The following is a 71,003-nucleotide window of genomic DNA, read 5'->3' on the forward strand; positions in this document are numbered from 1 at the left end:
AATATTGATTCTGAAGAAGTGCAATGAGATGCGAAACAAATCTGTATCAAACAAATAAATCAGAAAAGCGTTCAAGAAATTAATGAGAAATTTACCAAGGAGATAGATATCTTAAAAAAAAGCATAAGTTCTGGAATTGAAAAGCTCATTGAAAGAAATAAAAAAATATATTTGAAAGCTTCAATAATAGACTAGCTCTAACAGAAGAAAGAATCTCAGAATTTGAATACAGGTCTTTTGAAATAATCCAGCCAGACAAAAATAAGGAAAAAAGAATAAAAAATAATGAACAAAGCAGATGTCTGGGACTACATAAAGCACACAAACTTAAAAATTATTGGTATTCCCAAGGAGGAAAAGAGATCAGAGTTTAGAAACCCTGTTTAAGGAGACAATCTATGAAAACTTCCCAAGTCTAGCAAGAAAGTTAGACACCCAGTTATAGGAGGCCTAGCAATCTCCACGAAAATACATTGCAAAAAGGACTTCACCATGGCATATTATATTGAGAATGTCTAAAGTCAAGGTGGAAGAAAGAATTTTAAAATTAGCAAGAGAAAAGCATCTAGTCACCTGTAAAGGAAACCTTATTAAACTAACAGCGGACTTTTCAGCAGAGACCTTACACAGCAGAAGAGAATGATGTGGTATTTTCAAAGTACTGAAAGGAAAAAATTGTCAGTCTAGATTTTTATTTTCTGCCAGAATAAGCTTCATAAATGAAGGAGAAATAAAGTCTTTCCCAGAGAAGCAAACACTGAGGGAAATTGTCACCACTATACCAGCCCTAAAGGAAATGCTCAAAGGGGTCTTAAACATGGAAACAAAAGGTTGATATTCACCATCACAGAAACAAATGAAAATATAAAACTCATAGGTCTCATAAAACAATCACACAAAGGAGGAAGAGAAAAGGATCAAATGGCAGCATGACAGAATTTCATCAAACCACAAAGAGAAAAACAGAGAAAAAAGAAAGAAACAAAGAATTTATAAAACAACTTGAAAACAATTAACAATGACAGGAATAAAGCTCTACATATCAATATCAACCTTGAATGTAAATGGACTAAATGCTCCACTTAAAAGATACAGATTGGCAGAATGTATTAAAAACATGACTGAACTATATTCCACTTACAAAACTCATCTTACCAATAAAGACACATATAGACTGAAAGCAAAGAGGTGGAAATAGATATTCTACACAAAAAGAAACCAAAAGTTAGCAGAAGTAGCTATATTTGTATCAGATAAAACAGACTTTAAATAAAAAGCAGGAAAAAAGACAAAGAAGGTCATCATATAATGATAAAGGGACCAATTCAGCAAGAGGATATAGCAGTCCTAAATGTATATACATTCAACATTGGAGCACCCAAATTCATAAAACAAATATTACTAGACCTAAAGAGATGGCAATACAATAATAGTGGGAGCTTCAACATCCCACTCACAGGACTGGATAGATCATCAAGACAGAAATTTAACAAAGAAACATTGGACTTAAATTGGACTTTAGACTAAATGGACTTATACAGAACATTCTATGCAACAACTACAAAATATACATTCTTTTCATCAGCATATGGAATATTCTTCAAGATAAACCACATGTTAGGTCATAAAACAAGTCTTAACAAATTTTAAACAATTGAAATTACCTCAAGTATCTTCTCAGACCACTGTGAAATAAAGGTAGAAATCAATACCCAGAGGATCTTTGGAAACCATACAAATACATGGGAATTAAACAACATGCTCCTGAACAATCACTGGGTCAAGAAAGAAGTTAACACAGAGATTAAATTTTTTTGAAACAAATGAAAATAAAAATGCTATATACTAAAACCTGTGGGAGACAGCAAAAGCAGTGCTAAGAAGGAATTTTCTAGCATTAAATATCTACATCAAAAAGTAGAAATATTGAAAAGAAGCAACCTAACAATGCAAACTAGAAATGCTAGTTTGTCAAGGAACTAGAAAAACAAGAACAAACCAAACCCAGAATTAAAAAGAATAACAGAAATAACAAAGATCAGAGGAGAACTAAATGTAATAAAGACCAACGAAAGCTTACAGAGGACCAATGCAACAAAAAATCGGTTCTTCAAAAAGATAAACAATATTGATAAACCACTAGCTAGACTTACCAAGGAAAGAAGAGAAAATCCAAATAAACACAATCAGAAATGAAAAAGACATTAAAACATACCACAGAAATACAAAGATCATCAGAGACTGTTATGAACAATTACATGCTTACAAACTAGAAGACCTAGAGGAAATGGATAAATTACTGAAAACATCTCCTGAGATTGAACCAGGAAGAAATAAAACTCCTGAACAGATCAATAGTGAGTAGTGAGATTAAATTAGTAATAAAAATATTCCAACAAGACAAACCCAAGACCAGCTGAATTCACAGCTGAATTCTGCCAAAGAACTAATGCAAATCTTCCTGAAACTATTCCAAAAAATCAAGGAGTAGGGAATTCTTCCTAACTCATTCGATGAGGCCAGTGTCACCCTGATACCAAAACTAGACAAAGACACAACAAAAAACAAAACTACAGACCAATATCCCTGATGAGCCTAGATGCAAAAATACTGAGCGAAATACTAGCAAACTGGATTCAACAGCACATCAAAAAGATAATATACCATGATCAAGTGAGTTTTATACCAGGGATGCAAGGATGATTTAACATACACAAATCAATAAATGTGATACATCACTTCTACAGAATAAAGGACAAAACCATATGATTGTCTGAATAGATGTAGAAAAAGCATTAGATAAAATTCAGCATCCCATCATGATTCAAATCCTCAACAAACTAGGCATACAAGAAAGATACCTCAACATAGTAAGTGCCACATATGAAAAACCCACAACTAAATGAGGAAAAGTTGAAAGCATTCCCTCTAAGCATTGGAACAAGACAAGCATGCCCACTTTCACCACTCTTATTCAACATGTGATATGGTTTGGCTCTGTATTCCCACCCAAGCCTCATCCTAAATTGTAATCCCCACGTGTTGAGGGAGGGAGGTGATTAGACCATGGGGGGGCAGTTTCCCCCATGCTGTTCTCATGACAGTGAGTGAGTTATCATGAGATCTGATGGTTTTATAAGGCAGTTTTCCCTGCTCTTGTTGGCTGTCCCTTGCCTGCCACCATGTAAGATGTGCCTGCTTCCCCTTCCACCATAATTGTAAGTTTCTTGAGGCCTCCCTCCAGCCATGTGAAACTGGGAGTCAATTAAACCTCTTTCCTTTATAAATTACCCAGTCTTGGGAAGTTCTTTATGGCAGTGTGAAAATGGACTTATACAACATGGTGCTGGAAGTCCTCATAGAGCAATCAGGCAAGACAAAAAAATGAAAGGCATCCAAATGGGAAAAGAGGAAGTCAAATTATCCCTGTTTACTGATGACGTAATCTTATATCAGGAAAACCTTAACAACTCCACCAAAAAAAAAACTGTTACATTTAATACATGAATTCAGTAAAGTTTCAAGATACAGAATTAGCATACAGAACTCAGTAGCATTTTTATACACCAATAATAATATAACTGAGGACCAAATAAAGAGAGCAATCCCATTTACGATAGCTACATGGAAAAACATCCCATGCTTATGGAGCAGAAGAATCAATATCATTAAAATGAAAATGTTGTCCAAAGCAATCTACAGATTCAACACAATCACTATCAAATTATCAATGTCATTTTTTGGTGAATTAGAAGAAACATTCCTCAAATTCATATGAAACCTTAAAAGTTCCTGAATAGCCAAAGCAATCCTAAGCAAAAAAAACAAAAAACCCCCCAAAAAACAAAACCCCCCCCAAAAAACAAAGCTGAAGAAATCATATTATCTGACTTTAAGTTATACTACAAGGCTATAATAATCAAAACGGCATGGTACTGGTATAAAAGTAGGTACATAGATCAATGGAACAGAATAGAGAACCTGGAAATAAAGTCACATACCTACAACCAACTGTTGCTTGACAAAACCAACAAAAATGTACACTAGAGAAATAGACACTGTATTCAATAAATGATGCTGGAAAAATTGAATAATTATATGCAGAAGAAGGAAATGGGATCCATCTTGCTACCACATGCAAAAGGTAATTCAAGATGGATTTAAGACCCAAATGTAATACCTGAAATCATAAGAATCCTAGAAAAAAACAAGAAAAATACTCTTCTGGACATTGACCAAAGCAATGAATTTATGATCAAGTCCTCAAAAACAAATGCAATAAAAGTGAAAATAGACATATGGGTCTTAATTAAACTAAAAATCTTCTCTGAACCGTAAAAGAAACAATCAACAGAGTAAATAGACAACTTATACAGAAGGGAAAGAATAGTTGCAAACTATCCATCTGTTAAAGTGCTAATATCCAGAGTTTATCAGGAACTCAAACAGCTCAACAAGAAAAAAATCAAATAACCCATTAAAAAGTGGGCAAAAGACTTGAACAGACATCTTTCAAAAGAAGACATACAAGAGGCAAACAAACATATGAAGAAATGCTCAACATTACTAATCATCAGAGGAATGCAAATTAAAACCAAAATAAGATATCATCATACATCAATCAGAATGGCTATTATTAAAAAGTCATAAAACAACATATGTTGATGAGGATGCAGAGATAAGGGAATGCTTATACACTGTTGGTGGGAATGAAAATTAGTACATCTCTATGGAAAACAGTATGAAGATTTCCAAAAGAACTAAAAGTAGAACTACCATTTGATCTTGCAATCCCACTATTGAATCAGTACTGAACCAAAGGGAAATAAATCATTATATAAAAAAGATAAGTGTACTCATACATTTATTGCAGCACTATTTACAATAGCAAAGTCATCAAATCAACCTAAGAGCCCATTATCAGAGGACTGGATAAGGAAATGTATATACCATGGAGTACTACTCAACCATAAAAAAGAATGAAACTGTGGCTTCTGCAACAACATGGATGGAACTGGAGGCCATTATCTTAAGTGAAATAGATCAGAAACAAAAGTCAAAAACTGCACGTGTTTTTACTTGTAGGTGCAAGCTAAAGAATGGATATACATGGACATACAGAGTAGAATAATAGACATTGAAGACTACAAAAGGTGGGAGGTTAGGAATGGGGTGAGAGTTGAAATATTGCCTATTGGGTACAGTGCTCACTATTCAGATGATGGATATGCTAAAAGCCTGGATTCACCACCATGCAACATATGCATGTAAGAAATCTGCATTTGTAGTTCCCAGATATATTTTTAAAATTCAGTTAGGTAATTCACCATTTTAATAACATAACATAGTAAAACCATATGATCATTTCAATAGTAGCCTCCCCTGCCACCCAGCCCCTCCCACACCTTTTAATCCTGTATCCCACATTTGTTTTGAGCCAGCTTGGAGATTCTCAGATACATCCTTATTAGCTATTGGCTCTACACTCAGGGACTTCCCTGGGCTATTGTTTCTTGGATGGTGCTAGGAATTCCCAGGAAATCCAGGACCAGTTTTTGCTCCTTACATTCCATGAGAGTTGTCTTGTACCAGGAAACCCCATACCTCATCCTGTTTGGTTTGTTTTTACAGAACTTTCCATCTCCACGTAGGGTGAGGAGTGTGTATTGGCTTGTTTGCCCCATTTGATCTCCCCTAAAAGAGAAATTGTATCTCTGTGTCCGCAGAACACAAAAGACAGAAATTCCCTGTGGCCTGAAAAATGGGTCATTAAAAGGTTGGAATGGTCTGTAGCAGTCTTCAGGCAATCCAGCACACTGAGATTGAGGCTCCTGGCTTCTATGGGCATCATGGCAGGCTTAGAGCATGACCTGACTCCTTCCCTAGTTATCAATCTCTTTCTGTAGATATGAAGGAGCTCAGTCATTGCTCTGGGTCAAATATACTTCAAATACATGTTAAGGGAAAGGCATCTATCTTCAGAATAGACCATCCTGGAAAATCTGGAAAACACTCTGACCTACTGTGGTTGCTACTTTGTTAAAAGATTTTCAGACCCGATGTCCTGCTCACTTCCAGGATAGGGCTGTCTTTTAATACCTAAACATGATACACTGTTGGGGCAGAATACTCTAGCTTCTTTCTCCCTCATCCTCAGTCAGGCATGTAATAAATACTCTACAAATGTTTATTGGATACACAAATGAACAGTCCTAAGGTGAGCTCTGTGTTCCACAGCTGGAGAAGAGAGTTTCTAATGGAATCTGAACACCAGGACCGATTTATCTTCCTAAGGCACTCAGCCTTTGGGATAAAGAGGAGAGAGGACAACAGACTGCAGATCAGAGTGAGATGGGGCAATGGGCTGGAAGTGGCCTTGTGGGAGCTCATCTCCATCAGGCCAGGAAGCAGTGATGAGGCAACACTTTGCTGGTTCAGTTAGGGTCTGGCTTCTGCCCTAGTAGAGCTGAGTGGTTTAGCAGAACAGAGACAAGGTGAGGGTGATGTCTAGGAATCTGAGTATAAGATATCTCTTCCAGCCTTAATCCAGATGATAGCTCCTGGGATAGAGCTGTCCACTCGTGGGTTTGGAGAGTGGGAATTTATAGCCCTTATTTTCAGCTGTACTCTTCTACCAGAATCATGTGCCACCCTAATTAGCAATCACTTTTCTGGTCAAGGTGGATGAGTCATGAAAATGATATGACCCATCATTGCCCTTTGGCAGAAATTTTTATTTCTGTCTTTTCAGAGTATTATCTCTGCAATGGAGCTGGAGTTCAATAAATTCCTGGGTGTGACTGAAGTAAGATGGACCAGAGGTAGCCTGGTTACTGCACTCTGGAAGTACCAGTCTTCCATATGCCAAGCCTCTGAGGGTGGGGATGGTCACTTACCTACATTAGCCCCAGAGGGAAGAGGAAAATCTAAGAGGATCAGGAACATCAGCATATTTTCTATAGGCAGCTTAGTTCAGAAGTGACCTGTGCCTCCTTCTTTCAGGTTTTTCAACCCAACAGGCAAAGTGAGGAGGGGCAGGCTTAGTGACCATCAGTTTCTTCCTGGCCTATTGATTCTTAAGATGTAGACTTTCACCATGTGCCTCCTGCCTCCCACAGGAATGTCTGTATGGTGAGGGTGTTGCAAAAAACATGTTCTTAGGCAGTTGCTGAGTCGACACGACCACATTTACCAGAAGGAAGTCCTGGACTTGCAGATGGGATGAATGGGGTTCTCGGGGACTTTGGTGTTAGTCAGAAGTAGTGTTCTCTTATGTGGTTGAATTCTGGGTCTTCATAGAGCCTGAACATCATACCACATTGCCTTGCATTTGTGATTAGCACCTGCCTACTTTCTGAAATATCATCACCCGACTCAATTCTTTTCCTTTAAGTTTTTTAAACTTAAAGTCTCTTTTAAGCTCAAAGTCTGTAGAACTTTTTTGTTTAAAATAAATGCAAGAGGGCCAAACACTGGTCTCACCTAAAACACACTGGCAAGAATCTAGTCATCCATGACCTTCTTTGTACTGTTGAGTAGCAGTTTCAGGCAACTGCAGAATCTCTGGAGCAACACTTGAGATTCTGGAGTAGAGAGAGGTTTCTCATTGACATGTACATGTCAGACACAATCCTTGCCTTGCAGGTAGGGCCTCTGAAGGCTCCACATGGAATGGCAAGGGGCAGGGCTCAACTCACAATCTTCAGATTTTCCATCTACACAGACTCTTTCTCCTCTGCTCCCCTCTTCTCTGGCCTTTGGTTGTTTGAAAAGGAAAATGGCTTAGTGTGGGTGAATGGGTGTGTGTGTGTGTGTGTGTTTGTGTGTGTGTGTGTGTGTGTGTGTGTGTGAGAGAGAGAGAGAGACAGAGGAGAAAGACTTTCTCTTTCTGAAATATCATCACCTGACCCAATTCTTCTCCTTTTTGCCTTAGCTGTTGGGTTGGGGGAGAAGTTCCCAGTGAGGTTTCTGTGCCTGAGATTACCATAATTTTATGACTTTCCATTCAAGTTGGTAAGGCTTCTAATGCTCAAAGTCTGCATGTGGAAAAAGAAAGAACTGTGTTCTTTTACATTGGTTTTCATTGTGCAAAACACTTTCTTGCCGAAGTTCTGCTGATGAAGTTTACTCAATAGGGAAGAGTGCAGATTTGTTAGAAGTGGTGGGTCTGGCTTCTGGGATGGTCACCTTCTGGAGGTGAGTACCCTGGGGTCTGTAGAGACCTTTTCAGCAGGGCAGCAGAGACAAAGAGCTGCCTTGGAAGTGCTGACTGGCAGAGAAAGACCTGAAGATGAGATGAATGCCCTTGCGGCTTCCTGGGGACTGACTCCTGAGACTGGGCAGTGCTCTGAGGCTCTAAGTAAATGCCACAGGAAGGAAGGGCTGAATGGGGGACTTTTCTACTGCTGCTCCCTCCTTCTTTCTCTTCACCAGCAAGTATTCTTTCCATTTGTCAGTGCATTTTTCAGTACATTTTCCATTTGTCAGTACATTTAATAATGAGACTGTTATCCCCCAGAGCATGCCAGTAATAGATAATTCCTATGGGTAGGCAGTTAGTAAATACAGAGACAATGACTGAGGATTGTTAAAGATGTATTATTGGTTAAAATTTTGTTGATAAATGGCTTACACTGAATATTCGACAAATAACTTTCTGATAAGAGATACACATAAAATAATGGTCAAATTCACCGAAGCATTTCTGTATATAGCCTGTTGGATTTGATAAAATGTCTGTTCAGGGATTATTTCATTTAAGATTATGAAAACTGCAAAAGTTCAGATGGTAAATGTCACACTGAAAGGAGTAATTAACATTTCTACTTACCTAGGAAAACCTCCTGACTGATTCTGTGTAGTTACTTTCAGAAAGTGTTTAAAGCTTAATTTTACATTATGTGATTTCAGTAATCTTTTGTTTGAATATAATATTGATGTAGACAGTCATGGGCTAATCTTCAGGGCAAATGTATTGTTATTTTCGTCAACATTTTGTGAGGTGTTTTATATACCTTCAGAGTATCACAGGTTCTGAGACAGATCTTCATCACATTGGTGAGGAAAATGCTGGCTTATAAATACAGTGGGGTTGGTATAGTGTAAGGAAGGGCTATAAACCACAAAGTGACTGAGATAGGTCTCAATCTAACAGAAGTTTATTTAGCCAAGGTTGAAGATGCAGCTGGGGAAAAAATACAGGCCAAAGGAGCATCTACAACCTGTGCTTTTCTCTAAATGGTTTTAGGAACTTCAGTATTAAAGGGGAAAGAGCAAGTAGGAAGGTAAAAATGGGAGAGAGAGTAGGACTTGAGGCAGATGGTTGTGTTCTTGGGAGGTTCCAATTAGCCTCAGTAAATCTACACTTTACACAAGATAAAGTAAACATGTGGAAAAGCAAGTAGAGGAAATGAGGTGATGCCACAGGATTGTGAATTACAGCTGTTTGGAAATAAGTAGAAAGCAGTTTTTGTTTTTGTTTTTGTTTTTTTCCCCCATGGGTCAGTTCCCAAGCTTAACTTTCCCTTTGGAATAGTGAGGTTTGGGTCCTGAGAGTCTATTTTCTTTCACAAGGTTTAGGACAAGCATGCTGGCTGGCGATGGATGCTGGGGTTCTTCCATCCTCAGATATTGTGATTAGTGCTGTTATGAACATGGGTGTTCATTAGCTATTTTTAAAGAAGCAAATCTCTTTACATTTTCTTTGTTCTATTGCTTGTATGGTTTAATGTTTTTGCATTTAGATCTGTGATCCATTTGAGGTTTATTTTGAAGTATGGTGTGAGGAATGGATCCAATTATAGCTTCCATCCTCTCCAAATATCTATCTAGTTGTTCTAATGCTATTTATTAAAAATCCATTGTTTCCCAGTGATTTGAGATGCCACCTTTTTCATACACTAAAGTAGGTCTTTTTTTGGAATTTCAGTTCTGTCTTTTTGGCCTGCCAGTCTTTTTTTTTTCTTGGGATGGGGTCTTGCTCTGTTGCTCAGGCTGGAGTGCATGGTTCACTGCAGCCTCAACCTCGTGGGTTCAAGTAATCCTTCCACTTTAGCCTCCCAAGTAGCTGGGACTACAGGCACAGGCCACCATGCCTGGCTAATTTTAAAATTTTGTGTAGAGACAGTGTTTCCCAGACCTAATCTCCAATGTGATGGCATTAGGTGGGGCCTTTGGGATGTGATTAGGTCATAAGAGCTGAGCTCTTTGAATGGGACTAGGTCCCTTGTAAAAGAGACATCAGAGAATTCCCTTGCCCCTTTTACCATATGTGGACACAGGGATAGGATGGTTGTCTGTGAACCAGAAAATGGGCCCTTATTAGACACTGAATCTGCTAGTGACTTGATCTTAGACTTCTTAGCCTCTAGACCTGTGAGAAATAAATTTGTTATTTATAAGCCACCCAATTTGTGCTATTTTGTTGTAGCAATCCAAACAAAGTACTGAATGACGGTTAATGAACAAATGAGGAATTGGTTATTTATACTCTGTGGACGTTTATTAAGGCTCTGGCAACCCTGTGGAGCTGGCCTGTGTCACCGAGAAGAAGAGTCAGTCACAGGGGGGTCTCCATCTGATCCAGCTGTTTGAAGCTTCTCATCGTTCTCCTTATCCAGGGCAGGAAACTTGAGACCCTGGTGAAGACTTCTGGAGGAACCCCTGACACCTTTCCATAGGAGACGATGCCGTGGGCCATATTGTTACACAGCAGGGGGCCTCCGGAGTCTCCCTGTAGGTAGAGAGGGGAAGGGAGACTGAGACAGGCCTCCCTGCTCCTGCTGCCCTGAGCTCCGGGCTCTCAGAGAAGGCAGGGATGGGTGGGCTCCTTCAATTCCTGGGTGTGTTTGAGATGGAAGATCGGTGGGGTGCAGGAGCCAAGCCTCTGGATCTTTTCGGTCGCTGGACTTCAGCTCTGCCTGAGTTACTGTCTCCAGCCCAATCCGAGTCAAGGTACCTCCCCCTTCTCCAGGAGAATGTTGCCTATGTATGTGTTGTGGGTCTTCCTCCTATTCCCCCAGAGACCAGGTTGATGGGGAAAACAATCCCCAGCCCACTGTGGTCTGGCCGCCAGGCTGGGGCTGTGGGGATGGAATCTGTTCGCCCTGCCCTGGCTCTGCACGGGCCCCTGTCTCCCGGGGTGTGTTGGCCAATGCCCATGCCTTACCTTGAAGGCAGCTTTCCGTTCCCGCGGGTCCCCCACACAAATCTGCCTTCGGCCGTCGTAGGAAGCGAAGATGCGGCGGCACTGATTATCCCTCTGCACTCTCAGCTGCACCTCTCGGAGTCTGTCTGTTCTCCTCGTCCTGCTGACCAAGCCCCAGCCGGCCACAGTGCACCGCGTCCCGGGTCTCAGTCTCTCCTGGGTTCTAGGCAGAGCCACTGGGCTCACGTTTCGATTCCGTCTGACTCTTCGGCTCAGCTGGAGGAAGAATGTAGGCGTTCCCGCTCAGCTGGGGCCTCCAGCCAAGGCTCGGGGGTCGCTGGTGCAGTACACATCCCATGCCCTCCCCGCCACCCCGGAGCCTTGCCCTCACTTCCTCCTCCACTGTCCCCGGACACACTAGGAAGGAGCCAGAGGGCCAGGTAGGTGGTACCTGCAATAACATGATGTCATTCTGGATGGTCTGCTGATCATATTGAGGATGGCGGATGGCTCTGCGCACAGTGATGTGTTGCTGGGTGTTTTCCGGTCTCTGGATATTGTGGGCTCCCAGGGTGACAATTATACGGCTGCAAAAGCAAGAGGTAGGTCTGGGCTGCAGGAGCTATTGTCCACCAGCTCTGCAGGGTAGGCGGACAGCACGAGGAGGACAAGATTGCAGCTAACCAGAATCGAGGGGATGGGAGGGCCCTGGGACTCAGCTGTATCCTCTTTCTCAGCAGCTCTGAGCTAGGGATAGGGTGGTAGTTGCTTTCAGGTTTGCTCCCCCAGATTAAATTCATAAATAGCCTGAGCTTATATTTTGAGCCCCAATATGTGTCTTCCATCTCTTCCTGTTGCTCTTTTTGATCTTACCCTCCTTTCCTCCTCATTTACACTGGCCTATCCCCTCCCGCAAAGACTCACTTGGTCTCTCTTTCACCCTTTCATTGCTACAACCCTTCTTTCAGATGGCTCCTCCTCCGATGAGCTCCCCAGGGCTGTGCTCCTGGCTGCCCAGGAAGCTCCTTAGCTCCTCACCTTCCCCAGCAGTGAGCTGCTGTCAGCACAAAGTCTTCTCGCACCAGGAACCCTCCACAACTTCTCTGACCTGCTGGAGTCTGGATCTGAAGATATGCCATGTAGGGTCGGGAGTGGGGCCTGGTCTCCCGGCCTCCGATGATTTCCCCTGGAAGGAAGCATTTGGCACTTAGCTCTATGCTTGCTGGACTTGCAGTGTGGGTACCATATTGGTGGCTCCAGAAAGGCTGGAAGATGGGGATGGCAGGAGAGAGGGTGCAGGAGAGGCAGGAGATGGTGCTGAGGGTTGGAGTCTATAGGGCAGCAGATTGGGAGCGGGCTCCAGGGTTCTACAGAAAACACTGCTGTCTTGAAAGGAGCCCTTTTCCCCATTCTAGGCCTCAGCTCCCTCCTCCCCTCCAAAAGAGGGAGAACAACCGTTGTTCCAGGCAAGGCCAGCTTCAGTCTCAGGTATTGAGGAGAATGCTTTGCTGTAAGTACAGGATTGTTCCTGAAGTTCCCTTATACTTTCATCCTCATGGAGCTTCCCAGAGCCCTCTGAGTCCAATTCAAGACCACGTGGGACTGGCATTTAAAAATCTAGACATGAGCTGATGATGGTACTGTTATTGCTGTATTCTTACCTCCTAGGTAGGCTCTGACACATGCTGCCAAATTATTTATACAGAGCATATTTTTATAGCACTTACAGTGTGTGGGCAATTCCAAGACATTTAAATACCCTAACTTATTTAACTCTCATGGCAACTCTACAAGGTCGGTATTAATATTATTCTCATTTTTTAGATGAGGAAACTGAGGAAATACAAATTCAAATAACTTGCTCAACAGTACAGAATTAGGATATACCAAGGCAATTTGGCTCAAGAATCTATGGGATGAGGTCAGGCCTCTGAGGGTGGGGATGGTCACTCACCTGCCTCAGCCCCGGTGGGTAGGAGAAAGGCCAGCAGAAGCAGGAGTGGCTGCATCTTTCCTGAAAGGCTGCCCAGTCAGTTGCTGCTGTGCTTCCTCCTCCTAGACTTTAAGGCCGTGAGAGAGGAAGGAAGGGGTGGGTACAGGGGATTGAGAATTCACAGTCCCATTCTCCTGCTACCATGAAAGGTTTCATCACCCAAGGCTGCTCAGGAGGTTTGCCCACAAACTGCCGGAGATCTGGGCGAGACGGCGTAATCCAAGCCAACATAGTGAGCTCTTGTGCAGCTGCTAAGTCAGTGCCGAGAGCAGAAACAGGAACCCAGCACAACAACGAAGGGGCTTGGGGCATTGTGTCCAGAACCCTCAATCCATCAAATTCCAGAATACTCCAGTAGAGCAAGAAAGCTGGCAGCTGCCCACTTCCTGTTTTCTACTCCTCTGGGATTACAGCATCAGTGCTTTTGAATTTCTGGGTTTCTCCTAATGAATGCAAGTTCCCTGGATTGCTTATCTGTATATACTTAATAAGTCTGGGACAAGGATGAATGAAAGGGTGTGGTGTGATGAGGGATGTGGGTAAGAACATCGGGAAAAAGTTGAAGGGGGCAGAAGAGGAAAGGGTAAGCCGGCCTGCTTTCAGTGTTTGGCCCAAGACCACCCTGCTGAGACCCCTGTTGCTCCAATTTCTTTCTAGAAGTTGTCAAGTCAGATTGCGTAGGCACTCTCCTGAGTAGGTGAAGCGTGCGGCTGGAGAAAGAAAAGGAAGAACAAGGCTCTGACAATCACAATTACTTTCTTAGGTCACTTGAGTCCTCAATGAAAATTATGACACAATTGAAGACTTCTACTTGCCCGCTTCCTACCCAAGGTTAAAGTCTTTATGTTCCAGATGGCTCCTTGCTTGCAGAAAAGGCTTAGTGATTTGGTTTTATTGGGAGCTGTCGTATCCTAGCTGGAAAATATCTAAGATCCCATTTCATTGGTGACATTAGAGGCCCATCAACCTAATCCCAGGAGTGAAAGCTTCTGAGAAGGAGGTACATTCATTGCTGTGCTATCTATAAAAGAATTAGAGCCACATACTCAACAATGGAAGAAAAGAACAGCAAATTACTGCAGAGTAACACTGGATTATTAAAAACACTTAAAAATATTTAGAAGATTCTGTGTATGCACAGAAAACCATTATAATCCAGTATAATTTTTGCAGAAACAGCAGAATTGAAGACTAATACAATTCCCAATCTCTTTTTTTCTTTTATTTTTAAAATCTTTTACTTATGTGTTTATTTTTAACTTTTATTTTAGGTTTGGGGGTACATGTGAAGATTTGTTAATAGGTAAACACATGTTATGGGGGTTTGTTGTACATATTTATCACCCAGATATTAAGCCCAGCACTCAATAGTTATCTTTTCTGCTCCTCTCCCTCCTCTTACCCCACTGTCTGTTGTTTTCTTCTTTGTGTTCACAGTTCTTATCATTTAGCTCCCACTTATAATTGAGAACATGTATTATTTGGTTTCCTGTGTTAATTTGCTAAGGATAATAGCCTCCAGCTCCATCTATGTCCCTGCAAAGGTCATGAGTCCATTCTTTTTTATGACTGCATATGTTTATGCACCACAATGTATATGTACCACATTTTCTTTTTCTGGTCTATTGATGGGCAGTTAGTTTGATTCCATGTCTTTGCTTTTGTGAATAGTGCTGCAGTGAACATTTGTGTGCATGTGTCTTTATGGTAGAATGATTTATATTCCTCTGGGTAAATATCCAGTGATGGGATTGCTGGGTCAAATGGTAGTTCTGCTTTTAGCTCTTTGAAGGATCACCATACTGCTTTCCACAATGGTTGAACTGCTCCTACCAACAGTGTATAAGTTTTCTCTTTTGTCTGCAACTTTGCCAGCATCTGTTATTTTTTGACTTTTTAGTAATAGCCATTCTGATTGGTGTGAGATACAATTCCCGATCTTTATGGAGTATAATAGGCCCTCTTGAAAATCTCATGAAAGTTAGGGTTCCTTTCCTTATACATAAATATATAATTTTTTCACTTATTTTTAGAGCTGCACGGAGCTTAACCTCTTCTCTTGTACAGGCTCTATAAAATGTCTTTATGCATCTGAAAAGTAACGTGAAGAAGAAGGGAACAAAGAGAGAATAGTATAGCACCTTTATTAGTGCCTTAGCATTTGGCATAATTTAATTTATTAAAAATTTTCAACATTTTGTTTTGTTTTAAAAATGTTAGTTTAACTTACAAGTAGAAGAAAGGGATAAAGAAAAACCTGCACTTATGAAAGAAGAGGAGTAAAATATATGCATTCAGTCATGTAATAAAGATTGATTAGGAAATTTCATTAATAGTGACCTAGAATTTCATGCAATCTTCTCATTAAAAGGAATCAAAACTATTTAAGATATCTAAAAACCTTACAAACCTCGAAGAACTACCAGCATTGAAGTGACTATCAGATCAAGTTGAAGGAATATTGAGAGTCTAGTTAGGAAGCTGCTGTTGTTCCAAGGGAATGTGCTGAATCCAAAAAATTTCAACTTTTGTTTTTGGTGACCACACTAAGGAGAAATCTGTAGAAAATATTTAAAGAATGCTATATAGTTTCTTCTGAAGAACGGATGCTACCCTTCCCTTTATGGGACTAGCATAACCTCCATGCCAAACCCAATAGAGCCAACATAGAAATGAAACATTGTAGGTCAATATAACTTTTGAATATTGATGCAAACCAAATCAATCAATAAGCAAATAGATATTAATATATCATAAGTAATTTGGGTTTATTCTAGGAACACATAGTTGACTTTTCATTTGAAAAGCAAAATTGCTGTAACACATCATATGAACTGATTAAAGAAGAAACATCATGTGATTATTTAATTGAAACAATGAAGGCCTAAAATTTACCCTTATTTACTTAAAAAATATTCTTAGCAGACTAGGAATAAAAAGAAATGTCTTTAATCCGATAGAAGTTATCACAAAATTCCCACAGCAATCATTATACCTAATGGAAAAGTGTTAAAACCTTTTTTTGAGAGCAAAACATTACAATAATGCCTGAATACAAATTATTATCAGTTCTGTTCAACAGTACACTAGTGGTTTTAGTGTAGTGGTTTTAGCAGTTAGGTAGGAAATGGAAATGAAAGGTATAAAGACAGGAAAAGAGAAAACAAAATTGTAATGATTTGAGGAAGTGATAGTATACGTAGACAATCCAAAATCATCTACAGGTAAATTACCATAATTAATAAGAGTTTTACAGATTTGCTAGAAAAAATCAATTTAAAAAATTAATCATATTTCTACATGTACTGCAACACTGTTAGAAAGAAATTTTTAGAAAGTAATACTTAAATTGCATGGAAATGATCGAATAACTAAATGTAAATCTAAAAGAATATGTGAAAGACCTCTTTGGTGAAAATTATAAAACTGAATGAAGAGACATTCAAGAAGACCTAAACATGGAGAGATTCCATGTTCATCGATTGGAAGAAGAGTAAATATTGTAAAAATGTCAGCTCTCCCAAAATTGACCTATATAGATTCATTGCACCGAGAGGTATTTTATAGAACTTAACTGATTGTAAGTATATTTGGGAAACAAATGGCTAATGATAGCCAGGACACCATTAAAGAATGAGAATAAGATGGAAGACTTGTTTTTGCAAACAAAGCCATGGGAATGAAGATAGTGTGGTATTGATGAGGCATAGAAACATAGACTAATGGACCAGAAATAAGGACTCTACACGCATGTGGACGCTGACATACACATGGATGGATTGATTTATGATGGATGTCGTATCTTTCATCATAATAGGGAAAAGACTATTTTCTTTTTTTCTCCCCAATAAATGGTACTGGGATAATAAATTGCCTTTATGGTGTCTTATAGAGACAAATATTTTCTATGTGGAAAAATAAAACTTGACCTTCTTCTCCCAAAATATCAAAAAACCTATTCTAGGTGGATTATGGATCCAAGTAGGAATAATGATTTGAATATATAATAGAAGAATATCTTCATGATAGGTAAAGATTTTAGTACTGTATACGAAGTACTAATAATGAAGAAAAGGACTGATGAATTTGACACATCTAAATTGAGAGAAACAAAAGATCATTCATAGAGTAGGCAAACATGCTTGAAATACACATAGGCAACAAAGGGCTTATATTCAAATTATATAAAGAACTCATAGAAATCTGGCCAGGTGCAGTGGCTCACCCATGCCCCAGCACTTTGGGAGACCGAGGCGGGCAGATCACTTGAGGTCAGGAGTTGGAGACCAGCCTGACCAACATGGTGAAAACCCGTCTCTACTAGGAATATACACAAAAAAATTAGCCAGGATGGTGGCACATATTGTAACCTCAGCTACTCGGAAGGCTGAGGCAGGAGAATCGCTTGGGGAACTGGGGAGGCTGAGGTTGCTGTAAGCCGAGATTGCCTCACTGGGCAACAAAGTGAGACTGTCACAAAACAAAACAAAACAAAACAAAACAAAACAAAACAAAACAAAACTTGCAATGAAGAAGACAATTAACTTAATAAAACAATAGCCAAAAGACTTGAACAGTTTTATCTCAAAACAGGAAATCAAAGTGGTCAATAAACATGAAAAGTGTTACTCTGGCTCGATATTAGAGAAGCACCTATTTGAAGCACAATGAAGGCCACATATGGTGGCTCATGCCTGTAATCCCAACACTTTGGGAGGCCAAGGTGAGGGGATCACTTGAGCCCAAGAGTTCGAGACTGTGTGTGATGGCATGTGCCTGTAGTCCCAGCTACTTGGAAGGCTGAAGTGGGAGTTGAGGCTGCAGTGAGCCATGATTGTGCCATTGCATTCCAGCCTGGGTGACAAGGCAAGACCCTGTCTCAAGGAAAGAAGAAAGAAAAAAGTGCAATACAAGTTACAGCTACCATGTTGGCCCTTTTCCCAATCCTAGGTATATACCCTAGAGAAACAACGGGTGCAAATTTCTACCAGATACATGTCCAAGAAGGTCATAGCAGCATGTTCATGATAGCCTCAAACTGGAAACACTTGGAAGGTCCACCAACAGCAGCATGAATAATCAAATTGTAGTATATTCATATAATGGAATATTGCATAGCCATAAAAATAAAACTCTTCCTTCATGCAGCTATGCAAATGAATCTTACAAGCATAATGTTAAAAGAACCCAAGAAGACAACTTTAATTTTATTTATATAAAGTTCAAAACTAGGCAAAATGAAACTATATTGGATAGAAATACATATATATATAAATAAGCAAGGAAATACTTATCACCAAAATCAGAATAGTAGTTAACTCTGGAATTGGAGGGCAGAGAGGGCATTTTGAGTAGGAAGAGACATACGGCAGATTTCAGTAGTGTTGAACAAACCCAATTTCCCGACATATAATGTAGTGTTTACTTTATAATTATTCTTTAAACTCTCCATTTCTGTTTTATGAACTTCTCTTGTGTGTATATTTTGTAATATATTTTTTAAAAAATCTGACTGCCAGAGGACAGGGATTAGAGAGAACATTCAGATGGAGAGGGGAGTACATATGAGTAGAGTGGGGCACATAGTTTTAATTTATTGTTTATTTTAATAAAAATTGTAATATTTGAACGAAAAGACCAATATGTTTCACAATATCTATAGCTGGTTACATCTGCTTTTGACTGTTTTATTACATTTCCGTCAGTTATAATTTTTTTCTCCTCTGGGATGTTGGGACATTAATGTAGGGTGTTTTCCACCTCCTCCCCGGGCCCCATAAGCCACCGACAATGCAAATCCTCTGAGAAGGCAGTTGCCAGTTGTTGCTGGGTCAAATCCCCCTCCTTTCCTCTGATGCTACTCTAGTCAGTAACCAATCTAGTTCCTCTTGGCTTTGTAGGAGACAAGCATAGTACTGAGTCACTGCAGACCCTCAGAGCTACCTTAAAATCACTCTTAAAAGGACATTTTGGAAGCTCCTTGGGAAGTTCGCACTGATGAACTTGTGATTGCTTTATTAAGTGTCAGTGCTGAGAGAGGGCTGTGCCAGAGACATTGTCTTCCAACTACAGTTGTCTTCAGGGAGCCAGATGCTTTCTTGCCAAGAACTGGCCTGTGTTGTCATTTTTGTAGGAAAGAAAAGGTGACAAAGGAAAGAGTGAACCCCTCAGAGGGTCCTGAAATACATAATTTGCTGTAGCAAAATCACTGGGAGTTGCTTAAAATCTTCTCATCAGAGTAGTTAGAGGGAAACAGGCAATGCACAAGCCCTGGCTATGGCAGAGAAAGATTTGAAAAAAGATTCAAGGTCCTTCATGTGTCCTGGCAGAAAGGCTTACTTCTAAGATTGAGCAGTGCCTCTGAGATCCTGGGTAGATGTGAGAAAGAGATAAAAGTGATGCGTGTGTGTGTGTGTGTGTGTGTGTGTGTGTGTGTGTGTACATATATATATATATATATCTACGTAATTTTTTTCCATATCAATTCATCCATTGGTGCACATTTAGGTTGATTACATATCTTTGCTATTGTGGGTAGTGCTGCATAAACACGGAAGTGCAGGTATCCCTTTGATATACTGATTATCTTTCATTTGGATAAATACCCAGTAGTGGAAATGCTAGATCATGTGGTAGCTCTATTTTCTTTTTGGTGAAACCTCCATACTGTTTTCCATAATTGCTGTACTAATTTATATTCCCACCAACAGTGAATAACAGTTTCCTTTTCTCTGCATCCTCGCCAGCATTCCTTATATTTTGTCTTTTTGATAATAGCATTATAACTGACATCAGATTATATCTCACTGTGGTTTTGATTTGCATTTTCCTGGTAATTAATGATGTTGAACACTTTTTCATATCTCTGTTGGCCATTTTCTTTTAAGAAATGTCTATTCCTGTCCTTTGCCCTTTTTCATAAGATTATTATTATTTTGCTGTTGATTTTTTTGAGTTCCTTGTATATTCTGGATATTAGTCCCTTGTTGGATGAATAGTTTGCAAGTATTTTCTCCAATTTTACAGGTTGTCTCTTTATTCTGTTGTTTCCTTTGCTGTGCAGAGCTTTTATTTTACTACAGTCTGTTTTGTCTATGTTTGTTTTTGTTGCCTGTGCTTTTGTGGTCTTAACCATAAAATCTTTGCCTAGATTGAAGTCCTGAAGCATTAGTCCTATTTTTTTTCTAGTAGTTTTATATTTGGGTCTTACATTTAAGGCTTCAATACATTTCGAGCTGGTTTTTGTATATGGAAAGAGATTGGGATCTAGTTTCATTCTTCTGCATATGGATAGCCGGTTTTGCCAGAATCATTCATTGAAGAGGGTGACATTTTCCCAATGTATGCTCTTGGCAACTCTGTCAAAAATCAGTTGGCTGTAAATACATGGATTTATTTCTGGATTCTCTATTATGTTCCATTAGTTTAAATGTTTGTTTAAGTGCCAGTGCCATGCTGATTTGGTTACTATAGCTTTGTAGTATATTTTGAAGTCAAGTAGTGTGATGCCTCCAGCTTTGTTCTTTTTTATTTATTTATCTTTTTTTATTATACTCTAAGTTTTAGGGTACATCTGCACAACGTGCAGGTTTGTTACATATATATACATGTGCCATGTTGGTGTGCTGCACCCATCAACTTGTCATTTAGCATTAGGTATATCTCCCTATGCTATCCCTCCCCCCTCCCCCCACCCCACAACAGGCCCCGGTGTGTGATGTTCCCCTTCCTGTGTCCATGTGTTCTCATTGTTCAATTCCCACCTATGAGTGAGAACATGCGGTATTTGGTTTTTTGTCCTTGCGATAGTTTGCTGAGAATGATGGTTTCCAGCTTCATCCAGGTCCCTACAAAGGATGTGAACTCATCATTTTTTATGGCTGCATAGTATTCCATGGTGTATATGTGTCACATTTTCTTAATCCAGTCTATCATTATTGGACATTTGGCTTGGTTCCAAGTCTTTGCTATTGTGAATAGTGCTGCAATAAACATAGGTGTGCATGTGTCTTTATAGCAGCATGTTTTATAATCCTTTGGGTATATACCCAGTAATGGAATGGCTGGGTCAAATGGTATTTCTAGTTCTAGATCCCTGAGGAATCACCACACTGACTTCCACAATGGTTGAACTAGTTAACAGTCCCACCAACAGTGTAAAAGTGTTCCTATTTCTCCACATCCTCTCCAGCACCTGTTGTTTCCTGACTTTTTAATGATCACCATTCTAACTGGTGTGAGATGGTATCTTATTGTGGTTTTGATTTGCATTTCTCTGATGGCCAGTGATGATGAGCATTTTTTCATGTGTCTTTTGGCTGCATAAATGTCTTCTTCTGAGAAATGTCTATTCATATCCTTTGCCCACTTTTTGATAGGATTGTTCATTTTTTTCTTGTAAATTTGTTGGAGTTCATTGTAGATTCTGGACATTAGCCCTTTGTCAGATGAGTAGATTGCAAAAATTTTCTCCCATTCTGTAGGTTGCCTGTTCACTCTGATGGTAGTTTCTTTTGCTGTGCAGAAGCTCTTTAGTTTAATTAGATTCCATTTGTCAACTTTGGCTTTTGTTGCCATTGCTTTTGGTGTTTTAGACATGAAGTCCTCGCCCATGCCTGTGTCCTGAATGGTATTGCCTATGTTTTCTTCTAGGGGTTTTATGGTTTTAGGTCTAACATTTAAGTCTTTAATCCATCTTGAATTAACTTTTGTATAAGGTGTAAGGAAGGGATCCAGTTTCAGCTTTCTACATATGGCTAGCCAGTTTTCCCAGCACCATTTATTAAATAGGGAATCCTTTCCCCATTTCTTGTTTTTGTCAGGTTTGTCAAAGATCAGATGGTTGTAGATATGTGGCATTATTTCTGAGGGCTCTGTCCTGTTCCATTGGTCTATCTCTCTGTTTTGGTACCAGTACCATACTGTTTTGGTTACTGTAGCCTTGTAGTATAGTTTGAAGTCAGGTAGCGTGATGCCTCCAGCTTTGTTCATTTGGCTTAGGATTGACTTGGCAATGCAGGCTCTTTTTTGGTTCCATATGAACTTTAAAGTAGTTTTTTCCAATTCTGTGAAGAAAGTCATTGGTAGCTTGATGGGGATGGCATTGAATCTATAAATTACCTTGGGAAGTATGGCCATTTTCATGATATTGATTCTTCCAACCCATGAGCATGGAATGTTCTTCCATTTGTTTGTATCCTCTTTTATTTCATTGAGCAGTGGTTTGTAGTTCTCCTTGAAGAGGTCCTTCACATCCCTTGTAAATTGGATTCCTAGGTATTTTATTCTCTTTGAAGCAATTGTGAATGGGAGTTCACTCATGATTTGGCTCTCTGTTTGTCTGTTATTGGTGTATAAGAATGCTTGTGATTTTTGCACATTGATTTTATATACTGAGACTTTGCTGAATTTGCTAATCAGCTTAAGGAGATTTTGGGCTGAGACGATGGGGTTTTCTAGATATACAATCATGTCATCTGCAAACAGGGACAATTTGACTTCCTCTTTTCCTAATTGAATATCCTTTATTTCCTTCTCCTGCCTGATTGCCCTGGCCAGAACTTCCAGCACTATGTTGAATAGGAGTGGTGAGAGAGGGCATCCCTGTCTTGTGCCAGTTTTCAAAGGGAATGCTTCCAGTTTTTGTCCATTCAGTATGATATTGGCTGTGGGTTTGTCATAGATAGCTCTTATTATTTTGAGATACGTCCCATCAGTACCTAATTTACTGAGAGTTTTTAGCATGAATGGCTGTTGAATTTTGTCAAAGGCCTTTTCTGCATCTATTGAGATAATCATGTGGTTTTTATTGTTGGTTCTGTTTATATGCTGGATTACATTTATTGATTTGCATATGTTGAACCAGCCTTGCATCCCAGGGATGAAGCCCACTTGATCATGGTGGATAAGCTTTTTGATGTGCTGCTGGATTCGGTTTGCCAGTATTTTATTGAGGATTTTTGCATCAATGTTCATCAGGGATATTGGTCTAAAATTCTGTTTTTTTGTGTGTGTCTCTGCCAGGCTTTGGTATCGGGATGATGCTGGCCTCATAAAATGAGTTAGGGAGGATTCCCTCTTTTTCTATTGATTGGAATAGTTTCAGAAGGAATGGTACCAGCTCCTCCTTGTACCTCTGGTAGAATTCGACTTTGACTCCATCTAGTCCTGGACTTTTTTTGGTTGGTAAGCTATTAATTGTTGCCTCAATTTCAGAGCCTGTTATTGGTCTATTCAGAGATTCAACTCTTCCTGATTTAGTCTTGGGAGAGTGTATGTGTCGAGGAATTTATCCATTTCTTCTAGATTTTCTAGTTTATTTGCATAGAGGTGTTTATAGTATTCTTTGATGGTAGTTTGTATTTCTGTGGGATCAGTGGCGATATCCCCTTTATCATTTTTTGTTGCATCTATTTGATTCTTCTCTCTTTTCTTCTTTATTAGTCTTGCTAGCGGTCTATCAATTTTGTTGATCTTTTCAAAAAACCAGCTCCTGGATTCATTGATTTTTTGAAGGGTTTTTTGTGTCACTATTTCCTTCAGTTCTGCTCCAGTCTTAGTTATTTCTTGCCTTCTGCTAGCTTTTGAATGTGTTTGCTCTTGCTTCTCTAGTTCTTTTAATTGTGATGTTAGGGTGTCAATTTTAGATCGTTCCTGCTTTCTCTTGTGGGCATTTAGTGCTGTAAATTTCCCTGTACACACTGCTTTGAATGTGTCCGAGTGATTCTGGTATGTTGTGTCTCTGTTCTTGTTGATTTTAAAGGAAATCTTTATTTCTGCCTTCATTTTGTTGTGTACCCAGTAGTCATTCAGGAGCAGGTTGTTCAGTTTCCATGTAGTTGAGTGGTTTTGAGTGAGTTTCTTAATCCTGTGTTCTAGTTTGATTGCACTGTGGTCTGAGAGACAGTTTGTTATAATTTCTGTTCTTTTACATTTGCTGAGGAGAGCTTTACTTCCAACTATGTGGTCAATTTTGGAATAGGTGTGATATGGTGCTGAAAAGAATGTATATTCTGTTGATTTGGGGTGGCGAGTTCTGTAGATGTCTATTAGGTCCACTTGGTGCAGAGCTGAGTTCAATTCCTGGATATCCTTGTTAACTTTCTGTCTTGTTGATCTGTCTAATGTTGACAGTGGGGTGTTAAAGTCTCCCATTATTATTGTGTGGGAGTCTAAGTCTCTTTCTAGGTCTCTAAGGACTTGCTTTATGAATTTGGGTGCTCCTGTATTGGGTGCATATGTATTTAGGATAGTTAGCTCTTCTTGTTGAATTGATCCCTTTACCATTATATAATGGCCTTCTTTGTCTCTTCTGATCTTTGTTGGTTTAAAGTCTGTTCTATCAGAGACTAGGATTGCAATCCCTGCCTTTTTTTTGTTTTCCATTTGCTTGGTAGATCTTACTCCCTCCCTTTATTTTGAGCTTATTTGTGTCTCTGCACGTGAGATGGGTTTCCTGAATACAGCATACTGATGGGTCTTGACTCTTTATCCAATTTGCCAGTCTGTGTCTTTTAATTGGAGCATTTGGCCCATTTACATTTAAGGTTAATATTGTTATGTGTGAATTTGATCCTATCATTATGATATTAGCTGGTTATTTTGCTCTTTAGTTGATGCAGTTTCTTCCTAGCCTTGATGGTCTTTAAAATTTGGCATGTTTTTGCAGTGGTTGGTACCGGTTGTTCATTTCCATGTTTAATGCTTCCTTCTGGAGCTGTTTTAGGGCAGGCCTGGTGGTGACAAAATCTCTCAGCATTTGCTTGTCTGTAAAGTATTTTATTTCTCCTTCACTTATGAAGCTTAGTTTGGCTGGATATGAAATTCTGGGTTGAAAATTCTTTTCTTTAAGAATGTTGAATATTGGCCCCCACTCTCTTCTGGCTTGTAGAGTTTCTGTTGAGAGATCAGCTGTTAGTCTGATGGGCTTCCCTTTGTAGGTAACCCGACCTTTCTCTCTGGCTGCCCTTAACATTTTTTCCTTCATTTCAACTTTGGTGAATCTGACAATTATGTGTCTTGGAGTTGCTCTTCTCGAGGAGTATCTTTGTGGCATTCTCTGTATTTCCTGAATTTGAATGTTGGCCTGCCTTGCTAGATTGGGGAAGTTCTCCTGGATAATATCCTGCAGAGTGTTTTCCAACTTGGTTCCATTCTCCCCGTCACTTTCAGGTACACCAATCAGATGTAGATTTGTTCTTTTCACATAGTCCCATATTTCTTGGAGGCTTTGTTTGTTTCTTTTTATTCTTTTTTCTCTTAACTTCTCTTCTTGCTTCATTTCATTCATTTGATCTTCAATCACTGATACTCTTTCTTCCAGTTGATCGAATCAGCTACTGAGGCTTGTGCATTTGTCACGTAGTTCTTGTGCCATGGTTTTCAGCTCCATCAGGTCCTTTAAGGACTTCTCTGCATTGGTTATTCTAGTTAGCCATTCGTCTAATCTTTTTTCAAGGTTTTTAACTTCTTTGCCATGGTTTCGAACTTCCTCCTTTAGCTCGGAGTAGTTTGATCATCTGAAGCCTTTTTCTTTCAACTCGTCAAAGTCATTCTTCATCCAGCTTTGTTCTGTTGTTGGTGAGGAGCTGCATTCCTTTGGAGGAGGAGAGGCACTCTGATTTTTAGAATTTTCAGTTTTTCTGCTCTGTTTTTTCCCCATCTTTGTGGTTTTATCTACCTTTGGTCTTTGATGATGGTGACGTACAGATGGGGTTTTGGTGTGGATGTCCTTTCTGTTTGTTAGTTTTCCTTCTAACAGTCAGGACCCTCAGCTGCAGGTCTGTGGGAGTTTGCCAGGGGTCCACTCCAGACCCTCTTTTCCTGGGTATCAGCAGCAGAGGCTGCAGAACAGTGGATATTGATGAACAGCAAATGTTGCTGCCTGATTGTTCCTCTGGAAGTTTTGTCTCAGAGGAGTACCCTGCCGTGTGAGGTGTCAGTCTGCCCCTACTGGGGATGCCTCCCAGTTAGGCTACTCGGGGGTCAGGGACCCATTTGAGGAGGCAATCTGTCCATTCTCAGATCTCCAGCTGTGTGCTGGGAGAACCACTACTCTCTTTAAAGCTGTCAGACAGGGACATTTAAGTCTGCAGAGGTTTCTGCTGCCTGTTGTTTGGCTATGCCCTGCTCCCAGAGGTGGAGTCTACAGAAGCAGGCAGACCTCCTTGAGCTGCGGTGGGCTCCACCCAGATCGAGCTTCCTGGCCACTTTGTTAGCCTACTCTAGCCTTGCCAATGGTGGGCATCCTTCCCCCAGCCTCGCTGCCGCCTTGCAGTTTGATCTCAGACTGCTGTGCTAGCAAATGAGCCAGGATCCGTGGGCGTAAGACCTTCTGAGCCATGCATGGTATATAATCTCCTGGTGTGCCATTTGCTAAGACCATTGGAAAAGCGCAGTATTAGGGTGGGAGTGACCCGATTTTCCAGGTGCTGCCTGTCACCCCTTTCTTTCACTAGGAAAGGGAATTCCCTGACCCCTTGCTCCTCCCAGGTGAGGTGATGCCTTGCCCTGCTTTGGCTCATGCTTGGTGCACTGCACCCACTGTCCTGCACCCACTGTCTGACACTCCCCAGTTGAGATGAACCCGGTACCTCAGTTGGAAATGCAGAAATCATCCGTCTTCTGCATCGCTCGCTCTGGGAGCTGTAGACTGGAGCTGTTCCTATGCGGCCATCTTGGCTCCACCCCCTCACTGAGCTTCTTAAAGATCATTATTTTTAATTCTTTTTCAGGCATTTCATAGATGTCTTTTTTGTTGGAATATGTTGCTGGATAATTATTGTGTTCCTTTGGGGTGTTATGTTTCTTTGCTTTTTCATGTTTCATGTGTTCTTACATTGGTATCTACATATCTGGTATAACAGTCACTTTTTCCAATTTTATGGATTGGCTTTCATAGGACAATACTTTTTCCTTATAGGTGTATCTATAGTGTTGGCTGGGTAAAGCACTTCGGCTTTGATTCTGGGAAGAGGCAGTAGTGTAGTCTCTGTGTGATTTCTTTGGGTATAATCAGTATCAGTGGTGCCTGTGATTTCCTCAGTATCTTAGGCTGCAGTTGTTAGTGGAGGCTATGGTAAAACTTTTCTCAAATGGGGACACTAGGTGGGCTGGTCTTTGTGCACCAGTGGTGGCAGTGGTGGATTGGATATGCTGATCCTTGGGCCCCTGGGCAGTGTACATGAGCATTGATGGTAGTGGATTTTTTCAGGTCAATTATTAAGCCTCCAGATGGCTTGCTTGGGTGCCAGCAGTGGCAGCAGTGGGCCAGGTCTTGGTGATGGACCCAAGGCAGGAGGGTCCTTGGGTCTCTGGGTGGTTTGTTTGCCATTTGTGATGGCAGTAGCAGTGTCAGGCCAACCCTCAGTCTCCCAGGAAGCATGTGCATGTGTTAGTGGTGGCAGTAGTAGGCTGGGTGGGCTAGTCCTCAGGCCCTTGGGTGGCATGTGCAAGTGGTTGATGGCAGTGGTGGTGGCAGCAGGATGCGCAGGCCTGTTCTCTGGCTCCTGGTAGGTGTGCATGGGTGCCAGTGGTGGTAGGAAGAATGGGTCAATCTCTGGGACCCAGATGATGTGTGTGAGTGCCGTTAGGCTGTGCGGGGATGATCTCAGTTTCCCAGAAGGTGTGCGTGGGAGCCTGTAGTAGCAGGAGGGGCAGCTCCATCTGCAGACACCTGGATGATGCATGTGGTCACTGATAGGCGCTGTGCCAGCCAAAGTAGTCCTGTCCTCAAGTCCTCTGATGATATGTGCTGGTGCCGACTGCAATGGGTGGGATGGGTTGATATCCAGGCCCCCCGATGGTGCACTTGAGTGGCGGCAGAGGTGATGGTAGCAGCAGTGGGTAGGGTGGGCCTGTCCGCAAGCCCTGGGACAAAGTCCATGTGGGCCAGTCCCCAGGACCCTAGAAGGTGCATGCTGGTTCACAGTGGCACTGCTGTATGGGTTGGGGAGTGGGGGGATACAGGGGTGCTGTCAGTGGCAGTGGTCCCAGACAGATGGCTCTCAAGCTCTGAGGAACATGTGCTTTGGCTCACTTTGTCTCAGGGACAGGCTCCTGCTGAATTCTTATGTTCTGTCTTAGAAATACTATTTGATATGTGATTATCTACCTACTGTTTTGGTCTTTCTTTGTGGAGGAAGCAAGTGCTGGCTGCCTGTAGCCAGCTATCTTTATCACCTAATATTAAATGAAAAAAGTAGAATGTAAAACTGTGTACAATTTGACACGAATTTGACAGATTGTGGGAAAAGGGCAATAATCAGAACAACAATTTTATGTGATTCTTATTTTCATCTTATTGATTTTTTTCTATAATGGAAATGTATTCGTTTTATAAGCAGGAGAAGAAATGTGGAGCACATGATCCTTATAAACAGTAAACACCATTAAGCATTTTGATAGAGACAAGCTAGCAGTTTGGCAAAATAATTTCCTTTTCTTCTGAGGGAAGAAAGGTAGTTCATTTCATTGATGAGCTATGTTGTCCAGCCTCACTTGGGCTTAGGTGTGGCTGTGTGATTGTTGCAGTAAAGGGACGTGAGTGGAAATGATGTGGGAAACTTCCAGACCTGGCCCAGAACACACTCCTATGCCTGATCATCTAGGCTTTTCCTCTTCCATGGTTTGATGCAGAAGAAGTTGGGGAAGCATCTTTAGAGAACTGAGCCTGGATCTCTTAATCCTGGGCTGACCATGTAATTTTCTGGCCAAACTGGAACACGTAAGAATAAAAGGATGCAACTGTTTACTGGGAATATTCATTTTGTACTGTGTGTGGGCAAGAAATCAACTTCGGCCGGGCGCGGTGGCTCACGCCTGTAATCCCAGCACCTTGGGAGGCCGAAGTGGGCGGATCACGAGGTCAGGAGATCGAGACCATCCTGGCTAACACAGTAAAACCCCGTCTCTACTAAAAATACAAAAAATTAGCCAGGTGTGGTGGCAGGCATCTGTAGTCCCAGCCACTCGGGAGGCTGAGGCAGGAGATTGGCATGAACCTGAAAGGCGGAGTTTGCAGTGAGCCGAGATCGTGCCACTGCACTCCAGCCTGGGCGAGAGAGTGAGACTCTGTCTCAAAAAAAAAAAAAAAAAAAGAAATCAACTTCTATAGTGCTAGTCACTGAAATTCTGAAGCTTAGTTGTTATAATAGGGTTATCTTAACTGACACATGTACAAACTTAAGCCAACCTTTTTCTCATATGGAATATTGTTAAAAAAATAAAGTTAATATAATAATCATAAAATTTAAAAAGTTGAATACATTACAAAATAGAAAGAAGAATCATGTCAGCCTTAATCCTACCACCCAACTGACCGTTAACAGAGATGTACTTTCACCCAGATTGTTTCTTTGTATATTTTTACATAGATGTGACTAAAATATATTTTTGAATCATATATTTTAAATTAACATAAACATTTTCCTCATTTTATTAAAAATCTATTAGTGAGTATCACTTTAAAATGTCATTCATATCTAATAAACAGATCTTTAATTTACTAAATAATACATAAAAGTTATAGAAAAATTAAGAAAATAGATACGTAGGAAGCAAAAAAGCCTACAAGAAAAATGTGTATATAAGCATGGCCAACTGTGATGTCTCATACCTGTAATACCAGCACTTTGGGAGGCCAAGGCAGGTGGATCACCTAAGGTCAGGAGTTTGAGACCAGCCTGGCCATCGTGGTGAAACCCCTTCTTTACTAAAAATACAAAAAATTGGCTGGGCTTGGTAGCACACGCCTGTAATCCCAGCTACTTGGGAGGCTGAGGCAGGAGAATCACTTGAACCACAGTGACCCGAGATTACGCCGCTATACTTCAGCCTGGGTGACAGAGCGAGACCCTGTCTTGGGGAAAAAGAAAAAAAGAAAAAAAGTGTATATAAGCACAAATTTAATTGTGGTATATACCAATCTATAATCTACCTTTAACATAAACATACCTGGTGAATATTCTTCCATGTGACAAAATGTAGTTATATATCGTAACTTCAGGGATTTCATAGCGTTTAATAATATGCAGCTTTAAAAAATGAATCCCCCAATTAGTGCTGGATATTTGCATTGTTTCTAAGACTTTACTTGTGTACCAAGGTTGTTAGAAGGAACAACTGTGTTCAGTTTTCTTGGTGTGGTTGATGGCTAGGTCAAATACTTTTTTTTTTTCCACATAAAATCCAGCTCCTGCAGGTCAAAGAATCTCTTTTCTTTTTTGGATCTTTGTGTACAAGCCGTGAAAATACCATTTTCTCAATGCTCACACTGAATCTGAATATTATCATTTTTGTAAATCCTTCCCAATCAGATAAGCAAAAATTATTAATATTTTCATTTGGATTGATTAATTATTGAATGTTTACTTTTTTCCAAATGTTTATGAGTTTTTTTAAAAAAATGAACTTGCCTATTAATGTTGTTAGCCTAGTTTTTTATAGCTGTGGATAATGTAGATGTTAATGGCTGCAAAATGGATATGTTGAATGCATGATATTTTACCATTTTCCTGTTTTGGACATTAATACTGATTCTAATTTGGGATCTATTATTAAATAATGTTGCAATGAACATATTTATAAATAACCTTCACACACACACACATGCACACACACACACACACACACACTCCAGATCTTACATAGGATAAAGTCCCATGCTCAATGTCAAGTGTTTCTGTTAGATCTAAGAGGGAAGACTGACCCACCAGACACTCTCCTTCCAGGGTCCTTTGGCCCTGGTGGCAGAAATCTTTGGTCACTCTGCCGCTGTCTCTGGCTTACACCCTGGGACTCCATAGAGCTCTACCTAGCTGGCTTTTTGGGGTCTTTGTGCTTCTTCTATGTGATGGCCCCCTGACTCCTACATGTGTTGCTGGTCACTTGCTTATCTCTGCATTTATTTACTCCTCTCTCACCTGTGCTGCTGCCGGTACTGCTTCCCAGGGAAAGGCTTGGGAGATGGACATCAGGACAGCCTTGTGTGAAAAATAAGTCTATTTGTTTTTCCTCTTATTTTTCGATGTGCTGGATTTTTTCCCTGTATGCGTGTGATTTATTTGTTATTCTTTTCAGTGAAGTTTCTACTTTTTTCAGTGTTGGTCCCATTTGATTCAGTGTTTGCCAGCTATTGTGAGTTTATAGTGTTCTGTCACATTCAACTCATTAGCAATACTATTTGAGAGATCAGGATCCTAAAGTCAGCGGGGTCACTATTATATTAACTGTCTCGCACATGAACTGTAGCATTTTTTAGGTTTGTGGACTGAGGTTAATGTCTTCTATATGCAGAATAAACAAAGCCAAGGCTGCTCTGGTTGTCTTCTTCCTTCCTTCTGGATATAATTTGGCTCCATGTCTGCACCCAAATCTCACCTTGAATTGTAATAATCCTCACATGTTGTGGGAGGGACCCGGTGGGAAGTTATTGAATCAAGAGGGCCAGTTTTTCCTGCGCAGTTCTCGTGATAGTGAATAAGTCTCACGAGATCTGATGGTTTTATAAAGGGGAGTTCCCCTGCACAAGTTCTCTTGCCTGCTGCCATGTAAGACGTGACTTTGCTTCTAATTCACCTTCCGCCATGATTGTGAGGCCTCTCCAGCCATGTGGAATTGTGAGTCAACTAAACCTCTTTCCTTTATAAATTACCCAATCTCAGGTATGCTCTTATTAGCAGTGTGAGAACAGACTAATACACTTCCACACCTCTGGACACAGACTCCACTGAGCATAGATTAAAAACTTTAGGACCTGAGAATCTCCAAGTCTCTTCTAATTCCACACACTGTCCTTCTGGAATCAAGCCAGATCATGCATGTGAGTCTGTAATGAACACTACAGGTAGAACATAGATAATTTAATTATTTTTAAAACAAGATTTCTTGTGGATTATAAATACAGATCCATTTGTGCCAAACTGACCTGCCTGGTAGAAGCAGAGGAAACAGGAGAATTGAGGTGAAATTTTTTATCATTGTAAAGTTTCCAAAAGCAGGGACAGGGCCTATTATATGCCCGGCACAAAGAGAGAGATCAGCAAGTATTCGTCTGTTGATAAATGGCATAGTGTTACTTCAGCCCAGTGGCCCTGGAGCCCTCTGGTGCACAGCTGCCATAACCCCAGATTGCCAACAGGGGGAGTATGGGTCTGAGGCCAGGCTAGGCTGAAAGATGTTGAGGCTGCTGAGTGGCTCCACAGAAGGTGATGCCTGAGCCCCTGGGGAAAGCTGCGCTGGACTGAGGGCCTCAGCCAGCCCTGCCCAGGTGGAAGGTGAGACCTGGCTCCTCTGATCAGCATTAGGTGGGCTGGCAGCCCAGGTCTGGCTGGAACAAGCAGTAGAGAAGAATTCACACAGAGCTGGGAACTCTGTTAGGGAGATGAGAGAGAGGCTGGCTTCAGAACAGGGTGAGCTAGAAGGGAAAGAAACTGGTAGCCAGGACACTTGGGTGAAAAACTCTTGGGAGCTGGGAAGGCGAGCCAGGAAGGAAGAAGGTTGACTGAGCTCAGGGCTGGGCCCAGGGCAGGGAAACGGGACCTAGGTGCAGAGGAGCATCTCAACCTCCTAAGCTGCAGGCAGACCTGGCTGTGGGAGAAGCCTGCCCCCACCGGAGGGACAAGCCCTGGAAATAGGAAACTGGGTACTCATGGCATGGCCCCTGGCCTTCTGGGTCCCTGGAGTTATTTCCTTTCCACTGCCCTGCTCCATTCTCTGCTACATTGTTAGGGGAGCAGGTGGTTGGTTTAGAGACGATAAGAAATTCCTAACGTCCAGAGAGGTTTATTTTTTTTGTGAGGGTAGAGGGGTGAAGATTTTTTGTTTATAATGGAGTTTAAACCAGCTCTAACAGAGGGTTCAATATCAAAGACATGTGATTGAGAAATTAGTGAAAAAACTGTACAGCATGGGGTTTAGGGAGGAAGGAGGGCTAGGGGAGAAAGGAAGAAGCGAAAGCCAGAACTGACAGCAGACGGCTGCCTGGAGCAGTGTTGTTGCATATTGAAGATAGTTCAGTGAATAAATAAGACTTCGGTCATATTTACGCTAGAGATCCATTTATTACAGTCCTGCAACCCCGACCGCCCACCCCTTGGGGATTCTTGCCTCTGTCCCAGAGATGGTCAGACCCAGAGGAAGGTTAGTCTCATGACTGCTGTTAGAGGCGCTTCATTGTTCTCTTTATCCAGGGCAGGAAGTGTGAGACCTTGATGTAGACTCCTGGAGGTGTCGCTTTTGGATTTCCTTTGGAGAAAATACCTTGGGCCACGTCCTTACACACGAGGGGCCCCCCGGAGTCCCCCTGTAAACAGAGAGAGGAAAGACTGAGCTAGTCTTCCCTGGGATGGGTGGTCTCTGTTATGGATTTTGTGTGACATCAATGCCAGGCAGACCTTGTCACCTCCCTCAGTCCTGGGTCTCCAGCGTGGCCCTGGCTGTGCTTTCTGCCTCTCCCCAGACCAAGCTTTTCTTTGCACTTCTCACGGACACTTTGGTGATAAGTGACCGTGGGATGACAGATCCTTCCCCTCCAGCGACCCCAATCCACCCAAGGAGTGGACTAAAGACTAGATTCCAGGGTGACACAGGCTGCCCAAGCTCTGGGCTGAAAGCATAAGGATCTGGCCACTGTCATACCCCAGAACTCCCTCAAGTTCCTCTCTCCCTGTGGTCTTTCTGGGTAGAGGCTGGAAACCCAACCTTGAAGCCGGTCTGTGTCTTCTTTGGATCCCCCACACAAATCTCAGTGGCTCTGTTGTAACTGAAGAGACGTTCACACTCCTGGTCCTTCTGCACTGTCAGCGACACTTCCTGCAGTGTGGTTGCTAAAGTGCTCTTTGAGACATAACCCCAGCCAGCCACACTGCACACCTGCCCTGGCTTCACCTGGGCCTTGCTGCTAGGTAGCCTGAGAGGCTGCACAGCTGTGGTCCACTTGGCCTTTCTCTTCAGCTGGTGGGGAAGAAGCAAGAAAGTCTAGGTCAGGCAATGGCCTTCTGGGCCCTGACACAGTGATGGGGCTGCACAATCTTCCCTCTCCTCTAAGGCACAGGAACTGGCCAAGAGGTCAGGATGGAAAGGAGGAAAGGGCTGGCATCACAGTGGGCGTGGAACCAACTGGACCAAGAAGAGCAAGAGTGGCAGGAGTGTGCCTCACCTGCAGTAGCATGATGTCGTTGAAGAAGTTCTTAGGATTATAGGCTGGGTGGCGGATGGCTCTTTTCACAGGGATAAACTGCTGGGTCTGCTCCTGTTCCTTGATATTGTGGGCCCCCAAGGTGACATTTATGGAGCTGCACAGAGAGCAGAGTGAGGATGGGGGTGGAGTCATAGGGGATACAGCCCAGGAGCAGTGAAGAGCAGATGACAGCTGGGGCAGGGTAGGGCTGCAGCTGAGGGGAAGTTGAGGGGACAGGAGAGCTCCAGGGCTGAGTGACTGTGTCCTCTACTTCACAAAGACATGAAGAGTAGGGCTTCTGGGGGCTCTCTCTTGCCTTCAGGAAATACCATGAAATTGCTCGAGTTTGCATTTTGATCCTTAATACATGGATTCAACCTTTACCACTGCTTTACTGGGCCAGTGTGTGAAACCATGCCACTTGCTCTGACCTCTGACCCTCTGACCCTGTCCTATTTCTCAGCCTTTCATCATCTTAGTCCTATTCCCAGGTGGCTGCCCCGATGAGCTTTCACGGGCTTGTGTTACCAGGCACTCTGGAAGCTCCCCTGGGCTGCAGTCCTCAGGAGAAAACAAGGGTCCCTGTAGGGGGGACTCAGGAGGTGAGCTGGTGCTGCTCCTTACCTTCCCAGGCAGTGAGCAGCTGTCAGCACAAAGTCCTTTCTCACTAGGATGCCGCCACACCTCTTCCGACTCTTCTCATCCAGAAACTGAACAAAGGCCATGTAGGGGCGGGAGTGGGGCTTGGCCTCATGGCCCCCGATGATCTCCTCTGAAAAGAAAGGCTGGAAGATAAAGTAGCTGGGGATGGCTGCAGTCAGGAGAGAAGGCTTAGGACGACAGTGATTAAGGGTGAAGTCTTTTGTGTGCTGCAGACAGTGAGGGAGGGTCGTCCTGGGCTCTGCAGGCAGCACTCCTTGCAGGCAGAGTAAGCTTTTCTGAACTTTAAGTCTCAGAACTTTCTCTCAGAAAGAATGGACAGTGCTTGACTTCTGCATCCTACTGCAGAAACACACATGGAGGAAGAAAGATCTATTTTCACAATGGTAGAGCCCCAGAGGATCCTGGACAGGACTTCCCAGGCTCCTCCTTTTTGGTGAGTCTCTCTGATCCCTCTGAGCCTCTGCTGTCCTCCGGATTGGTACCATTTTCTAATGATCTCCCCATGAGCTTCTGGAGTTGGATTTTCTAAAATTCTCATGTGCCAGGGCCGAACACATTCTAGGTTCTCAGTAAGTGTTGTTTGGTGCATAAATGAATAGCCTCCAATTAGCCTTTGGCTGAGGTTTAGTGGGGGTAGTGCTGGTGGGATTCAGGACCTCAGGGATGTTAGAGGGGGTTATCACCAGGTCAGTGGAGTAGCCGAGGGCCTGCAAAGGCAGAAGGAAGTGGAGAAATCAACTAAAAATGAGTCGCAAAGCCTAGGTGGAGCCAAGGTAACGGGAGAGCTATGGACACAGTCATCTTGCCACCTCTGAGATCAGTTGCACCATGGGCTTCTCTCCTGGCAGGGGTGATTGGGTGGGAGCACTGAATAATTTAAGTGATTCTTAAGCTGGGTCCAGTGACAACTCCTATGACTGCAACTTGGTGTCTGAGCTCCTCTTTCCTGGGTTGGAGTGTAGAGTAATAATTACTTATCTTTTTTAGCTTCACATCCCCTACCAAATGCCTTTCTAAGAACAATCCACACTCCAGGTCATAAAGGAGAGGTCTAGGGAGAGGCTAACACCTATTAAACCTTTTAGGGAACATCTTTCATTTTTCGATCTTTGCTGAGTCTCTATCTAGTCTCAGATTTATAAGTCTGGGTATGGAATGGGAGGTGGGCTCAGATTGAGGAAAATTCCTGACCAGTGCTCATGGGTACACGGTATCTTGTAAGATGGGTTCAGGCCTCTGGAATAGGGATAGTCACTTACCTGTCCCAGCCCCAGGGGTCCGAAGAAAGGCCAACAGGAGCAGGAATGGCTGCATTTTCTCAGGAAGGCTGCCCAGGTCAGAGCTGTTGGTGTTGACTCCTTCCAGAAACAAATGCTGGAGGGGGATGAAGGAGGGATGGGTACAGTAACCTCAGAGACCTCCTAGACTTGTCCCCTTCTGGTTTTGATGGGTGTCATTATAGAAGGTGGTTTATTAAAATTCTCTGGTTTGGTTTAAGTTGACATGGCACTGTCACATTTACATCCCTGCTGCTGGGTAACAAGGTGAAAGCAAGAATAAAGAACAAGGAGGTGGAGCTGTTGAAGCTGTGGCTGCAGCTAGCAGAAAGGCTGGTACCACAGAAGCTCCTCAGTGACTGAGAACCAAGAATGTCTCCTTTTCTCAGTTCTTGGCTCTTTTTCTACTCGGATAAAATCATGAATAATTATTTAGCAAGCCAGATCCAGGGATATGAGAGACATGGCTCTTGCCCTTGAAGAGTTGATGGTTAGCAAGAGTAGACTGAAAATCTGTGGTTAGAGCACAAGATGGTAAGGGCCATGGTGGGGAAATCTGCTTGTTGGTGTGAGACGAAGGCTGGACTTGCCTTAGCAGTATGCAGAGTTGCACACACCCAACAAATACTCCAAATGGCAACCCATTCCTATCTTAACACTATCTCGGATTCATATTTTTGGAATATTTAGAATCCCTTCTTTAAATATAAATATTCTGTGACAAAGATAACTTTTTTTATTCCACAGTTCTGCACAAGAGTTCTGGACTTGATATTTATTGAACCAAAATGAGTCATCATTGGGTCCATTGAAGTGTAGTGGACTGATTGCTTTATGCTTTAGTTATTTAGCCCTCCTTAAGCTGAGGTGGGGACTGTTCCACTCCATCTATGGTGCTTATGAATGAGGAGGGGATTTCCCTTGAGAAATGCTAGTTGTTGTTGCCAGCTGATGGAAAAATGGATGCTGATTATCCTGATAATAACTGTCCACTAAGGCCAGGCGTGGTGGCTCATGCCTGTAATCCCATCACTTTGGGAGGCTGAGACGGGTGGATCACAAGGTCAGGAGATCGAGACCATCCTGGCTAACATGGTGAAACCCCGTCTCTACTAAAAATACAAAAAATTAGCCAGGCGTGGTGGCGGGCGCCTGTAGTCCCAGCTACTTGGGAGGTGGAGGCAGGAGAATGGCGTGAACCCAGGTGGAGCTTGCAGTGAGCTGAGATCGTGCCACTGCACTCCAGCCTGGGCGACAGAGCAAGACTCCATCTCAAAAACAAACAAACAAACAAACAAACAAGCAAAAAACTGTCCACTAAGTATTGTCTCAGTTTCCAGAGAGCCATGTCTCTGATGTCCCTTGGCTCACAGTCATAGGCTGTCCATAAACAAAAATGTGCATATATACATATGTTTGTATATTTATGTATATGTATATATATAAATATATATGTATAGTTAAGTACGAACATGTAAAGGATAAAATTAAAATTACTGAGAATTCTACCACAAGAGATCATTATTAATGCTTAAGCATGTTTCCTTCTACTATTTTTCTAGGTATTTATAAGGTGCTATTCCTGCTATTACTTTAACAGAACTGGGATAGGACTTTAGTTATAGCCTTTTTTGTGATGAATTTTCCAGGTGTTCTTTGAGCTTCTTGTATTTGGATGTCTAGGTATCTAGCAAGGCCAGGGGAGTTCTCGTCAATTATTTCCTCAAATAAGGTTTTCAAGCTTTTAGATTTCTCTTCTTCCTCAGGAACACCAATTATTCTTAGGTTTGGCTGTTTGACATAAACCCACATTTCTTGGAGGCTTTGTTCATTTTTTAAAAATTATTTTTTCTTTGTCTTTGTTTGACTGGGTTAATTTGAAAGCATTGTCTTTGAGCTCTGAAGTTTTTTCTTCTGCTTGTTCTAGTTTATTGTTGAAACTTTCCAGTACATTTTGTATTTCTCTAAGCATGGCTTTCATTTCCAGAAGTTGTGATTATTTTTTCTTTATGATATCTATTTCTCTGGAGAATTTTTCACCCATATCCTATGTATATGTATATATATATATTTTTAATTTTTAAAGTTGTTTTTCACCTTTCTCTGGTATCTCCTTGAGTAGCTTAATAATTTTCTGGATTGTTTATCTGGCAATTCAGAGATTTCTTCTTGGTTTGGATCCATTGCTGAGGAGCTAGTGTAATCTTTTGGAGGTGATATAGAACTCTGTTTTGTCATATTACCAGAATTATCTTTCTGGTTCCTTATCATTTGGGTAGACTATTTCAGTGGAAAGGTCTGGAACTCAAGGCCTGCTGTTCAGATTCTGTTATCCCATGGGGTGATCCTTTGATGTGGTGCTCTCCCCCTTCCTCTAGGGGTGGGACTTTCTGACCACTGGACTGCATTGGCTGGTACTGCTTTTCCGGGTCTAGCTTCCCAGTGGCGCTACCAGGTTCCAGCTGGTGCTGGGGAATGTCTGCAATGAGTCCTGTGATGTGATCTGTCTTCAGGTCTCCCAGCCATGGATACCATTACCTGCTCTGGTGGAGGTGGAAGGAGAGTGAAGTAGACTCTGTGGGAGTCCTTGGTTGTAGATATGTGTAGTGTGCTGGGTTTCTTGAATGCTGGTTATGCTAGCAGTGAAGTTTTCATGTGGACACACTCAAGACCTCTGTTTAGCCAGGATGTTGCAGGCATTGGAATTAGGTGTTATCTTCTCCTTCCTGGGTTCAGGGCTATTCTGTCATGAGTTGCTGTAATGGCCTGTGTTGTTTTGTCTCCAGCCAAGAGGTGGTGCTTTCAAGAGAGCACCAGCTGCGTTGGTAGTAGAGGGATCTAGGTTTGCCCTAAGTTGGCCAGGGTAAGTATTTTGGTTTCTCAGATGATGGGTGGGGCCTTGAAGCTCCCAAGAGTTTCTATCTTTTGTGTTTGGTTACCAGGGTGAGTAAAGAAATACCATCATGTTGGGCAGGGTTAGGTGGTTCTGGGCTCAGAGTCTCCTTGGGTGGGGTTTGCTGTGGCCACCGTGGGGGATGTGGGGGTGGTTCTTAGGCCAATGGGGTTATTTTCCAGAGGGGATCTTGGCTACCTCTGCTGTGTCATACAATTCACCAGGGAAGTGGGGGAAAGCTGGTAGTGAGAGGCCTCACCCAGCTCCCACACAGTTGGTGAGGCCAGTCTCACTCCCAAAGTGCCCCACTCAGATCTTGCCCAAGGCTGTGAGCTTTCCCACTGAGAAAGCAAGCATGGCTTTCAGATATCACCCCTCCCCATCTGCCCACTCCAACGGGAGTGGCTTCTTTGCTTCTGAGTTTGTGTGCGCATATTGCCAAAGCTCCCACTCATCCCACAGACTCCACTGAAGAAAATTTGTGTCCAGTTGAAACACTACCAATTTCAGTTGGATGCTTCCTTCACCTGGTGACCCCTCCCCAATTCCACTGGCTGCCTTCCCTGAGAGATCCTGTGAGATATAGTCAGGAATGGCTTCCCTGGGCTCAAGCTGAAGACTGGAAGTGCCTTGCAGTCTTCTGATACTGACATTTCTACTTTTATATTTTGTGTGACTGCCTACTTCGTTTCAGTTCAAGGCGAGGTTAAATTCTCCCTTGATCTGGATTTTCAGATACCCCAGTGGGGATGTGTGTTCAGAGGCAGGATTTTTCCCTCTCACACTTTGGGAACTTACAGTTTTTCGCCTGTTTTGCAAAATTTGCAGCAGTGTCCCACTTCTTTCAAAGGGTGTGTGAATTCCTTTGGCTTTCCTGGTTTGTTCCTGTGGTGGTTCTTGGAGCAAAAGATCACAGTGTGAATCTTCACATACTGTTGTGTCCATCTAAGTGGGAGTTGCATGTGGGTTTAAAGAAACCTGACTCATGAAGGACTTCCCATTTTTTGTACTGCCATGATCATCAGTGCATTATTACTGTCTCACACTGTTTCTTCATAGTGTCTCTCATCCTTCAGATCTCACCTTTTACTGGTATTATTATGGATCCTAGTAATTTATTTAAAAAACAGCAAAAGCTTAAACTCTCTTCCTTTGAGTCTCATGGGGTTGGAGTGGAGTTGTTGGTTTGGATCCTTGCCCAGGTAGCTTTCAGATCCAGCCCTCATCTTCCTGCTGCTCTTCTCTGTGACACAGTCTACATCACACAGATTTCTCTGTCTGACAGCTCTGTCTTCTTGGACCAAGCCAATAGGTGGTGCTGAAGAATGAGGGTCTTTTTCCTTCCCACTCTTTCTTCTTAGCTTGTGGACTGTTTCAGGATGACTCATCTGCTCTCCTCCTGGCTCCAGCTCTCACCTGGCAGGCTAGATATGGTTTCATATTCTGCCAGGTGATCAGGGTCCTGGCAACACTGCTTGCTCCCTCCATGCCTCCAGCTAGGTGTGGTAGTGGCTTCCTGCTATTGCTAATCTCTCGGTTGATTCATTTTACCCTCTTTGGCTTCTGTCATGTAATCTGTTCCCTGGAATAAACTCCTTTTGTTTGCAAATATTTGGAGTGGTTTCTGTTTTCTTGGACCCTGACTAAGACACTCTGGGGTATTGTATTAATTTCTTAGCTCTGTTATAACAAAGTATTACAAACTGGTGGCAGCAGACAACAGAAATTTATTCTTTCACTGTTCTGGAGGCCAGAAGCCTGAAATCAAGGTGTCAGCAGAGTTGGTTCTTTCTGGAAGTGTCTGGCAAAGTCTGTCGCATGCTTCTCCTAGCTTCTAGGGGTATCAGCAATCCTTGCCACTGCCTTGGCTTATAGATACAATCTCTGTATCTGTTGTTGGGTGATCTTCCCTGTGTGTCTGTGTCCACATTTACCTGTTTTAAAGTGATGCCAGTCATTTGATTAGGGTCCCTCTTAATCAAGTATGAACTTATTTTAACTTAGTTACATCTGCAAAATCCTACTTCCAAATGGTGTCACATTCATAGTTGGTGGGTGAACATAAACTTTGGGGGGGACACTATTCAACCCAATACAGCTGGATTTTAGTTTGAGTCTTTTGTTCAAAAAACAGGCCGAGACAAGGATTTAGTTAGAGGTAATTAATTTTTTTTTCTGAGATAATTCCAAGAGACTGGAGCAAGGAAGTAGGAAGAACGAAACAGGGAAAATAAGGAGAGCTAACCATGAGTGCATTAGTGAGCTACCTATTGCTGTGGGCATCTGGAGCTGAATCCTGCTGGGGACTCTTTGAGAATCCATAAAGAATGGATGTCAGCATTGTCTTTCCAAAATTCAGGAGGCTGGGTCATTTGCCTGATAATTCCCATTCCCAGGTGGTTGAATGTTGTCTCTAGGAGCATTAATTCTTTCTCACTTGAGGGCTAAGACTGCTCTCGGACAGAGCAATTTTTATAGCTCCAGAGAACATCCTGAGAGAAAAGCTCAGAGGTGCTTGGGTGCCTGGGCACTTGAGGGGCAGCCCAAGGCACAGTGAGCCAAAGTGATGTGATGCAAGGAAAATAACATCTATTTCCAGGGCTATTGATGACCATCCTTATTATCCAGGTCTGGCCTGTGTCTCATGGAGGAGGTGAACTCTCTTTAATCAGTTTACTAAGGTTTCTTCTTTTCGCTTGTCACTGCTTCAGTCTTCTGAAGAGGCAAGGTCCCTCCCATGGGGCTCCTGCCACTCTCATTCACTCTTTCAAGTGTGGCCGCTCTCTTCTGCATCTTCACCTCCTCTGATGATGGAAGAAGACTTGACTCATTGGCTCTGAAGGAAAGTTAAAAACAAGTTTTGTTTTATGTTTCTTTTCTATTTCTTTTTTAAATTTACAGGTTCTATTATTGACAGTACTTATTATGTGTTTGTTGTGTTAGTGATGTTTCCACACTCATCTGATTCGGAATTTGTACAGCCACCTTGGCTTTAGTGGTTTTGTTTCTGGTCCACTCACCTAGTGGCTGGCTAATGGAAAAAACATCCTGAGGTAACCGGTCTGGGGCCCCAGGAGCTGTGTGTGATGTGCTAGATGATACTGGTTAAGCTGGCTCACTCCACATGCTGAGTATAGGTGCCAGGGAGAGATTATGTATATAGTTTGTCATTTGGGGTCAGATCAGGGGGTCTAATGGCAGTCAGGGCTGGGTCATGGGGTCAGAAGAACACAGATGTGCAAAACATGTGAGCTGGGATACATTTTCTCTAATATTTTGAGGAGAGCTGGTGCCTGTAAGCTAGGGGATATCAGAGCTTATCACATTTCTAACTGGCCTGCCTAACTATACAATCAATAAGCAACGAAGATAAAATAATGGCCAAAAAATCTGTGACTTGATTATGTTAAAGTTGATTGAAATGAAACACAGTGACAAGTGCAAGAAAAAAACTTAAAATATACCTTAGAAAGAGTACATGGCTAGTTTGCTGAATAAATGAGAAAATACTCTATATCATAACAACAACTAGAATTTACTGAGTTCTTATGTTTTTAAGTACTTTATGTTCTTCCTATCATAGAATTATCCCAGAAATTATGTAAGGTAGGTATTGATACTATCTCTATTTTTACATGAAAAAGTTGTGATCAAGAGAAGTTAAGTAACTTGCTCAATCTCACACTGTGAGGAGGGAGTAGCCAGGTTTGAGCATCATAGCTTGATTCCAGAGCATCTGATATTAACAACTACACCACTAAATTCCACGGAATCTGGACAAAAAGAGGGTCAAAGATTTTTCTACAGCTCTTATGGGGTCCTTTTCTGTGGGAGACTCACAGATACTGGAGATGAGATTCCTTGGCTCTGGTGGAGGACACAAAAACACTAGTGATTAGATAAGGATGGTGAAGGCCATGCTTAGAGGAATGGAAGGAATGGTGTGGAGAAATGCAGAAGAAGGTGTGCTTCAGCACTAAAGATTTTAGTCGTTTAAAACAATAACAATATTTACCTTTCCCACAAGCCTGCAATTTGGATCAGGGTTGGTGTCGATAGCTTGTCACTGCTCCCCTCCATGTCAGCAGGGGCAACTTGAAGCCTGGAGGCTGGAATCATTTGAAGGTTCACTCACTCACAGGTTCAGCAGTAGATGCTGGGAGCTTCATATCTTCTCCATGACGGCCTCCCTGTGTTGCTTCACTGCATGGGATGGTTTCTCACCACTTGGTGGCTGGGTTTCCCAGAGTGATCATCCTTCCAAAAAGTGAGCCAGGCAGAAGCTGTGTCCTTTTTGTTACCTAGAAGTTGAAGTCATATGGTATCCATTCTACAACATTCCACTGTTTGGAGCAGTGTAAAGCCCCCACCCAGATTTAAAAGAAAGGGACATAGACTTTGCCTCTCAGTGAGAGGAGTGTTGAAGTCATGTGAGGAGAGCTGGTGGAATGGTAGATGTGCAGTAGCAGTCATTACAGAAAGTACAATATGCCACATTGCTTTAGGTGCATGAAGGATTTGTTAGAGAAGAGTTGAAGCTACTATGATTGGTATAAGCCTTGGGCATAGCTTTTGGATAGACTGACGTCTGCTTTATCTAAACTTTGTGTACTACGAATGGAAGGAGGGTTTGTTTTCCAGAAAGACAATCTCTTTAGTGAATTACTAATTCCATGTGAAGTAAAAACTGACGCCAAGGAGCCAAATAGTATCCTCACATTTGTGTCTAGGACACATTTCTGATATCCTTGTACAATAGTCTTCCTTTATCTGCAGTTTCAATTTCTGCAGTTTTGGTTACCCATGGTCAACAGTGCTCTGAAAACAGTAAGATATTTTAAGAGAGAAACCAGATTTACATAAGGTTTATTAGAATATATTGTTATAATTGTTCTAGTTTTTTTTATTCTACTTTAAGTTCTGGGATACATATGCTGAACATGCAGGTTTGTTGCACAGGTATACATGTGCTGTGGTGGTTTGCTGCACCTATCAACTCATCATCTAGGTTTTAAGCCCTGCACATATTAAGTGTTTGTCCTAATGTTCTCTCTCCCCTTGCCCCCCACCCCCCTGATAGGTCCCAGTGTGTAATGTTCCCCTCCTTGTGTCCATGTGTTCTCATTGTTTAACTCCCACTTACGAGTGAGAACATGTGGTGTTTGGTTTTCTGTTTCTGTGTTAGTTTGCTGAGAATGATGGTTTCCAGCTTCATCCATGTCCCTGCAAAGGACATGAACTCGTTCTTTTTTATGGTTGCATAGTATTCCATGGTGTATATGTGCCACATTTTCTTTATCCAGGCTATCATTGATGGACATTTGGGTTGGTTCCAAGTCTTTGCTATTGTAAATAGTGCTGCAATAAACATACGTGTGCATGTATCTTTATAGTAGAATGATTTCTAATCCTTTGGGTCTATACCCAGTAATGGGATTGCTGCGTCAAATGTTATTTCTTGTTCTAGATCCTTGAGGAGTCACCACACTGTCTTCCACAATGGTTGACCTAATTTACACTCCCACCAACAGTGTAAAAGCGTTCCTATTTCTCCTCATCCTCATCAGCATCTGTTGTTTCCTGACTTGTTAATGATTGCCATTCTAACTGGTGTGAGATGGTATCTCATTGTGGTTTTGATTTGCATTTCTCTAATGACCAGTGATGATGAGTTTTTTTTCACATGTTCATTGGCTGTATAAATGTCTTCTTTTGGGAAGTGTCTGTTCATATCCTTTGCTCATTTTTGATGGGGTTGTTTGTTTTTTTCTTGTAAATTTGTTTAAGTTCTGTGTAGATTCTGGATATTAGCCCTTTGTCAGATGGATGGATTGCAAAACTTTTCTCCCATTCTGTAGGTTGTCTGTTCACTCTGATGATAGTTTCTTTGCTGTGCAGAAGCTCTTTAGTTTAATTAGATCCGATTTGTCAATTTTGGCTTTTATTGCCATTGCTTTTGGTGTTTTAGTCATAAAGTCTTTGCCCATGCCTATGTCCTGAACGGTATTGCCTAGGTTTTCTTCTAGGGTTTTCATGCTTTTAGGTTTTATGTTTAAGTCTTTAAGCCATCTTGAATTAATTTTTGTATAAGGTGTAAGGAAGAGGTCCAGTTTCAGTTTTCTGCATATGACTAGCCAGTTTTCCTAGCACTATTTATTAAATAGGGGATCCTTTCCCCATTTCTTGTTTTTGTCAGGTTTGTTAGATGGTTGTAGAGGTGTGGTGTTATTTCTGAGGCCTCTGTTCTGTTCCATTAGTCTATGTATCTGTTTTGGTACCAGTACCATGCTGTTTTGGCTACTGTAGCCTTGTAGTATAGTTTGAAGTCAGGTAGCGTGATGCCTCCAGCTTTGTTCTTTTTGCTTAGGATTGTCTTGGCTATATGGGCTCTGCTTTGGTTCTATATGAAATTTAAAGTAGTTTTTTCCAGTTCTGTGAGGAAAGTCTACCATTGACTTTCCTGGTGTCTTGTTGGTAGCTTGATGGGAATAGCATCAAATCTATAAATTACTTTGGGCACTATGGCCATTTTCATGATATTGATTTTTCCTATCCATGAGCATGGAATTTTATTCCATTTGTTTGTGTCCTCTCTTATTTCCTTGAGCAGTGGTTTGTAGTTCTCCTTGAAGTGGTCCTTCACGTCCTTTGTAAGTTGTATTCCTAGCTATTTTATTTTCTTGGTAGCAATTGTGAATAGGAGTTCACTCATGATTTGACTCTTGGCTTAACTACTGTTGGTGTACAGGAATGCTTGTGATTTTTGCACATTTATTTTGTATCCTGAAACTTTGCTAAAGTTGTCTATCAGCTTAAGGAGTTTTTGGGCTGAGATGATGGGGTTTTCTAAATATACAATCATGTCATCTGCAAACAGACAATTTGACTTCCTTTCTTCATATTTGAATATGCTTTATTTCTTTATCTTGCCTGATTGCCCTGGCTAGAACTTCCAATACTGTGTTGAATAGGAGTGGTGAGAGAGGGCATCTTTGTCTTGTGCCAGTTTTCTAAGGGAATGCTTCCAGCTTTTGCCCATTCAGTATGATATTTGCTATAGGTTTGTTATAAATAGCTCTTATTATTTTGAGATATGTTTCATCAATACCTAGTTCATTGAGAGATTTTAGCATGAAGTGGTGTTGAATTTTATCGAAGGCCTTTTCTGCATCTATTGAGATAATCATGTGGTTTTTGTCATTGGTTCTGTTTACATGATGAATTATGTTTATTGATTTACATATATTGAACCAGCCTTGCATCCCAGGAATGAAGCTGACTTGATCATGATGGATAAGCTTTTTGATGTGCTGCTGGATTCGGTTTGCCAGTATTTTATTGAGGATTTTTGCATCTATGTTCATCAGTGGTATTGGTCTGAAATCTTTTTTTTGTTATGTCTCTGTCAGGTTTTGGAATCAGGATGATGCTGGCTTCATAAAATGAGTTAGGGAGGAGTCCTTCTTTTTCTACTGATTGGAATAGTTTCAGAAGGAATGGTACCAGCTCCTCTTTGTACCTCTGGTAGAAATCAGCTGTGAATCCGTCTGGTCCTGAGCTTTTTTGGTTGGTAGGCTATTAATTACTGCCTCAATTTCAGAATTTGTTATTGGCCTATTCAGGGATTCGACTTCTTCCTAGTTTAGTCTTGGGAGGATGTACGTGTCCGGGAATTTAACCATTTCTACTAGGTTTTCTAGTGTATTTGCATAGAAGTGTTTATAGTATTATCTGATGGTAGTTTGTGTTTATATGGGATCAGTGGTGATATCCCCTTTATCATTTTTTTATTGTGTCTATTTGATTCTTCTCTCTTTTCTCTTTTATTAATCTGGCTAGTGGTCTATTTTGTTGATCTTTTCAAAAAACCAGCCCCTGGATTCATTTATTTTTTGAAGGGTTTTTCGTGTCTCTATCTCCTTTAGTTTTGCTCTGATCTTAGTTCTTTCTTGTCTTTTGTTAGCTTTTGAATTTGTTTGCCTCTCATATCCTTTCTTCTGCTTGATCGATTCTGCTATTGATACTTGTGTTAGCGTCACGAAGTTCTCATGGTGTATTTTTCAGCTCCATCAGGTCCTTTATGTTCTTCTCTAAACTGGTTATTCTAGTTAGCAATTAGTCTGATCTTTTTTCAAGTTTCTTAGTTTCCTTGCATTGGGTTAGAACATGATCCTTTAGCTCAGAGGAATTTGTTATTACCCACCTTCTGAAGCCTACTTTTGTCAATTTGTCAAACTCATTCTCTGTCCAGTTTTGTACCCGTGCTGGAGAGGAATTGTGATCATTTGGAGGAGAAGAGGCATTCTGGTTTTTGGAATTTTTAGCGTTTTTGCACTGCCTTTTCCTCATCTTCGTGGATTACTTTCGATGGGATTTTTTTTTGTATTTGTGTGGGGGTCCTTTTTGTTGATGTTGATGTTATTGCTGTTTGTTAGTTTTTCTTCTCACAGTCAGGCCTCTCTCTGCAGGTCTGCTGCAGTTTGCGGGAGGTCCACTCCAGACCCTATTTACCTGGGTATCACCAGCGGAGGCTGCAGGATAGCAAAGATTGCTTCCTGGTCCTTCCTCTGGAAGCACTGGCCTGATGTCAGCTGGAGCTCTCCTGTATGAGGTATCTGTCAACTCCTGTTGGGAGATCGCTCCCAGTCAGGAAGCATGTGGATCAGGGACTCACCTGAGAAGGCAGTCTGTCCCTTAGCAGAGCTCGAGTGCTGTGCTGGGAGAACCCTCTTTGTCAGGATCCACTGCTCTCTTCAGAACCAGCAGGCAGGAACGTTTAAGTCTGCTAAGGCTGTGCCCACAGCCACCCCTTCCCCTAGTTGCTCTGTCCCAGGGAGATGGGAGTTTTATCTATAAGCCCCTGACTGGGGCTGCTGTCTTTCTTACAGAGATGCCCTGCCCAGTGAAGAGGAATCTAGAGAGGCAGTCTGGCCACAGCCACTTTGCCAAACTGTGGTGAGTTCTGCCCAGTCCAACCTTCCTGGCCTCCTAAGCACTGTCAGGCGAAAACCGCCTACTCAAACCTCAGTAATGGTGGACACCCCTTACTCCACTAAGCTCGATCTTCCCAGGTCGATTTCAGACTGCTGTGCTGGCAGTGAGAATTTCAAGCCAGTGGTTCTTAGCTTGCTGGGCTCTGTGGGAGTGGCACCCACTGAGCATGACCACTTGGCTCCCTGGCTTCAGCCCCCTTTCCAGGGGAGTGAACGGTTCTGTCTCACTGGGGTTCCAGGTGCCACTGGGGTACAAAAACAAAAACAAAAAACTCCTGCAGCTAGCTTGGTGTCTGCCCAAACAGCTGCCCAGTTTTGTGCTTGAAACCCAGGGCCCTGGTTGTGTAGGCACACAAGGGAATCTCCTGATCTGCAGATTACAAAAACCATGGGGAAAGTGTAGTATCTGGACTGGATAGCACAGTCTCTCACCGCTTCCCTTGGCTGGGAAAGGGAGGCCCCCCACTCCTTGCACTTTCTGGGTGAGGCAACGCCCCACACTACTTCTGCTCACCCTTCATGGGCTGCACCTATGCCTAACAAGTCCCAATGAGATGAACAGGATACCTCAGTTGGAAATGCAGAAATCACCTGCTTTCTGCGTTGGTCTCGCTGGGAACTGAAGACCAGAGCTGTTCCTATTCTGCCATCTTGCCACATCTCCATTCTACTTTATTATTAGTTATTCTTGTTAGTCTCTTACTATGCCTAATTTATAAATTAATCACAGGTATGTATATATAGGAGAAAGCATAGTATACACTATATAGGTTTCAGTACTACCTGTGGTTTCTCGCATCCATTGAGGGTCTTAATTCTTATTCCTGGCAGATAGGGGAGGACTACTGTACTGTTTGCTTAACAAATTTTCCTGGTTATTTCCCCATAATGGAAGAAAAAAGAAGGGTCACGACCTTGAAAATCTTGTTGGTTCTAAATATCTTGATTCCAGTTCTTTTAAAAAGCAACAAAACCTTTGTGAAAGAAACAAAGCACACTGTCAACAGTGACCTTGGCAGGGTGGGTAGCCACAGCCATCTAGAGTGGGGTGCCTAGATCTGTGTGAGGTGGGGAAAACACCCACACCAGGCCTTCTTCCAATGTGGTCACACTCCTCACCCCACATGGGCTTGGACACCCTGCACTAAGCAGCTCCAGTGGGCTTGGGATGTCAGAATACATGTAAGGTGAGGAGGCCCTTCCTGTGGGAGGACAGCCTAGCAGTGGGAGTGGAAGCCACTTGTGGTGAGGAAGACGTTCATGCGAGGGGGTGATCTAGTACGTGGTATCCAAGCTCAAGTGGGGTGACAGGAGCCTTCACAGATGCTTAGGTAATCATATAGAGAACTTGAGAAATTTAGGCCTATGACAACCGTTTCTCACCAAAAATATGGTGATTTGGTTCTACACATAATTTTCTAATCTTGGCTCATGTAAGTCCAGCCTAACTTATGGCTCTGACCTTGATGTGTTGATGAAATTTTCTGAGTCTGAAAGTTTAAAAATGAATAGTTTGTGTAAATTTAATATGGCAATGCAACCCTGTGAGTCTGTTAGGAACCAACCCTCAAGAATTTTCTAGCAGCACATACACGGAGACATGGCTTTGTGACTGCCACCTCATGGAGGTTGCCCAAGGATAGCCACATATGTAAAAAAATTCAAATAGCCAAGGCACTCTTGAGTAAAAAGAATAAAGCTGGAGGCTTTGTTTGGAGAAAGTATTTGTGAGCCTTAAATCTAATTAGGGATTTATATCCAAAATATATAAGGAATTCAAACAACTCAATAGCAAGAAACAAAAAATCCCAATTAAAAAATGGGCAAAGGAACTGAATAGACATTTTTCCAAAGAAGACGTGCAACTGGCCAAGAGATATATGAAAAAATTCTCAACATTACTAATCATCAAAAAAATGCAAATTAAAACTACAATGAGCTATCACTATACACCTGTCAGAATGGCTATTATCAAAAAGACAAAAAATAATAAATGTTGGTGAGGATGTGGAGAAAAGGAAACCATTGTACACTGTTGATGAGAATGTAATTAGTATGGCCATATGGAAAGCTGTATGGAGCTCCTCAAAAGACTAAAAGCAGATTTATATGGTCCTGCAATCTCACTTCTGAGATATATCCGAAGGATTCGAAATCAGTACATCAAAGAGATAGTTGCACTCTCATGTTCATTGTGGCACTATTTACAATAGCCAATATATGGAATCAGCAACCTAAGTATCCATCAGTGGATGAATGGATAAGGAAAATGTGGTATATATATATATATACCCAATGGAATAGTATTCAGCCTTAACAAAGAATGAGATTCTGTTATTTGCCACAACGTGGATGAACCTGTAAGACACCATGCTAAGCAAGATAAGCCAGGCACAGAAAGCCAAATGCTGCATGATCTCATTTATTATGTGGTGTCTAAAGCAATTGAATTCATAGAAGCAGAGTGTGTAATGGTGATTACCAGAGGCTGGGAAGTGGGGGAATGAAAAGATGTTAGTCAAAGAGTACAAAGTTTCAGTTAGGCAGGAAGAATAAGTTTTTAAAGATCTATTGTACATCATGGTGACTATAGTTAATAATAATAATGTATGTTTTGAAATTGCTAAAAGTAAATTTCAAATGTTCTCACTACAAAAAATTTTAAGTATTTGAGGTGATAAAATGTTAATTGGCTTGATTTAATCACTGTACATTGTGTATATATATATATCATAACATCACTTTATACCCCATAAATATATACAATAACAAATTTTAAAACGTAAATTTAAAGCTGTCATTTGATAGCAGATTGAGTTTTTTAAAAATGTATAAATCCTGGTATGGAAAAAATAGCAAAGGGAGAAGGTAAAGGAGTTCAATTTATTCACTACTTACCATGATCCAGAGGACACATTAGTTACTTTACATTTGTTGTGTTATTTAAAAATTCTGAATGGGAGCTATTATTATCACTTTTAAAGAAACATTAGTACATCAAGGAGAATGGGATCCCTCAGTACACACTTGTATCCAAATGCAACTTTTCCACTATTTCCTCTTGTAAATAGTGAAGGTCACAGGTAGGCAGATCTCAGCTCAGCTGTCATGGCACACGAGTCTGATGACCTCAGGATCTCTCTCTAAGGAGGTATCTGAGTAGAGGTTGGAAGGGCCCTTGGCCAAGGAGGCTGGGAAGTCATTATGCGGGTGGGTGTTATACCATCACTGAGAAGCTGTGTAGAGGACTTTATCTCAAGAAGCCTATCTGGTATGATTCTTTATCTGGTGTAGTGCCTTAAAAGTTCCTTTTAAAGGGTCTTAGTAGTCTTATCTTATTGGGCTACAGTAGTCTTCCAATGACCTTCACTAATGGTCATGGAAATATTAAGAGGTATCTCAGTGAATCCCATCTTCCCATGGCAATCAGGATTAATCACCCAGCTACTAAAGTAACCTACTTATCTGACTGTTGATTTCCTTCTCCGGAATTTAGACCTCTAGACCAGCAAAGCCCAAGATTAGGGAGACATAAACAAAAACTCTAAATGTGGCTCATTAGGTTTAATAACTAGGGGGGTAACTCCTAATCAGAGGGGCAAGGAATGTTTGGAAACGTTCCTTGTTTCCAAAACCATGTATTCTAGCTACGAAAGAACCAACACTGTATATCTATCATTGCTTAAAAGCATATGCTACATCCTCCCAGCACATTGGGAGGCCAAGGGGGGTGGATCACAAGGTCAGGAAATCGAGACCATCCTGGCTAACATGGTGAAACCCCATCTCTACTAAAAATACAAAAAAAAATTAGCTAGGCATGGTGGTGGGCATCTGTAGTCCCAGCTACTTGGAGAGGCTGAGGCAGGAGAATGGTGTGAACCCGGGAGGCGGAGCTTGCAGTGAGCCGAGATCGCGCCACTGCACTCCAGCCTGGGCGACAGAGCGAGACTCCATCTCAAAAAAATAAAAACAATAAAAAAAAAAATAAAAAAAAGCATATGCTACATCCTGTAGCACAGCATCCCAATCTTGCAGGTAGCTGTTTCTCAGCTGTCATTATTTTCAGTCTTCAGTACACTATTCTGCAATTCTCTCAGGTCAGCTGCTTCTAAGTGATATGGTACATAAACACATTGCTGTCATGGTGACATATGTTAGTTGGTCAAAAGCAATGTTGTGTGGGTTACCAAGATAAGAAGTAAACCCTGTAAGTTGTGTAAGTTCACAAAGAGTAGTACTGGGAGAAGCATGGTGGTGGGCTGGGAAGGCAGTCACACCAATACATATTCCCAGAAACAAATTAGCAAGATTTTGCTTTCTTTGGGGTCTATCTCCTCCATGAGTCCACTTGGCAGTTCTCTCCCTGGCTGTGCTGGGACCTGATTCTTCCTGTGGCCCTGGAGGAAAAGAGGGATGGTGGGAGTGGATCTCAGTGGGCTGAGGCATTTCCATTCCTAGAGTCAGTAGGGACACTAGAGAGATTTTAAGCAAGGGAAGGATTATTTCTTATGGTAGGGGTTGGGGGGAAACTTCCACAGACCAAGGAGATTTGAAGGAGTCAGCGTGTTTAAAGTACTTACCTGCCTCTGAGTCCACCCAAATGCACCTGTGGACAGATTTCAGCTTACCAAAGGGAAGTGCTTTGAATACTTCTCACTAAATAGCTGCTGAAGAAGACCAAAGACTTTCTCTCCAGGGAGGCGTCTGAGCATAAGCTTAATTCTTGTCTGGAGATTCCAGAAAGTCATCTTGGGGTGAGCATTAGAAGACTTTTAAAGCTACTTTCTGGCCTGGTCGTCAGGGGGCATGGGCTCTGTTCAGGCTCTGTCCTAACTTCTGTGATATCTTCAGTCAGTCACTACCCTTTTCTGAAACTTTGTTTCTTTCTTCTTGCTCAGAAGTGGATAAAGGCCTACAACAATGGTTTTCAATTTTGTTTTAAACCACAGAACCATTTCCCCAAAGTAAGTATCATACCTAAACTGATTATGAATGTGATCAGGCAACTTTAACAAATACTATTATTTTGTTTTGCCTCCTGTGTTTTCCTTTTCCAATGAAGGAGCCAAGTCATTAGTATGTCTTAGGTGCAGGGAGTTTTTTTTCCAGCTCCAAATCAGAAACTGTGTGACACCCACTTATTTTATAAAAGTGCCCAAGATTATTAAGAGATTGAGTTGCGGCCAGGTGTGGTGGCTCACACCTGTAATCTCAGCACTTTGGGAGGCCGAGGTGGGTGAATCACTTGAGGTCAGGAGTTCAAGATCAGCCTGGCAAACATGTTAAAACTCTGTGTCTACTAAAAATACAAAAATTAGTCGGGTGTGATGGCGCACACCTGTAATCCCAGCTACTCAGGAGGCTGAGGCAGGAGAATCGCTTGAACCCAGGGGGCAGAGGTTGCAGTGAACTGAGATTGCACCACTGCACTCCAGCCTGGCCAATAAGAGCGAAACTCTGTCTCAAAAAAAAAAAAAAAAAAAAAAAGGATTGTGTTGCAGCATGCTTTGTGCACACTGAGATGAGAAAGGGCACGACTTTGAGAGTTACATGATCCTAGAGGGAGATTTTCCTCCATGCCTCAAGAGTGTAGTTGTGTATATTTAGGAGAGGGAAGCATTAACCTAGAGCTAGTACTTATATTCAACTCCCAGGCAGTACTCCATATTAGTGGCAAGACCTTGGAGAGGTGGTTGCTGGGAGTGTTTGGCAGGGTGAGCTTAACACAGGGCAACTCTCATTCAGCAAAATGTCATATACTCTATCGGTGGCCTCCAAGCCAAGAACTTCCTAACATTCACAAGTCCAGGTAGTTTTGGAAAGTATGAATGCAGCAGTAATCAAGTGGCCTAAACATTCGAGGCATTGCTCCATTTTTCCAGCCTGCTTGAGCCTTCCTGATTCTAGTTTCATTCTGTACAGTCAGGAGCTTGTGTAATGACAGAGATTATGCTTCTGAGTGGTCCAATCAAATTGGTGTTTTTCCTACAATTTGAATCTTTATAATGACATTCATCCTTGCTACTTTTTAAACAAATGAAAATAAGCCTGCCCTAGTTGTCTTCTTCCTGCCCTGCTACTCTTCCCCCTAGGTGAAGACGATGCTCCATTGAACAGTTTGACAACTTCATGTCTAGAAAGTAAATGATTAAAGTTGTTTTCAAATCCCATATATTGCTGTTCTGGAGTCGCACATGACAATATTTATACAAACTGTATGAATATCTGGCCTCTTTCTCATATCTTCCAACCTAGGATACCCAGAGACCCATGTGGTTCCCTAAGGGCCTTGCCACTGAGATGCCAGCCCACCTCATGCCCTGGCAGAGAGGGGCCTCAGAAAAACCAGAAATAAAAATAAGATACAAATACTTTAATCCCATGGATTTCCATATACATCTCAGTCTTGTGAACTAATCTGAAGGATAGAAAGGGAGTGAAACAATTTGGATGAAAATTCTCAACATTGTCAGTTTCACTTGGGTTCAGATGATAGAGTCTGTTATTGTGTTTTCTTACTATCGTCTATGCCTGGTACATAGTAAGTGCTCAATGACTATTTGTTTGTTGATTGATAGAAAAGATTGTACTTTCCAGTCCTTCTGCAGAAAGGAGTCCTTTTGAACTCAAAGGGCTGATGTAGCCCAGGTGGCTAGCAGGGAATCTTAGCCTAGAGGCCAGCAGTGACCAAGAGGAACAGGTTTAAAGGGGCTCAGCCTGCTGACTGCCCAGGTGGGCAGTGAACCTTGAGTGTATGGGAAGACACTGGGCTGGATGGGAGGGGTTGAGCTGGCCCTACCTAGGGGAGAGATGGAGCCAAGGGTTGGAGAGAGACCCTGCCAGCCTTGTCCTCCATGGGTCTTACCTAGTGCCACACAGGCCTGGTTTTTCTGTGGCCCCTCTCTGCCAGGGCATGAGATGGGCTGGCATCTCAGTGGCAAGGCCCTTATGGAACCACATGGGTCTCTGGGTATCTTAGGTGAGTAGATATGAGGAAGGGGCCAGGTCAGATCAGCGTGGTCTGGAGAGGACAAGAGTTGGTGGATTCTGAGAACACTCAGCAGGGATGAAGAGAAGGGGCAGCCAAGAGGCTAGAGGACGAGCTGAGCCTTGAGCTCAGAGGAGGGTAGAGAAACTAAGCCCAGGGGAGAATGAGGAGCCCCAGTGGGGGATGAGAAGTTAGGTCCTATGGTATTATCCCTTTTTTCTCTGTCATGTAACACTGGAGAAGGAGGTAAGAAGTTTACGCTAAGCCCCAGGACCAAAGTGGTCCATGTTGTCTCCTGATGGTGCTCAGCTTCAGCCCTGGCAGAAGGGCAGGCCCTGGAGAAACATGTGGATAGGAAGGAGCTGAGTATCAGCTTTGCATGGGGGTTTGGGGAGGTGGCAAGGGGTGAGGGGAGAGGAGAAAGCAGAAAACAGCAAAACTGTGTCATTGGCCTGCATAGCACAGACGTGGTGCCTGAGAATGAGGGTCAATGAATAAACAAGAAACCAGCTTTTCCACTCAGCTAAGAGGTATTTATTCAGTTGCTGGCACCTCTCCCAGTGTAAATCAGGACTTGGCTCCAGAGAAGGTGTTTCATCACAGCGGGGGCTTAGTTTGCTTCCTGTAGTTAGTGGCGTTTCATGGTTTTCTTTATCCAGTGTACAAAGCTTGAGACTTTGGTGTAGACTCGTGGAGGCATGCCATTGTTTTGTCCATAGGAGACAATGCCTTGGGCCACCTTGTTACACACAAGAGGGCCTCCAGAGTCCCCCTGTGAATAGAGAGTGGAAGAACTGAGCTGATGCTCCTCCGGGTCCTGCCCTCTCTTCCACCTCAAGCCCCTTCTTAGAAAAGGCCAACTTGCACAGCCTATATGTGGGAGACCAGAGGGCAGGGCAGGCTGCTGGTGGCCCCCAGCTGCCAAGCTCTGGCCCTGGACATTGTTACTGCTTCACCTCATCCCAGGGGCCAGCCTCCGTCATGTCCCCCAGATCCTGAGATTGCAGGTATGTGGGACCGTTGGCTGTTTAAGGACCCAGAAGCGGGCAAGGAGGGCTGACATCCACCACGGAGGACCAGCCCATTAACCAAGTTGGGTACCAGCCTCTGAAGACACACCTGGTTGTAATTACTGCACCCCCAGTGGGCACAGTTTCCTAATATCTGTGACCTGCAGTGGGTGGAGTGTTGCAAATTCATCCTTCCAAAGGAGCACCATCCACCATAAGCCTCCTGGTAAGTTTGCAGAGGCCCTAATTTCTCCCCAGCTCTGTCTAGTCCCCTTTTCTCTTTCCAGAGAGAAATATCACAGTCTAGTGGGTGAAGGAGTCCCCCACTACTTGGGTCTCCAGGTCTCAGATATTCCCTAAACATCTTTCTCCCAAGAGCCAATCCAGGCAGGTGCATAGTCTCACCTTAAAGGAAGCCTTTTTAATCTCTGGGTCCCCCACGCACAACTCAATGGTACTGTCATAATAATGGCCTAAGCGGGATTCGTGGAATTTGCACGTTCGATCTTCCTGCACTGTCATCTTCACCTCCTGTAGTGTGTGTGAGTATTTTCCCTTGGGGGTCATCTGCCCCCAGCCGGCCACACTGCACACCTGCCCTGGCTTTACCTGGGCCTTGTTGCTAGGTAGCCTGAGGGGCTGCACAGCTGTGGTCCGCTTGGCCTTTCTCTCCAGCTGGTGGGGAAGAGGCAAGAAAGTCCAGGTCAGCCAATGAACTTCTGGGCCCTGACACAGTGATGGGACTATGCCATCTTCCCTCTCCTCTGAGGCATAGGAACTAACCAAGAGTCCAGGATGGAAAGGAGGGAAGGGCCTGCATCACAGTGGGGGTGGAACCAACTGGACTTCTTCTTGCTCAAGAAGAGCAAGAGTGGCAGGAGTGTGCCTCACCTGCAGTAGCATGATGTCGTTGGAGATGTTCTCAGGATTATAGGCTGGGTGGGGCATGGCTGTTTTCACAGGGATAAACTGCTGGGTCCGCTCCTGTTCCTTGATATTGTGGGCCCCCAAGGTGACATTTATGGAGCTGCACAGAGAGCAGAGTGAGGATGGGGGCGGAGTCACAGGGTATACAGCCCAGAGACAGTGAAGAGCAGGTGACAGCTGGGGCAGGGCTGCAGCTGAGGGGAAATTAAGGGGACAGTCGGTCCCCAGGAATTGGAATTCTGGTAATTGCACCAGGTTTCTCAGGGTTCGGTTCCCTCTAGAAACACAGGTGGAATTACTTCAGTTTGTATTCTTATGCCAAACTATGCCCCCCGTTCTAAATATGGCAGGCTTGGTCACTCTGCTGTTTCTTACTTCAGCAGCGCCTCTGGAACCGACCTTCCCCTCTCTCCACAAACTTAACTGCCCTTTTCTCACCCTCTAAGGAGCCCTCCTGGCATATGTGTTCCCAGGAGCCCAGGGAACTCCTTGGGAAGAAGGCAGGGGTCTCTGTGGAGTGTTTCCAGGAGGGTGTGGGCTGTTTTCTGCTCCTCACCTTCCCCAACAGTGAGCAGCTGTCAGCACGAAGTCCTCTCGTATCAGGAAGCCCCCACACCTCTTCAGAGACTTCTGATCCCAGATCATAAGATAAGCCATGTAGGGGCGGGAGTGGGGCTTGGCCTCATGTCCCCCGATGATCTCCCCTGAAGGAAAAGTCTGTCTGCTTGTGTGCACCCATGGAATCTGCTGGGTGGGCACCTGCTTGATGGCTCCAGAACTCCTGGGCATTTGGGAGCCTGGGATAGCCTGGAGTTGGGAGGGGCCTGGAGGAAGGGGCTTCAATTTCCTGCTCTGAAAAAGGGAAGAACAGCAGAGTTTGATCTGTAAATCTTTCTTCCATATGTAGTTGAAGGCGAGCATACCTGTCTTAGGGACAGTGAAATCCCAGAGGCTCCTGATCATTCCTCTCCTGACTTTGCTTTGTTTCAGGTGAATTTCCAAGACCCTTCTGAGTCCTGTGGTGTCTAGGATAGTGCTGCTTTCTAACGGCCAGGGTGTAAGTCATATCCTGTTTCCTAAAGCCTGACATGTAGTGGGTGCCCAATAAACGTTCATGGCTGCATGACGGACTGGCTCCAGTTAGCCTCTGGATGAGGGCTGGTAGAGCAGTGCTGGTGGAATTCTAGAAAGCAGGGAAGTTGGGGCCTGCCATAGTGCCTCATCCTTGGAAAGAGGGGAGCCACCAAAAGCCAGGGAAGAAAAGCAGAGTTGGAGAATGGGACTGAGCAAACACATTAACAGTGTTCTGAGGACAGTGATTGCACCAATTCTGCTGTCAGCTGAGCTCTGGGTTTCTCTCCTAAGTAGACAGTGAGAGAAGCACCTGTCTTATCCCAGAAACAGAAGCCAGGCCTATTCTAGAATAATTTAATATTTCTCTTTTCTAGTTTCCCATCCTCTGCCATTTACTTCTAGGAAATTCCCGCTCTCCAGGTGACAAAGGTGGACTCTGGGGAGGGGATAGCTGATAGCTTATCCAGCATCACACTTGGGGGGCCTTGGTAAAATGGGAACTGGAGTTCAGAACATTCCTGGTAGATAGATGGATCAGGAATGTGGAGAAAGGGCAGGAGACCTGTGGGATGGAGTTGGGCCCCCGAGGGTGGAGACGGTCACTCACCTGCATCTGCTCTGGGCAGCAGGAGCAAGGCCAGCAGAAGCAGGATTGGTTGCATCTTCTCAGGAAGGCTGCCCTGGTTGGAGCTGCTGTTGTTTCCTCCTTGCTCTCTTTTAGCTCTTGGGAGAGGAAAGAGGTGGAGCGGGCTCAGTGACTTCATGTTCCCCTCTGGTTTTGTGGTGTCTCTTCACAGATTTTCTGTAAATGCTGCCCACCCCCACTGCCTCTGCCTGATGACGTCCTCTGGGTGCTTGTGTGAGAATCATGCAGTGACCACATCATCACCCACAGCTGATGACTCAGAGTGGACAACCTATTCAGCCCAGAGCAGGAACCCAAGCCTATGAAGTGAACTGTAAGATGTGGTATCAGCCAGTAGAGGTACTGGAGCACCAGAAACCTGAGTTCCCAGTGATAGAACCGCCAATGCCTCATGGCCATGCTGCTAAATCCGTCAGGATAGTTTCTTTAGCAGGTATATGTTTGAGCCCTTCTCTTGTGCTAGAACCATGCATGTTGGAGATGTGTCTCCTTCACTTAAGAGAGCTGACCATCTGGTTGAAGAGACAGAAATGCCAGGAGCCAGAGAACAGTCTGGGGAGGGCTATGGTAGAGCAATACACAAGGCAGTAACAAAGCATGGCCACCATCTACTAGACCCATCTAGGAACCCATTTATTATCATAGCTTCCTTTCTAGGGAATTTCTAACATCCCTTATTTAGTTACAAATGTTTAGTGTGAGAGTCCACCTCTTTTCTGAATGCTTTCAATAAAAGTCCTGTACTTGACATTTTATTGGGCTAGATTAATGAATTGCTAGGAGTTGAATCCACTTTGGGTAGGCTGGAGTCAGTCCACTGAAGCCACTAGAACCAAGAATGAGAAAGGGCTGGTTTTCTAAAGGACGTTTGTGTTGCTGATACCATATGAAGTGAGGAAGCATGCCAGGCAGCCAAAGATCAGTAGTTGTCTTGTTTAGTATTCTGTCTTCTGTCCAGAGAGCCACACTTCTAACATAGCAGGCTCAGCACATAACAGGCTCACAGTAAACATTTGCTAAACAAACTACACTAATGCTATCATTATAATGGATGTGAAAGATTGTTGTGTCTAAACAGCCCATGCCCAATTCTGTTAAAAGAACAACTAAGTCTTTCTACGTGATTCGATTCTTGTGATTTGTTTCCACCTTTATATTTTCTGTGAGGAAATTTTTCTATGAGGAATGGTATATCTCAAAATATAGAATTCCAGTGTAAACGTCTTCCTTGTCAATAGCAAGCCAACTACATTTATCAAACTTCTGTTTTTTGAACCTAGCTTGCCTCATAGTAGACGTTTTAAAAATAATTGTTTCGATTATAGTCATAATATATGTTTATTAAGAAAATTTGGAAAGTAGGAAGGGAAAATATCACTTTTTAACCTGTCTCCCACAGACTGACTGTTACCATAAGCAGTGTGTTTTAAATACTTGGGATCACATTGTACATACAATGCAATTTATTTTATCCTTGATTAACCCTACAAATTAAGCATTTTCCCCATGCTTGTAGAAATCTATTAGTCAATACAACTATAGTCTTTCTTTCCTAGGCATTAAAAAATTTAATATGCAAGTAATTTTTAAATAATTTGAGCAAAGAGAAAATAATGAAAATTACCTAATTTCTCATCATTCACTGATAACCATCTTTAATGTCTTGAAATATGCTCTAGCACATTTTTTCTCATGTAATATCTGCATTTTTTAAAATTAAAAGGGGATTATGCAAAACATACGTTTATGACCCATTTAAAAAATTGAGGTAAAATTCACATAACATACAATTAACCATTTTAAAGTATTCAATTCAGTGACATTTAGCACATTCAAAATCTGCAACCACCACCTCTGGATATTTCATATAAACGGAATCACACAATACATGACCTGTTGTGGCTGGCTACATTCACTTGTAATAATGTTTCTGAGATTCATACAAGCTGTAGCACATGCCAGTATTCATTCTTTTTAATGGCAAAATAATATTCCCATTGTATGTTTATACCACAAGTTATTTGTTCATCTGTCAATGGACATTTGGGTTGTTTCCACCTTTTGGCTATTGTAGCTAATGCAGCAATAAACATTTGTGTACAAATTTCTGCGTGAACAATATGTTTTCAGTTCTTTTGGATATATACCAAATATATATACTTTTGGAATTTCTGAGTTATACAATAATCCTATTTTTAATTTTTTAAGGAACCACCAAACTGTTTTTCATAGTGGTTGTACCCTTTTACATTGCTATCAGCAACATAGGAAAGTTCCTATTTCTCTGCATCCTTGCTGACACTTGTTATTTTAAAATTATTATCTTCATCCTAATGGGTGTAAAGTAGTATGTCATGTGGTTTGATTCACATTTCCTTTATGACTAATGATATTGAGCATCATTTCATGTGTTTGCTGGTCATTCGCATATCTTCTTTGGAGAAATGTCGATTCAAGTCCTTTGCCCATTCTTAAAATTGCATTGTTTTTGTTTTCATTGCTGAGTTGGAAGAGTTCGTTATATATTCTGGATACTAACCCCTTATCAGATATGTGGCTTGTAAATATTTTCTCCCATTCTGCAGATTGTCTTTTCATTTTCTTGATATGGTCATTTCCTGTGCAAATGTAAAAAATTTTATGCATTCAAATGTATCAATTTTATCTTTTGTTGCTTGTGCTTTTAGTGTCAAATCTAAGAATCCATTGACAAATCAGAAACTGTGAAGATTGCTCCTGTTTTATTCTAAGAGTTTTATGGTTTTGGCCCTTATATTTAGGGTTGATTTATTTTAAATTAATTATTGTATGTGACATGAGGTAGGAGTCCACTAGAATATTTTGCACATGGCTATCCAATTGTTCCAGCACCACTTGTTGAAGATATTATTCTTTCCCCACTGAATGTTCAAGACCCCCTTGACAATCCTTATCAAAAATCAAATGGCCATAAATGTTGAGTTTATTTCTGGACTCTGAATCTATTCCATTGATCCGTATGTCTATCCTTATGCCTTTGTCATGTTGTTTTAATTACTGTAGCTTGTAGTAAGTTTTGAAATTGAGAAGTGTAAGTACTCCAACTTTGTTTTTCTATTTCAATATTGGTTTTGTTTTTTCGGATCCTATGGAATTACACATGAATTTTAGGATTGGCTTTTCCATTTCAGCAAAGAAGACCATTTGAAATTTTGACAGAGATTGCATTGAATCTATAGATTGCTTTGGGAAGTATTGCCATTTAACAATATTAAGTATCCCTATCCGTGAACATGGGACATCTTTCCATTTAATCAGCAATTATTTGTGGTTTTTAGTGTACAATTCTTTCACTTCCTTGGTTAAATTTACTCCCATGTATTTTATTCTTTGGGATGTTATTATAAAGGAAATTGTTTTCTTAGTTTCCTTTTTTAATTGTTCATTGTGGGTTTGTGTATAGAAACACAACTGATTTTGTACCCTGAAATTTGTTGAATTTGCTTATTAACTCTACTAGTTTTCGTGTGGATTATTTGGGATTTTCTTTGTATACAGTCATGTCATCTGCAAATAGAAATAGTTTTACTTCTTCCTTCATAATTGGATACCTTTTCTTTCATTTTCTTACTTAATTGCTCTGTTTAGGAATTCCAGTGCAATATTGAATAGCAGTGATGAAGTGAGCATCTGGTTGGATTTTCTATTTCTTCTTGAGTCTGTTTTGGTAGTTTCTGTGTTTCTAGTAATTTGTCCATTTCATCTAGACTATCTAATTTGTTGGTGTACAAATGTAGATAGTATTCTTTTATAGTCCTTTTAATTTCTCTAAGGTTGGTAGTAATGTCTCCACTTTTATTTCTAATTTTAGTAATATAAGCCTTCTACAAACTTCAACATCTCCTATATTTTTTCAGGGACTTGGGGAGAAAAATTAAGGAGGTGCTGAAGAATAAAAGTCTTTTTTCTATATCCCTGATGTTAGATTCTGATTCTGTTAGAAGAGAGAGGTACCTCAGTTGCTACCATATGGTGATGGAAAAGTTTATTCAGATTACACACTGTCTTTGCTTTTATTCCTTATTTCCCTGCTGTTCTTTCTCAATCTGTAGAAGAATGTCATGCCTTGCCCATGAAGGGAAATATTCTTGGGTATTAGCCTTTCACTGAACCACAGCTAGTCCGTTTTGGAAGTGGCCAAGGCCAATCCTTACAGGTAAATGAGAACAGCACAATGACATGACATTCCCACACTCATACATGACATTTGATTCTGATGTTGTGATCTGATTTCCCTGAGCTTGATCATTCTCTTAAGTCATGGCAAAGTCAGAACTTACAGGCATAAGGAGCCAGAAGTTGGCCCTAGATTTTATTTGACCATGAGACTCAGCTATGTTGTAGAGAAGAAAATCTGTTGTGTTTTGTTTTGTTTTGTTTTTTGAGATGGCATCTTGCTCCGTCACCCAGGCTGGAGTGCATTGGTCCGATCTTGGCTCACTGCAACCTCTGCTCCCTGGGCTCAAGTGATTCTCATGCCTCAGCCTCCGGAGTAGCTGGGATTACAGGTGTGTACCACCATGCCCAATGAATTTTTGTACTTTTGGTAGAGGCAGGATTTCACCATGTTGCCCAGACTGGTCTTGAACTCCTGGCCTCAAGTTATCTACACACTTTGGCCTCCTAAAGTACTGGGATTGCAGGCATGAGCCACCACACTTGACCTGTAGAGAAGAAATTCTTGTCTCAGTTAAAAGTTATCTCTGCATTCCTATTAGGATAGGATGCTAGTCAGAATTCCTGGGATATGTACATAAAATCAAAAATAATTTGAGATAAAAAATCTGTCAGCAAAGAAGAACTTAGGTAATGTATTAGAGTGGAGAATGTGGTACTTCCATTTTGCCTCTGTGGTAGTAAGGATTGGGAAGAGGGCAGAGATGGGAAGAGAAAAGTGTTTCTAAGACAGACATACACCTATTATTTTTCTGGAGTTTGAGTATCTACTAGAACACCCTTTAATTTTCCCTTATTGCCTATTCTTATCATTGCCCAGCCACCATCACAAACGAAAAAAGGATGGAGAAGAACAAGGTCTGGATGTTGGGTTGGGGACAATCCAGTAAGACTCTGGAATGGGTAAATGTCTAGTGTGGATGAAAAGAGGCCTACAGAAGAAGGGGGAGTAGAAGTGGGTTTGAGTGAGAACAGTGTGCCCACCTCCACCAAACCGGGAGCAAGTGTGACAATACAGACTCAGAAAAGTAAATTGGCATGGACTGCACTTCCGGGTTGGAGCAAGTTGAAAGACAGCAATGTTCTGGGCTATGATGTCACCTTCGATGTGACCTTGGGTCACTCTCAAGACCCACCCCACATCCCCATAACCTAGGGGTTTTTATATTCCCAGGATCTTTGCCCACCAAGGCCACTGCCCTTTCCCAAAGCATCTTGTTTCCACAGAGTCTGAAGTTCACACCCTGATGTTCTGGAGTGATGGACTCTCTCTTAAGTATCTTGTTTACAGTCTCATGCTGTGCTTTTTTTTTTTTTTTTTTTTTTTTTACCATGTCTGCATGGGATTATGGCAAAGGGTTTGGTTTAGTGTAGGTAAAAAGAATGCAGCAGAATCATTCGCTAGAACCTTTAGCATATGATTGCAAAGCTGGTGGGTCTTTCTCTTTTTCTCTCTATCTCAAAGTTCAGGGCAAGTATAATAATAAGTTATTGTGTTTGGAAACAAATTCATGCTTAAGCATTCTTATGTTACATTCCCTATCTGTTCTCCAGACATGGTGTGACATGTACTTGTGGACACACTCTGCTTTCTGGCTTTTCTGTTTCTGATTAGAAACTCAAAGACAATATGAGAAACGTACCTGAAAAAAGCAGAAGATCTGGATCATTCCAGCCAGCAATTCAAAGTATGCCAATGGGAAATCAAGTGTTGTAGAAACCTACAGGGCCTCTCAGAGCATTTTACCAGTGGAACTGTGGCGGGGTGACTGATTGTGGAACCAATGACTACATTATTCTCTCTGTATTCTCTATGCTGAATCATTTGCCGGAACTTCCAATATATGATTGCAAAACTAGACTTTTTTATGTTATCTTGTCTCAGATTTCTAAGCCTGAAAGATTGAGGCTGTTGCTGAACGATGCTTAATTAACCAAGGCATTGAGCTCCAACCATGAGGCTTTGAGGAGTTTGATATCTAGCCCCTCTTGGCATCATATGCTAAGACTGGCTGTGAGGCTATGAGAATCTTAAGTACCTGCACACTGTTCACAAGTGGTACTCTAAAACTCCTGAGGAAATAAGGGAGACTGGAATTAGTGGGATTAGCTTGTGTCCTTTGGCTTAGCCTCTTTCTCTCCAGAAATTTCACCTTTGGCTCAGTCCTCACAGGGGAAGAAAGTCTTGTCCAAAGATGGTGTCCACCCTGGGCTCCACTGTGTATCCTAGAGGAGAGCATCTTTACTGTGGAATGGACTTCCAGCTGACTCATGTTGGGAAAAGGTGAGCTGGGGCATAGGCACCTCATAGCTAGCTTCTAATAATCTGAGGTTCTCATTTGGTAGCAGAATTAGTTGTTTTGAGCATGACTCTGGTGAAGGAGAAATCAAGGAAGAGGGACAGAAAGGGCATTAATATGAATCCCTGTCTTACTGTGTTACAAAGTGTATAAAAGGGGGTTTATATATGTTATCTCATTGCATTCTGTACATGCTCTATGGCAGTTAACCTTGATCACATTTTAAAATGAAAGACTCAGAGATATTAAGTGATGTGCCCCAGGTCACGTGGTCACATGGTTACAAAAAGTGTACACACACACACACACACACACTACATGCCTGGAAAGCTGCAAACTTTCCTCTCTGTCAGTCTTAGAAGTGGGGAAGCTACTTCTAAGTTGGCAATTTCAACTCAGCGAAGCAAAGTGCCCTCACAATTAGAGTTCTCTTGGGAACGGCTGTTCTGGTGAGCCCTTGTACTTTCTCTCCAGGGAGTTGTTGCAACAGTAGCTGGAAAACATCTTAGGGCAACTGGGAAGTTATCATGAGCATGCACATAAGATCTTTTAAGACCTCTTGCAGATGTGAGCATTTGTCTCTCAGCTGGAAGAGATCTGATCTGGGATTCGATTGCCAATTTCTGGGCCTCTTACCATCACCTATCAAAAGAGGATGTGGGCTATAATACAGGTTTTAAAATGTTTTTAACTATAGAATCCTTTCTTCAAATGGATTATGTATGTGTTAAGGTAGCTTTTTGGAATCATATATCTATATTTATCTATATTCTGTATACCTAAACCTATATCTCTATTTTTATGTTATCTGTTTACATATCTATTTACACATATCTTTACTTATCTTTACATATATATTTACACATAGACATACTGAAATATACATAATTGTCTATATTCATTTTGTATATAATTACAAACACACAACACATGTGTATATGTGTGTGATATGTATATGCATGTTCATGTATATGTGTATGTGTTTGTCTGTTTAGTTGTTGTATATTTTGTTTGTTTTGATCACCTCATTTCCCTTTCCAAGCACGATCTTGGTATATTTATCTCAGGAGTATTTTCAGAAGGTGTGAAGTCAACTACTCTCCCCTTATTATGAAAGTGGCCAAGACCATTAAGATATTCTGCTTGAGATTTTGAAATTACCTGGCACATATTTCATACAAACTTGAAGATAATTGAAGGGAATAAGACAACATGAAGTGTCATAATAGATATGATAAAGAACTAAATAGATCTTCCAAAAATAAAAAGTGAAATAAAATTAAACGCTAAATGAATATGTTTTCTTGCAGATTGAAGACCAACAGAAAAGAGAATTATCAACTGAAAGAACAATCAGAATAAATTAGAGTACAACACACAAAAAACAAAACTAGTCTAGTAACTAGAAACTACTAAAGGAAAATGAACACTTTTTATATAGGATGATAATCATAATTCCTATTGGCATTTAAAAAAACAGTGTAGAATTAAAATACAAAAATGTTCAGAGATGATAAATGAGGTTAAAAGTCCTAAGTTTCTTGCATTTTCAGGGAGGAGGGTAAATTATTGATTAAATTTAGTTTTGATAGGTTTAACAAAATATGCTGTAATTTTGCCCTTTATTTTTAGTTTACATGTAATAATTGTACATATTTATGGGATACAGAGTGATATTTCAAATACATATATACAATGTACAATGATAAAATCAGGATAAGTAGCATATCCATCACCTGAAACATTTATTATTTTTTTGTGCTGGGAATCTTCAAAATCCTCTCTCCTAGTTCTTTGAAAATATACTATAAATTATTGTTACCTATATTCACACCACAGTGCTATAGAGCAGTAGAACTCATTCCTCTTATCTAACTGTAACTTGAATCCATTAGCCAACCTCTCCTTCCCTTCCTCCATCCTTTTCCCAGCTTCTAATAATTCTACTCTCTACTTCTACAATTCTACTCTCTACTTCTATGACTTCATTTTTTTTAAAGATGGAGTCTTACTGTGTTGCCTAGGCTGGAGTGCAATGGCATGATCTCGGCTCACTGCAACCTCCACCTCCTGGGTCCAAGCGATTCTCCTGCCTCAGCTTCCTGAGTAGCTGGGATTACAGGTGCCCACCACCGCACCCGGCTAATTTTTGTATTTTTAGTAGAGACAGGGTTTTGCCGTGTTGGCCAGGCTGGTTTTGAACTTCTGATCTCAGGTGATCCTCCTGCCTCAGCCTCCCAAAGTGCTGAGATTACAGGCCTAGCCACTGCGCTCGGCCTATGACCTCAATTTTTTTTTTAGTGCCTATATATGAGTTAGAAAGTGGTATTTATGTTTCTGTGCCTGAATTATTTCACTTAGCATAATGACCTCCAGTTCCATCCATGTTGCTGCAAATGACAGGATTTTCTTCTTTTCATGGCTGAATAGTACTCCATTTTGTCTATATACTAGATTTTCTTTAGCCATTCATCTGTTGATAGTCACTTAAATGATTTCATATCTTGGCTATTGTGAATAGTGCTGTGATAGTTTTCTTTTCCAAGATGGTAGATTGAAGTCATTGTTAGCATGCCTCTCTTATTTGGAGAGACAAAATAGTGTGTAGAGATTCACGCTGTGAACTTTTTTTCCAGGAAGCAACACAGGAGCTTAAGAGGAAAATTGAAAGAAACCACAGACCCTTTGAAAGAAGTGGCAAACTGCAGCTTACACCATGAGCCAGGCAGAAAACTCTGAGTCCTCAGAGTGTGAAAGGAAGAGAAATTGCCTCTGGGATATGCACTCCCCCTGGGGAACCTGGCAATCCAGGCCACAGGGAAAACCTTAACCCTACCCAGTGCTGGAGCTGATTTAATGAGCTGAGGGGAGTATATGAGAAGGAGCAGCTTCAGGATGTGCTTTGCTTGCACTCCCAGACTCTACTGGGGATAGAGGGAAGCCATTCCTGATCCTACCTCACAGAGGACCATGCAGAAGTCAGCCAGCTAGCTCAGGCGGTGGTCATGGGCTGAGAGAAGCGAGAAGCTCCCAAATGAGATTCACAATATAATCTCTAGCAGGGATGGACCTCCTTGACCAGAACGGAGGGGCAAGTGGGAAGTGTGCTGTGCCCACAGGTGTAGGAGCTGGGTGCCCCTGCTTCGCTAGCAGATCAGGAAGGGCATGGCCTGAGCAGTTTTTATCTTGGCAGCCAGAGAAGGCTTATGGCCTGGGACAGTTTTCAGCTCTGAGCACAGCCTGCTTGCAACCTAGCTAGCTGCTGCTAGTGGAACACTGTGGGTCTGAGACCTGTCTTGCCAAGTGCATAGGAGCTGGGTAGGGCTTACTGCCACCTGTACTCCCCACTTCCTACATGGACTATTCTGTGCAGCAGGGGCAACTGCACTCCTCCCTGGAACATTACCCCAGCATCCAGAGAACTGCCCTCTGATCCCCACTGGGGCCACTGATTGCACCTGCATGTGGATAGCCAGAGCGCGAACTTGCCTGACTCAGCCCCGACCTGGTTTGCCTTTTTACCCATCCTGGTAGCTTAACACAAAGGACAGAAACTTTTGGGAGCATTATGGACCTGCCCATTGCTTGAGACACCAGAGTACCTCCCCTGGTCACATAAGCCAAGCACAAATTCCACCACTACTACTGCAGTTAGTGCTCTTTTGTACCAACTGCACCTCCCGGCTATAGGCCAATCAACATAGTCCATTACAACGTCTGTAGGCAGAATAACACAGCACCGGAAGGAGAAAACTTTTGCATGACTACAGCTACCACCATTGCCTGCATCACCCTGGCTAACCAGGTCTTGAGTCTGTTCACGTGACCAGATCATTACTACTACAACTGAAATTAGAGAAAGCCAACACACTAAGGCTATTTGTAACCAAAGAATCTCACGAGTTTACATTACTCCTCTGCCAGCCCCATCAGGGCTGGTGCTGGTACCCACCGCTGGGAGACTTGAGGATAAGTCACATCACTGGACCCTTTGCAGACATTCCCTAGCACCAGCCTGGAATGTAGCAGCCCCACTGGGTGGCCAGATCCAGAGCAGCAGCAGCAATCATAGTAGTCTGGCACTCAGGGACTCCTACTCCTAGGGTAAGCAGGAGTGCACCACATCAAGGGATCACCCTGTGGGACAAAGGAATCCAGATGGCAGGCTTTGAGTCTCAGAACTTTACACTTGTGGGAAGTTTCTTTCAGCAGAGAGACAGGTGCCGTGCTGGGCTCAGTGAGGAAAGTCTGTGGCTCTACCTCAACAGTCAGGCAGCCCTGGTGCTTGTGAAGGATCTTGGAGAAGAGGACTTCTCCCCGTCATGCACCACTGCTGGCACAGCTGGGGTTTCTCACAAAGGAACTCGGCATGAGTTCACCTGTAGATAGCCTTTCTGGGACACTTGAGGTGACTGCATTCCCACAGGACAAGTGCCCTCCAGGCTCAGGCTTGTATGAGAGGTAGAGTCACAATTCATCTCTACATTCTTGCAGCTGAAAAGACGTGTCTATCTGAAGGTCTAACATCCAGTATCTGTAAGGAACTTAAACAAATTTACAAAAAACCCCTAAACCACCCCATTAAAAAGTAGGCAAAGGATATAAACAGACACTTCTCAAAAGAAGACATACATGCTGCCAACAATCATATGAATAAAAACTCCACATTGCTGATCATCAGAGAAATGCAAATCAAAACTACAATGAGATACCAGTTCACATCAGTCAGAATGGCTATTACTAAAAAGCCAAAAATAACAGATGCTAGCGAGGTTGTGGAGAAAAAGGATCACTTTCACACTTTCGATGGGAGTGTAAATTAGTTCAACCATTGTGGAAGACATTATGGTAACTTCTCAAAGACCTAAAGTCAGAACTACCATTTCATCCAGCAATCCCATTACTGGGTATATACCCAAAGGAATATAAATTGTTCTATTATAAAGACACAGGTGTGTGTATGCTTACTGCAGCACTATTTACAATAGCAAAGACAGGGATCAACCCAAATGCCTGTCAGTGATAGACTGGATAAAGAAGGTGTGGTAGATATACACCATGGAATAGTACACAGTCATAAAAACAATGAGATCATGTCCTTTACAGGGACATGGATGGAGCTGGAGGCCATTATCCTCAGCAAACTAATGCAGGAACAGAAAACCAATACTGCTTGTTCTTACTTATGAGTGCGAGCTAAATGATAAGAACACACATACACACAGAGGGGAACAACACGCATTGGGGCCTTTCAGAGGGTAGAGGGTGGGAGGAGGGAGAGAAGCAGGAACAATAACTGGCAGATACTAGGCTTAATACCTGGGTGATGAAATAATCTTTACAACCAACCCCCCTGACACATGTTTACCTATGTAACAAATCTGCACATCCTGCACATCTACCCCTTAACTTAAAAGTGAAAAAGAAAAGAAAAGAAAAGAAAAGAGGTGCCTGTCTGATCTGAATAGCTAGAACACTGGGTCAGGAATGTGACTGGGAGACAGATTGCTTTCCTGGTGGTCTGTGAGGGGATCTGAGGTGGGTCCCTCCCTTCCACCTGAAAAGACCTCAGTGAGTTTCACTGAGCACTCCTCTAGCCACCTCTGTGAAGGCTGGTACTTCTGCCCACCATTGGTTATTGCATTTACCTACCAGCTTTAGCCACAGCCAGGTTTTGCCAGTGGCCACCTCTTACTG

General features: G+C 42.1%; 3 protein-coding genes across 5 annotated transcripts; all 3 read right to left on the reverse strand.

The window, feature by feature from the left end:
- Positions 1 to 10,440: 10,440 nt before the first annotated feature.
- Positions 10,441 to 13,217, reverse strand: CTSG (cathepsin G). The gene is made up of 5 exons (XM_032179772.2): positions 13,101 to 13,217; positions 12,185 to 12,332; positions 11,598 to 11,733; positions 11,168 to 11,422; positions 10,441 to 10,732 (listed from the first exon to the last, which is right to left on the reverse strand). Exons 1-5 carry the CDS (start codon positions 13,153 to 13,155, stop codon positions 10,559 to 10,561), a joined length of 768 nt encoding a protein of 255 aa, XP_032035663.1. The 5' UTR covers positions 13,156 to 13,217; the 3' UTR covers positions 10,441 to 10,558.
- Positions 13,218 to 33,174: 19,957 nt separating this feature from the next.
- Positions 33,175 to 36,366, reverse strand: GZMH (granzyme H). 3 transcript variants are annotated; one of them, XM_032179457.2, is made up of 5 exons: positions 36,240 to 36,366; positions 34,942 to 35,089; positions 34,297 to 34,432; positions 34,026 to 34,091; positions 33,175 to 33,441 (listed from the first exon to the last, which is right to left on the reverse strand). In XM_032179457.2, exons 1-5 carry the CDS (start codon positions 36,292 to 36,294, stop codon positions 33,298 to 33,300), a joined length of 549 nt encoding a protein of 182 aa, XP_032035348.1. In that variant the 5' UTR covers positions 36,295 to 36,366; the 3' UTR covers positions 33,175 to 33,297. The 3 variants fall into 3 exon arrangements, with proteins under 3 accessions (XP_032035348.1, XP_032035347.1, XP_032035349.1); XM_032179456.2 differs by having other exon boundaries at positions 33,840 to 34,091; XM_032179458.2 differs by lacking the exon at positions 34,026 to 34,091.
- A 19,279-nt stretch (positions 36,367 to 55,645) lies between these two features.
- On the reverse strand, positions 55,646 to 58,858 carry GZMB (granzyme B). The gene is made up of 5 exons (XM_032179459.2): positions 58,753 to 58,858; positions 57,628 to 57,775; positions 57,036 to 57,171; positions 56,550 to 56,819; positions 55,646 to 55,906 (listed from the first exon to the last, which is right to left on the reverse strand). The coding sequence occupies exons 1-5, from the start codon at positions 58,805 to 58,807 to the stop codon at positions 55,763 to 55,765; spliced, it is 753 nt and encodes a 250-aa protein (XP_032035350.2). The 5' UTR covers positions 58,808 to 58,858; the 3' UTR covers positions 55,646 to 55,762.
- Between the last annotated feature and the right edge of the window lie 12,145 nt (positions 58,859 to 71,003).

This window comes from Hylobates moloch, unplaced genomic scaffold (genome assembly GCF_009828535.3).
Source record: "Hylobates moloch isolate HMO894 unplaced genomic scaffold, HMol_V3 SCAFFOLD_16, whole genome shotgun sequence".
Classification (NCBI taxonomy): Eukaryota; Metazoa; Chordata; class Mammalia; order Primates; family Hylobatidae; genus Hylobates; species Hylobates moloch.

Excerpts from the sequence above, each read along its gene's own strand:
- GZMB (XM_032179459.2), bottom strand. The coding sequence starts at position 58,807 with ATGCAACCAATCCTGCTTCTGCTGGCCTTGCTCCTGCTGCCCAGAGCA. Across the intron at positions 57,172-57,627 it reads GCTGCTCACTGTTGGGGAAG|CTCCATAAATGTCACCTTGG; the intron begins GTGAGGAGCAGA and ends CTCTCTGTGCAG. Across the intron at positions 55,907-56,549 it reads TTAAAAAGGCTTCCTTTAAG|GGGGACTCTGGAGGCCCTCT; the intron begins GTGAGACTATGC and ends CTCTATTCACAG.
- CTSG (XM_032179772.2), bottom strand. The coding sequence starts at position 13,155 with ATGCAGCCACTCCTGCTTCTGCTGGCCTTTCTCCTACCCACCGGGGCT. Across the intron at positions 11,734-12,184 it reads GCAGCTCACTGCTGGGGAAG|CCGTATAATTGTCACCCTGG; the intron begins GTGAGGAGCTAA and ends TTGCTTTTGCAG. Across the intron at positions 11,423-11,597 it reads ATGACATCATGTTATTGCAG|CTGAGCCGAAGAGTCAGACG; the intron begins GTACCACCTACC and ends TTCTTCCTCCAG.
- GZMH (XM_032179456.2), bottom strand. The coding sequence starts at position 36,294 with ATGCAGCCATTCCTGCTCCTGTTGGCCTTTCTTCGGACCCCTGGGGCT. Across the intron at positions 35,090-36,239 it reads GACCCCTGGGGCTGGGACAG|AGGAGATCATCGGGGGCCAT; the intron begins GTAAGTGACTAT and ends CTTTCTTTTCAG. Across the intron at positions 33,442-33,839 it reads AGACACAGACCGGCTTCAAG|GGGGACTCCGGGGGGCCCCT; the intron begins GTTGGGTTTCCA and ends CTCTGTTTACAG.